We start from the raw sequence: 72,089 nt of genomic DNA, 5'->3' as shown, positions 1-72,089 counted from the left end.
TTTAACAGCATTATTTAAAAGAGCAGAGCCAGTATTACACAACAGAAACAGGACCATTTCTTCCGTATCAATGAGGTTACTAAAGGATGTAAAGATCAAAATTGAAATCTCAGTCCAAAATGGTACTGTTTCCATGAAGACTGCTTATAGAGAGTAATGTTCTTCTGATATGAATATTATTGCATTTTTTATCTAACAAATCTATACCACCTATCATTAAACGTGGAATGTCGTTCCTTACAGAAGAGTACTGTAAAGATGATTTAATAAGCTGAAGAAGCTTAGTCGAAATGCCATTAATTATTCTCAAAAATTCTATACGAGTAATATCAATACTGTTTTCCTTACAGAATTTTTCATAACTAATCAGAGTCCCATCAGTGTCTATACATTGTGAAATAAACATTATTCTTTTCTACACATTCTATATTAAATACCGTCCTGTTTTTATACAGAATATATTGATTATTCCACACAATACATTGGTGAGGTGAGAAATTATGCTTAAAAGCCAGTTTCCAAGAATCCAGTGCTTGCTTGTGAAAATCTGATAACTTGATTGGTAACTTATTACATTTAAAATTACAACCTAGCAAAAACTTTAAGCCACCACAACGGTTCAATAATAAGTTTGGAATGAAAAACCAGGGAGTATTTCCTCCAAGCGTACATTGTTTGACCCAGTTGATTGTAAACACTTGGTTGAGAGAGAAATCAATAGCATTAAAGCCTCCTTCGGTGTGGTCCCTAATCATTGTTTTCCTTTTGATATATTCTGTCTTGTTTTTCCAAATAAATTTGAACAAAAGACAGTCAATTTATGTTGCTGTCTTTTTGTCCACAAATAACGATCGAGCCGGGTAAACCATTCTTGAAATTCCTTCCGCTTTTGAGAGCAGTGTCCTTCCTTGTATAGTTAAGTCCCTTTGAAGCCATCTGTTAAAAATGGTCTTTGTTTTCTGTAGCTTAGGGGTAAAGTTGTCATCCAGCCTTTCCTTCTTTGATTTTTTAATTGTTATTCCGAGATATTTCACTGACTGCTTGACCTTAAGTCCATTGATGACGGTTTGTTTAGAGTCATGAACAGTATGTATTTCACTCTTGTCTGTGTTGAATAGGAGGCCTGAAGCCTTTGAAAAAAGATCCAGTCCTTTCAAAACATTCAGAACCTGGTTTTCATCTTTAAGAAAGATACATCTGTCATCTGCTAGCTGAGATGTTAAAATAACATTATCACCTATTCTTATACCCTCAACATTGATACAATTTACAATATAAAGATTCAACAATTCTGCTGCAATTAAGAACAAAAAGGGTGAAATCAGGCAACCCTGTCGAATACCTCTACTAAGTACAAAAAAACGCTTAGATGTACCTTCTGCAAGGGAAACACTACTGTTTATATCTTTATATACAGTTCTAACCATATGCTTAAATTTGAATCCAAATTTATCTAAGGCTGTACGTATATGTAAATTCAAGTTCAATAGAGTCAAATGCCTTATAGAAGTCTAGGAACAGAATAATGGCACCATCTTCAATAAGATCAGAATAGTCCAACACATCCAATACAAGACGTATATTATTAGACACATGTTTACCCTTAATGAAGCCTGATTGTGTTATTGATATAATATCTTCTAGGCAGGGTTTTAATCTTTTTGCAAACAAAGTAGTTAATTTATAATCAGAATTTAGGAGAGTGATGGGTCACCAATTTTCAATGTAACGATTATCTTTATTTGGTTTTGGCAAAAGTGTTATAAGACCTTGTTTCATAGATTCTATTAATTCACCAGAACGTAAACAGTCTTTAAATACAGTGAAAATCAAATCTCTTAGATCTTTCCAAAAAGTTATATAAAATTCAAATGGCAAGCCATCAGGGCCAGGACTTCACAAGAGAGATTTCACAAGAGTAGATGAATGGAGATAGACATTCTGAAATCAAACAAAGGTCTTTTCGAGACTTTTTAGACACATCAGATTTGAACCATGTGAATGAATCAATTGAAGAAGAGTGAAGAAACCTGAAAGGATCCAACAGTGATAAATTATTGCAAAAATCAGTAATGATAGGGTTAATAATATGACCAGTGGTCCTTGAGGGAAACCTGTCAATATTATTATTAGGAGCCTCATTGAAATCACCACCCGTGATCAAAAAGGCTGATGGGAATTTACCTTTTAACTGTGAGATCTTATATGAGAGTTCTTGCAATAGGGCATTATTTGCAGCAGAATTATTGTAACCATACACATTTCCCAATATAAAAAAATATATAATCAAATCCATCTACCCTCAACGGAGAAATGAGATTCCAGAACATTCCCTTTAAAATTTCTTTACACCACCAGAATGATTAGTACAATGACTGAAAAGGACTTTGCCCCCCACTGATTTTGCCAAAATGTTTAATCTATGACGGCAAAGGGCCCATTGAGTCCAGCAATCTTCTTCTGCCGTCTGGCTTCCTCCACCAGAGGCCATCTTTGACATATTGTGTCAAATCCTCAGTGATTTTAATGTTTGTTTGAGAAACCTCTGAGTTTTTGGCGTCGATCCAAATGCGGTCAAGTGTCGTGCGCGCCAAGAATTGCATCATGATACGGCGTAGTTGTGAGGAACCAAAACCCTTTTTTGGTCTGGGACCCGAACGGTGAGCAACATCCACAGAAGAGTATCTGCAATGGCAGGAGAGATGCGTGATAGAAGATCAATTACAGTCATCTTGACATTCTCATCGTCCAGTTCCGGGATTCCAGAAATGTTCAAATTCCAGCGCCTTTGATAGGATTCAAGTTCATTCACCCTGTTTCACAGCATCTTATTCTCCGCTGTTATCGTTGATCATTTCTCCTCCGCCGTATCCAATCTGCCGTTTATCCCACTCACTTGTTCTTTGATTTCTTTCACAGCGCTCTCAACAGACATTAATTACTCTAGAAATGACTGTTGTGTTTCTCTGATTTTGTTGATTGCAGCTAGAAGGGTGTTGTTAGAGACTGTTTCAGGTGTTTCCACTCTTATTGCTTCTTTTGCTGGACTGTTCACCGGAGTCTCTCCTGACTGTTCTCCAGGCTCGACGGTGGATTGTTTCACATAGTCGTGGATCCGTTTAATCCTTCCCCTCGAATTCCATTGATGTGGGTTTCTGTAGATTCTCCCTCGAGTTTCCGACACTTGCCTTCATCTTTCTTTCCGATAAAGTAGCTCATCAACGATCACGATCAAATCGACTGAACTTTAAAGTTCTTACCAATAGTCACAAAATCTCTAGGGGAGTGGGTACTTATCTTTTTTTTTTTTTAGTCCGATTTAATAAGACATTTATAAGAAAGTCTTTCAGCACCTACGAGTGTAATTTTGAGTAACCGAGAGCTAAATTTTGCACAAAAGAAAACGACGTCTCTCACAACATGACTTTCCTCGGCGCCATCTTGGACCGTGTTCCTAGAAACGGTACTGTACCCAGTAAACGACCTGATGCTGGCCATGATACGACCTCGCTCGCTCTTCTGTCAGACTGCGGCGGCAGAGGCGGGGATTCTGGGGAAACGTAGTGGGCGTGGTCGACCTGTGACTTCAATCGAGATTGACCAATAGAAAAAGGCCTTTCATCCTGGTGGGTAGAGCCCGCCCACTGAGACACAGCTTCACTTGCAAGCAAAACTTGTCAACTCGCAAACAAAAGTTTTAGATCTGCAAAAAAAGACAGCAGAAAAGAGAGCAACATTTGTGGTTCCATGATGAAAAGTGTTTGAAGAGCATAAAGAAAAGATTTTTCAAAGATTTACACGCACTGCAAATGATTTTGTTTTCAATTTCTTTATTTTTGAGCCTTAAGAAGACTTGAATACAAAATAATTAGTTTTGCTCTCAAGCACAGTATTTTTGATTGAATAAAAAAGACACTCCATATTTAAAGAGGTTTTGTGTTTGATTAGAAATAAAACCAAAAGCTGAAGATTGTTTGTGGTGTATCTTCCATCAGTGTCTTTGCAAATACACACGATCACTAAAACTGATGGAGATTAACCTCATTCTTTTGTCTCTAATCATGAAGAGACATTTGTATAGATGGCCGAACATTATCACCTGATTTTGTAAATGTGGCCAATTACATTAAGCACCCAGTTGTTTGTCTATAATTTAAATTAATAGCTTACACTTACAAAATGAGGCTTTTTAATGAAAGTAAAGTCCATGCTTAATACAATTCTCAATTAAATTAAAATGTTAAATTGGATTTCTCTCAAAAGGTTGTACAAACCCTGAAATGAATGCGGTAATAACATGTGTCTATTTCTGCCACAGCAGCATGTTATCCTGTAGTCAGCATTACTTCTGGTTTTCTACATCAGCGCTGTTTGAAGTGTCTCATGTGCAACAGCTCTGGCTTATTATTTGATGCTTCAGCTGTATTATTGCAGAGCTCTAAAGATTCTTTCCTATTACAGCAAATCTAATAGCCACGTGACACATTTTAAATTATGTTAATATAGATAAATATGAGTAAAGTTTGACAATGGAAACAGTAAGTATTCCTTGTGCCGCTTTATTTTAAAAGGTTTATGATCTTTGTCTTCTTTGATCATTGAAATTAATGTATAGTTATCATAAAAGCAGACTATATTTAGATTCATATGGACTGCTGTAACCTGCAGTGGTTGATGAAGATGAGTGTCATTAGTGTTTGTGTTATTGTTGTGTTATTATTGATGTCATATTGTGATAATAACAGTATTATCTTTCAGTAGAGCATGTTTTATAGGCTTTTATATTCTATCCTGACTCTTATAATCAGTTTCTAACAGAAACACTCAGAATAAAGTGAGATGATCTGCTGATGATCCTGAATGTCTTCTTGAATGAGTGTTGATCGTCTGAGACTCATCAATATTTACAGCTGCTGAAAACACTCTTTATTTCATGTCAATAGTTCCTGTTTTCACCACATTTATTATGCTGATGTCTTCAGATCTCCTGAAAATGCTAATTTAAAGCTTATTGTATTGTCAACAGACTGAGGGGTGTTTGTTACAAACGTGCATTGTTTTCTGACTTTATACTTTCAAATGTTTTTTTCTATGTAAAATCACTTTTGTAAATTTAATTTGATGCAGACTCTATAATTTGACATCTGGCTTTTTTGTGTTCTTTTAATTCTAAGAGGGTACAGTGTGATTTTTTGGGGTGCTCTCTCAATATTTTAAGTGATTTTTTTCTATAATGATACTCACAGGATATTGTGCTGATTGTGTTTTTGTGCTGCTCTTGGCTTGTTTAGGATAAATAAATATGACACTAAACCACCAGTAGGTGGCATAAAGTCCCTGTCTTAATGAGTGATGCATTGAATTGTTCATTGATCAAATAAATGTAATAGTTCTCATGACAGAAACATGAGATTTGTGCCTGTAAAGTTTTAAAAATAATAATAAGATAAGTGAAACCAGATCACCAAAGTCTGAAATCACGGTAGTTCGTCTTTATGTGCTGAGCAACAAAGTTAGTTTCGACAGAAGAAGACAGAACATTTTCTGACTGTTTGGTATCTGCTTGGAAAGAATCTCATTATTACGAGATGTTAAGTCTTTATTCTGAGAGAGAACCTAATTATGAGATGTTAAGTCATTATTATGAGAATTTGTTAGATTAAATTATACTGCTTTGTCTCCGAAACAAACAAACAAACACATTTTTACAGTTCAGTTTCTCTGCCTTTTCAGACAGGCACTATGCTGCATGTGTCCTTATTTTCAGGTTGAACTAGATTTTAAATTAATAATAAAATGTAAAATATCAGGGATCCTCAATTTTAAATTTTAAAATGGATACTTTTACTCTTACTTAAGTACATTTTTAGTGAAAAAACGGTACTCTTACTTCGTTACTGTGGGCAACGCTCCTCTCGTTACTTTATCTTAATGCAATACAAGTTAAAAATCCTTAAATTTATTCCAAACCCGCCGTCTACTTTTTTTCTGGGCAATGAGCGTTGCCCGTACGCAAATGATTAATTCTTTTGAGTCAATTCTGTTCAAAGGCTTGACCAAACCAGTGAATCGGTTCACAAATCAGTTTGAATGATTCGTTCAGTTCCCTGAGTTCAGTTCCCTGAGTCGTCTGAAGCAGTTCTCACTCAGAGTTGTAACATCAAGAGCGTTGAAGTGGCTTTGGATCAGTGGCAGCTGCTGGTCTTTCAAAGAGGGGAAGCTCATTTTTGGCCTACATCATAAAAATTGTCCATTTATTTATACTTAAATTCTGCCCTACCTTCCTTTTCAAGAAAATGCTCTGTGACCCTGTCGTACCAACTAGGCGTCTTTTCCAGTGACGCTAGCCTAGCCTACTGTATGAATGAACAAACAATCTAAAAAAAAAAAGGGTCACACTTTATATTAGGTGGCCTTAACTACTATGCACTTACATCAAAAAATAAGTACAATGTACTTATGGTGTTCATATTGTATTGCAAAAAACTCCTGCTGCTATTGAGGTGGGATACAGGTAAGGTTAGGGACAGGGTTGGTGGTATGGGTAGGTTTAAGGGATGGGTCAACAGTGTAATTCTAAATGTAATTACAGAAATTAATTACAGATGTAATTACATATAGGTATTTTTAAAAATATAAGTGCAATGTAAAAACATGTATGTACACAATAAGTGCATTGTACCAAATTATTAATTTAAATGTAAGTACATAATAGTTAAGGCCACCTAATATAAAGTGGGACCAAAAAAAGATATTAAACTCGGAGGAAATGTGGGAATTAGGTACTGAAACAAGGAATGTGGTGTATAATAGGGTTGTCATGATACCATAAAAATGTCTTACGATACTATACCAACTTAATTTATAATTCAATTCTACAAAATTAATCAAAATTTAATAAATAAATAGATGTAAGTGAAAACAGACAATATTATTCTCTGAATACTTAATTAATGTGAATGAATGACTGGCTATTGTTATCCATGAAATGATCTAAACAAAACTCATCTTAGCACTGCACAGAAGCTGCATGAAGTGACATTTAGATGTGGCATTTATTCATTTAGACTGTATTTATAATTGCATAAATAATGTTATGAGATTAATGTTTTAAATACTAAATTCTGAATATAGAAATATGTTGGAAAATAATGTAATATGCCTACTTTTAAATGGGAAACTTAAAAACGGCCAGCAGGTGGCAGAAGTTCATGACTGAATCACTGAGTCATTCAAATGATTCTTTCAAAACGTTGAGTCATGCATATAACTACTGTTCCCAGAAGGAGGGAAACAAGGTACAACACATAGGCATGGGATATCGCGCTCTTGCGCCATCTGCTGAAGACACCTCTAATCATGCCTGAAAGGCCAATGACGCATGACGACGTGGGCGGGGCTACCTGCCCACAGCATATAAATGCGGTCGCATGCGTCCTTCCCTTTGTTCAGTCCAGCTCTCCAACGAGCCTCCGACTGCGCGGGGCCCAGAGGTGTTGTACCTCGTTTCCCTCCTTCTGTGAACAGTAGTTATCTGCATAACTCAACGTTCCCATTCAGTCGGTTCACTCGGTACAACACATGACTATGGGACATGTATACACGCCCCGCAAAGTCGCCGAACTAAACGTAAGATAGTAGCACCGTCACATACCCCTCGCTTCTTACGGGAGCGACGGCCCCTGGCTTGAGACTGCTGCGGTGAGCACAGACCGAGCCACTGTCGCTGCAGTGACATCTAGCCGGTAAAAACGAACAAACGTGTGCGGGGATGCCCAGCTAGCGGCCGCACAGATGTCCTCCACAGATACTCCCCTAAACAACACCCATGACGCTGCTATGCCCCTAGTTGAGTGCGTGCGAACCCCCTCAGGCAGGGACAACCCTTTGCTCTTGTACGCTATCGCAATCGCCTCCACAATCCAGTGCAAAAGACGCTGCTTAGATAGCGGCTTCCCACGAACCGGCCCCGCAAAACATACAAACAGTTGATCAGCGAAACGCACTGCCCGCGTCTGCTCAATGTATCTGCGTAGAGCCTGCATGGGGCATAAGGCATGAAGCTTCCTGTCTTCCTCTGAGTCAATCGAGAGGTTTGATAAAGCAGGCAGCTCAAACGAGAGTGCGCTATATACCCCCAACAAGACTTTAGGCGTATACGCTGCGTTCGGGCGCAACACCACTCTCGACCCATCCAGCGTAAACTGGACGCAGGTCGGGTGTACCGACAGTGCGTGCAGGTCGCCCACACACTTTGCTGATGCCAGCGCCAGCAGCAAAGCTGTTTTATACGACAACGTCCTCAGGTCCAAGGCCTCTAATGGCTCAAAGGGAGGCTCACACATGGCCTCTAGAACCAGCACCAGGTCCCATGACGGCACCATCGATTTCGTTACGGGCCTTAACCGTCGCGCTCCTTTAAGAAAATGAATGGCAAGTGGGTGCGCGCTTGGCGCAGCACCATGTATGCCCTCATGACATGCAGAGATGGCCGCCAGATAAACCTTCAGTGTGGAGCAGCTCGTAATTCCAAATAATTTATGTGCCGCTGTCTCAGCGTCGCTGACCACTCCCTTCTTACAGAGTTCCCTTGGCACAGCGCTCCCAATCCATGTAGTGATGCATCTGTCGACACTACTATACGTGGCGTAACCCTGCCCAGGGGAACCCCTTCTGACCACAGGGTGGGGTTTTCCCACAGAATCAGAGCTCGAACGCACGATGGCGTAATCGTCACTTGTCTGTTCAAATGCCGCACGGCGTGCAGCCCCGTGCGCAACGCCCATCTCTGGACCGCACGCATAAAGAGGAGACCCAGTCGAACGACCGCTATCATCGAGGCCATGAGCCCTAGCAGCCTCAGTACCAAGCGAAAACGAACCTGCTTGCCCAGCTGAAACTGAGCCAGACAGATGCGAAAATCCTTGGCCCTCCATGCCGACAGCATAGCTGTGTTCCGTACGGAATCTATCTCTAAACCGAGATACGAAATCCGCTGACTCGGAACTAAGGCGCTCTTCTCGAGATTTATCAAGAATCCCAGAGCCCGTAGATGTGAAACAAGCACTTGCGTCTGCGACGCCGCCTGCTCTCTGCTGTCCGCGGACAGAAGCAGGTCGTCTAAATAGGCGAACACTCTTATGCCCTGACGCCGTAACGGGGCCAACGCTGCCTCTGCGCACTTCGTAAAAATACGTGGCGCTAGGAATAGGCCAAACGGAAGGACTTGAAACTCGTATGCAGTCCCCTCGAAGGAGAACCTCAGAAATTTTCTGTGCCTCGGGTGGATTGTTATATGAAAATATGCATCGGTCAGATCCACTGACGCAAACCAATCCTGGGGGCGCAGGGCGCACAACAGGTGGCGTACCGTAAGCATCCTGAACTTGAAACGTCCGAGGTGCCTGTTCAGCCGTCGTAGATCCAGGATAGGCCGTAAGCCCCCACTCTTTTTTGGGAGGAGGAAGTAACGACTGTAAAACCCCTCTTCCATATTTTCTCGTGGCACCACTCGCACTGCCCCTTTGCTGAGGAGAGCCCGGATTTCCCTTCTCAGTATCAGGGAATTCCCTTCTGACACCGCGGTTGAAACAGGGGGGGCGTGACAGAAACTGCAGCTGATAACCCCACTGAATCGAGCGAAGAACCTATGGTGTTGGTGCGCATGCACGCCACTGCTTGACGCAGGCAGCGAGGATCCCCGTCATCCCCCAGGGAATCCCTTCCCCCGCCCGCATATGCTGGATATGACATATCACTGCATCCTTTTCCTCCGTCGGCATATGGCCAAACTGTGAGGGTAGCGGTTGTGAAACACTCTGATTTTCTTGACCAATCAACACATGAGGCATTGTATGCTGAACATAAAATTTCTTTATTGAAATCAAACTTAAAGTTGAGCCTGCCCTCTTGCAGGACCCTTTCTGCGCTGCGGGAAGAAGCGCAGAAAGCTGCCTCTGTGCCGACATTCCACCCTCTTTCGCGGGCTAGGGACCGGACGGCCCTTTCCTTCCCGAAAAGAAACCTCCCCCTTTTGCCGGGGGCAGAGGCCTCTTTCCTGGTCCCGCCTGCTGCTTGAACTGCGCTCAACCCGCTCCCCAAATGGTTGGCCTTGGTGCTGCCGTTGGGGCCGGCCTCTTGGCCGGAGGCGGTCGGGAAGTTGCCCTGCCCCCTTGGCATGGAGCCGACTGCTCTGGCCTGCTGAACCTCTGCGGCATTGAGCCCTTCAGCGATTCCGCCTGTTTCCTTGAGTCCTCGAACCGTGCCTGAAACGCGCCGAGGTCTTCCCCGAAGAGCCCGGAAGGAGAGATCGGTGCACCGAGAAATGCATTCCGATCACGCTCAGGCAGGTTCGCTAGAGTTAGCCATAGATGACGCTGCGCCACCACAGTACTGGCCATTGCATGACCAAGCGACACCAGCGCACCACGAGTTGCACGCAGAATGTAGTCAGCCGTAGCCCGTACTTCCCCCATGAGCGCGTCACACGGCCTTCCTCCTGACACAGCCTCGCTCAGTTCCCCAAAACAAACGGCCTGATAAGTCTGCAGCAGGGACATAGAGCTTAACGCCCTGGCTGTGCAGGCTTGATCGCTGTAGATCCTGCCGAGCTGTTTAAACGAGAATCGGCATCGGGGGGGGGTGACACCAGTCCTGCCTCTGTCGCACCCTCGAAATCTGTGAATTTATTCGCACGACGACACCGGAGGAGGGGGTGACATGGGCTTTGGCCATGAGGACGTGAGCTCTGCCACACAATTCGGATAGAGCGGTAGGCGGGTTCTCACTACCGTCTGCACCGGAGATAAATAGAATCCCCCGAAGCGCGAGCTCTTCTGTACCGGTGGGGGGGCAGGCCATTCTACCGACAGTTTTCCTGCCGCCCTTCGGTAGAGGTCTGTGAAGGGGTCTTCCCCTGCCTCGCAATCACCCAACCCTTTGGAGGGCGAGGGAGAAACCGGGACTTGCCCTGCGTGAAAATTGTCATCGGAGAACTCCTCGCCCGCATCCAGCGAGACTGAGTCATCATCTCAACACTCCATCTCCTGATTAAACTCGGGGACCAACAGGGGAATACCTCCGGCCTCCTCGGCTTCCACACGATCACCCCAGCCTCCTGCGGTCTCCCCAAAAACAGCTAGAGCCGCCTCTGGATCAGCCTCCGAGGACAGAAGCGGGCCGTGTCTGGCCGCTGTCCCACCGAGCACACGCTCCACAAACGCTACACGCCGCTCGAGCGTGGAACGCTGGAGTTGTCGACAATGCGCACATGCTCCGGGGTTTGAGAAAGCCAGTCTAGCGTGGACAATCCCCAAACACAAGGGACAGTGCTCGTGGGTATCTTTACTGGACAGTGAATACCGACATGCCATTAGACAGGGCAGAGAATCTTTCTAGTGTTTAGACATCTTACTTGAAAAAGAGTAAATTAGCCCTCGTTAGCAGTGCTAAACATGAGCCAAAACACTTTTCTTTCCGTGTCTGTTTCTTTTCTCTACCTCAGTTTCCACAAGGATCACCACCGTGGGTTTTCTCTCATGAAAACGTGGCGTGAAGGTGTTCTCGCAGCACGGTGAAGAGCTGAAGAACAAAGGGAAGGACGTTTTTCATTGGCCTTTCAGGCGTGATTAGATGTGTCTTCAGCAGATGGCGCAAGAGCGTGATATCCCATAGTCATGTGTTGTACCGAGTGAACCGACTGAATGGGAACGGCTGAATCCTTCAGGAGTGAATCAAATGACTGTTTTTATGAATGGCTCAGTGAATCAGTGATTCGCCTAAATCAACGCGGATTTGGTTTCGAACACAAACGAAACAAAAACAGCACTCTTGCTCGTGTCGTATTGCCTAAGTGTCAGGACCATTTTTTGCTCGCATGTCTTGAAATTTCCGAGTTAGCAGCATGTATATTAAAACATAACATTATAAATAAATACAAATATATATATAATGATTGATAAGAACCAAGTGCAAAGCCGCGATGGGACTGAGCTCGAATAGCTTCAGCGACTTTTTATAGTACAAAATCGCTGTCAATCAAAAGGAGACCCAGTCCTTCGACAGACCCTCCAATCATCACGCAGAAGCCCGGAGTCCAGGCCAGCCCACTCCTCCATTCACCCACAGAGACGCTGAGCATCCGTGGGCGGGACATAATCGCAGCATTTATCCAATGACCGTCTAGTTTCGAGGCACTGAAAAAAAACTGTTCAAAGCAGCCCCATTGAAGTCAATGGACGCTAGGCTTCAACAGGGAAATGCACTGACGCTACGGGAATGTATGAGAAGGAAATCGAGTCAGCCGACCTGCTATATGTAGCTGATTCTGAACAAACTCGTCTTCGAGATGAGCGTGTTCTAACGCATTTTTAGTCAACAAAATGTTAACACAATAGTACATATTTGACCATTAATTTTTTGACATTATAGGGGAAGCCGAGCTTCCCTTGCAGTCTTAAAGAAATCCCCACTGCTTTGGATCAACAGTCAGTTGAAAGCAAATCTGCAAAGGCTATGGTTTGCTAGCTATGAAGATCTTTATTAGACGAACACCGCGTGTGCTGTCGGTTCCACAGGTATAGATTCGATTACAGTACACGATACCACTATGACATTACCAGTTTGTTGTACATGTACCTTACACATTAAATACAATGTATAATTTATTCATTCAATAAGCTGTCACAGAGTATGAAATGAACACCTGCCAAACCCGTGTTAGTTCCAGGAGGAATGCCTTGCCTAGACACTATTAATATTGATATTTTCACAATATTTACGCTTGCAGAAATAAAGGCTACATTTGTTTACATTTTGCAGAACAGACGGAAGAAGATCCGTCAATGTGCATTTGTTTTGATATGTTCAGATGCTCTGTAGCGGTCATGTGAGGAGTTTTCACTCTTCTCCGTGTCAGAGGTTATATAGATATATACTACATTTATAATACATAATTAAATTATATTTTAAAGTATATTAATTTAATTCAGTGATGCAAATCAGAATTTTTATCAGCTGTTACTCCAGTCGTATGATCCTTCAGAAACCTTCCAATTATATTGATTTATTACAAGTGTTGTTGAAAAAACCAGCATATGCTGGTTAGGTATGTTTTGAAGCTGGGATGCTGGTTTAAGCTGGTCCTTAGCTGGTGATGTGCTGGTCTTAAGCTGGTTGGACCAGCACATGACCAGCTTAAATCAGCAAATGACCAGCTTAAATCTGCTCAACCCAGCATCCCATGCTTCAATACATATACCTTATCAGCATATGCTGTTTTTTTCAACAGGGAACAGTTTTGCTGCTTAATATTTTTTGGAACCTGTGACATTTTGTTCAGGATTCTTTTATGAATAGAAAGCTAAAAAAGAACAGCACTGACAACAAATCAGGCTGATACAAATTCTGATTTGCATCACTGAAATAAATTACACAAAAAAAAAACATTAAAAGTATTTTGAACGGCTGTGTGTGTATGTATGTGTATATATATATACACAGTGGGTACGGAAAGTATTCAGACCCCCTTAAATTTTTCACTCTTTGTTATATTGCAGCCATTTGCTAAAATCATTTAAGTTTAAGTTTAATCATTTAAAATCACACAGCACCCCATATTGACAGAAAAACACAGAATTGTTGACATTTTTGCAGATTTATTAAAAAAGAAAAACTGAAATATCACATGGTCCTAAGTATTCAGACCCTTTGCTGTGACACTCATATATTTAACTCAGGTGCTGTCCATTTCTTCTGATCATCCTTGAGATGGTTCTACACCTTCATTTGAGTCCAGCTGTGTTTGATTATACTGATTGGACTTGATTAGGAAAGCCACACACCTGTCTATATAAGATCTTACAGCTCACAGTGCATGTCAGAGCAAATGAGAATCATGAGGTCAAAGGAACTGCCTGAAGAGCCCAGAGACAGAATTGTGGCAAGGCACAGATCTGGCCAAGGTTACAAAAACATTTCTGCTGCACTTAAGGTTCCTAAGAGCACAGTGGCCTCCATAATCCTTAAATGGAAGACGTTTGGGACGACCAGAACCCTTCCTCGAGCTGGCCGTCCGGCCAAACTGAGCTATCGGGGGAGAAGAGCCTTGGTGAGAGAGGTAAAGAACAACCCAAAGATCACTGTGGCTGAGCTCCAGAGATGCAGTCGGGAGATGGGAGAAAGTTGTAGAAAGTCAACCATCACTGCAGCCCTCCACCAGTCGGGGCTTTATGGCAGAGTGGCCCAATGGAAGCCTCTCCTCAGTGCAAGACACATGAAAGCCCGCATGGAGTTTGCTAAAAAACACCTGAATAAGATTCTCTGGTCTGATGAGACCAAGATAGAACTTTTTGGCCTTAATTCTAAGCGGTATGTGTGGAGAAAACCAGGCACTGCTCATCACCTGTCCAATACATTTACATTGATGCATTTAGCAGACGCTTTTATCCAAAGCGACTTACATTGCATTCAAGTTACAGTTTTTACATTTTATCAGCTACATTTTACATTCAATACAGTCCCAACAGTGAAGCATGGTGGTGGCAGCATCATGCTGTGGGGGTGTTTTTCAGCTGCAGGGACAGGACGACTGGTTGCAATCGAGGGAAAAATGAATGCGGCCAAGTACAGGGATATCCTGGACAAAAACCTTCTCCAGAGTGCTCAGGACCTCAGACTGGGCCGAAGGTTTACCTTCCAACAAGACAATGACCCTAAGCTCACAGCTAAAATAACGAAGGAGTGGCTTCACAACAACTCCGTGACTGTTCTTGAATGGCCCAGCCAGAGCCCTGACTTAAACCCAATCGAGCATCTCTGGAGAGACCTAAAAATGCCTGTCCACCAACGTTTACCATCCAACCTGACAGAATTGGAGAGGATCTGCAAGGAGGAATGGCAGAGGATCCCCAAATCCAGGTGTGAAAAACTTGTTGCATCTTTCCCAAAAAGACTCATGGCTGTATTAGATCAAAAGGGTGCTTCTACTAAATACTGAGCAAAGGGTCTGAATACTTAGGACCATGTGATATTTCAGTTTTCTTTTTTAATAAATCTGCAAAAATGTCAACAATTCTGTGTTTTTCTGTCAATATGGGGTGCTGTGTGTACATTGAGGGAAAAAAAAGAACTTAAACGATTTTAGCAAATGGCTGCAATATAACAAAGAGTGAAAAATTTAAGGGGGTCTGAATACTTTCCGTACCCACTGTATATGTGTGTATATATATATATATATATATATATATATATATATACACACACACACACATATATACATACATAAACATAGACTATATTCAGTATATGATCCAAAGTAACTAGTGACTAACTACCTGAGTAGTTTTTTTTATCCGATACTTTTTTACTCTTGCTCTTACTCAAGTAACTATTCAGACTATTACTTTTACTTGAGTAAATATTTCTTCAAGTACTTTTACTTTAGTACAGTTTTTGGGTACTCTACCCACCTCTGATTCCAGTTCAATTGAGTGGCTAAAGAAGGGCCAGTCAATGTTAGTATTTCTCCTAGTTGCATTACAGGGCTGCCTACACAAAACCTGCATGGGCCCAAAGGTACAAAAGTTGCTCTGGACCCACACTGGGCCATCATGGGATTAATGTGGACAGTCCGCTAGTGTGGTCTGCTCACAGAGAGCCTGCGGTGAGCCCAAAGCTGTGGCCCTCGCCTGAGCAAGCCTGCTCTGGGCCTGTTTAGGTTTGGTGTGGGCTGATCCTAACCCACTGTGCCCACAAACAGCCAGCATGGGCCCCACAGGGACATGTTTGCAGGGTAGGTAGTCTGTGGTCTAAAAGGTGTTAAAACCAACAATGCTTCTGTATGCTTTGCAGACTCAGTGTATTAGAGATGTGCAGGATTACTAATGTCTTTATAATACTCTATGCATGGCTAAACATGACTAAGCATAAGTGCAGGGGGCTTACCTTCTTTTATCTGATCACCAGGGCCGGAGTGGGATCCATTTTCAGCTCGGGAGTGTAATGTTCAAGACCAGCCCACCACCTATCCCCATCCAACCCCCTCCCACCGTGGTGGAATCTGGATAAATGAAGTGACAGATCTGTTCTTACTATCCTGATATATTTATTTTTGACATGTTTCAATAAAAAATATGAATCATGTAAATATGGCCATAAATATCAATAACAAATCACATACTGAGTTTTCTACAACAAAGAGTCCAACTGTTGCATTATGAAAAAATGGTTTGAATTCAAACAAATATAGTGCAGAAAGAAATATACTTTTTGCACTATTGTTTTTTTTTATATCCATGTCAATGTAATCAATAAAATATATGAAACATTTCTGCTACAAAACATACAACTGTAACATTATATAAAAAAAGTTCAATTCAAAATTGAAAGTTGCCATCAATAACTAAATGGAAAATCAGTAAGCATCTCGAAAGAAAGAAAAAGAAAGAAAGGCCTTCTACCATTCTTCACAAGTTTTGGTTTACACTCAGAACTGAAAATGGCAAAGCCTTACAGCATCAACAACCGCCTAAGCAGTGCATTGGTAAATCTATAGATTGATAAGATGTATTTTTACTCTGAACTTAAACGTCTGACCCGGATCTGATTTGCATCGCTGTATTTTTTTGTGAAACTTGTATCTGGTGAAGATCAGGTTAGCTTTTGGCATTACATACTCCCCAAACTTATCATAGTAAGTCTGTCGTTTTTTGGATTCGTCGGCTGTTACTGTCCACATATTGTAAACATTCACTCTTTTTCGCCTACCCAAAGAAGCAGATAGCTGCACTTAGTTGGACATGTCGTCCAGCGGCCCGGAGAACATGAGCTGGACGTGCTGGTGAAAGGTACCAGGTCCAGGAACCGGGTTGGGATCCGCTGGTCCATATAAATCTGCTTTAGCTACATCAGGTTCCTCATTCCTGGTCCTGGAGAACCACTTTACAACTCTAATTAAACACACCTGAATCATCTAATCCAGATCTTTGAGTTTACTTGAAAATCTCAGCCAGGTGTGTGAATGAGGAACCCTGCTTCACATAAAATCATTGAAATAAACACTGAATCAATGACACTAACAGTGCACTTGTAGATGGTCTGCAGCAGCTATAGCAAACCTTTATGCGAAAGGAAAAAATTGAGTTTCAGTTGTAGAAAGCCAGTTAAAGAAAGAAGCGGAACTGTGATTTGAATGTGTGAGAATTCACAACGTCATCCGTCCAAACAGGGTTCAGAGATGATCTCAGATCTGTGTGGGTTAAACCAGTGCGGTTAAACTAACTGAGTTCCCACGGCCAGTAGCTACACACTTCTGAAACACTAGAACACAAACCATGACACAAAAGGCCCTTTCGCACCGCAGGAACCTTTTCATAGTACCCAAACTAATTGTGGAAGTACCCACTTTTTGGCATGTTCGCACCGCGGGAACTAGGAACTGTTTTAGTTCCCGGGACACGTTTGGAGGAACTAATTAGCTCCTACTTCAGAGTAGGGTCTAAAACAGTTCCATAGGAACTATCGTGACGTAAGTGTACGCTGATTGGCTAAACGCGTATGAAAACGCCCTCACCCGCCATGATTTAAAACACCGTGTAAACATATACTGTGTAAACATTGCATTAACTTATATTTCGCAAGAATGGAGAACAGCAATAGATGGACGGACGCTGAAGTGCAGGCACTTTTGAACATTTTGAACTCCTTTCCGATCTTTCAATCGCTTGACGTATAAGTTACGTCGACATTCCATGTCCATTATTGTGATCCCCGCAAGACACAACAAAAACACAGCTCCGATCACAGCGTCCTCCATCCTCCTGTTGTTAACGTTGTTCTTCTTTGTTTTCGTTGTTGAACGCCGCGCACAAATGACGTCGCTGTCGACCGGCTTACGACACTTCTTAGTACTGTTATAGTGTTAGTTAATTAAATATAAGTTGAGTTACAGTTATTTCATATATACTAATAATGAGTTCTGCATTGTCCATTTAGATGCTGTTACGTCATTACATGGGGACTAGTTGACTGGTTGTTTATGTTTAGCGTCAGTATGCTCGCAGGCTCCGGTGTAGATGGTTGTCAAACCTATCAGCACTGGGCAAGAGCATAAACCCCGCTGTTGTAAAGTTATGCTTTATTAAGTAAAGTTCCTGCAACGGATTATCTTTGTTGTGTGCTTCTCTTCACGCCTCCACGGATACTGATAAACAAACGTTACAGACGAGAGCACGACAAGTGGTGTCAGAAGTTGAGCGCGATAGAAAACCATCAACGAATTGTGAGTGTTATAAACTGCTGGGACATCTGTTGTGATTCTATGGACATTTTAAGCTGCAAAACGCCCTTGTGAAGTAATATTAAAGATTGATTGACACGTTTCTTCGTCGCATTAACCGTCTTTCACGGAGATAAAAGCAGCAGGGAACTCCCCTCCCCCCAGCAGAGAGGCGTGGCACTGGAAGTCTGCCTAATTGATCGCTGCTTTTGGCTACCTGCCAAGTTACACAGGCACTACGATACAGCCTTGAAAAGTTCCATGACAACTCACAAAGCAGAATAAACTTCCATATTAATAAATAAATATTATAAATAAAACATTATCTCAACGAAAATTAAGGGCTGGAGCAGTGTCACTCTCAATTGTTATACAGGATGGATTCAACTGATCCAGACGTCTCACTTGGAGCATCAGCAGCCCCAGACCCCCCACTCTGGCTACAGGCTGTGCTGTCACAACAAAATACACAACTCCAAAATGCAATTTCACCTCTGCTCCAAAGACTGGAAGCAACAGATAACTCTGATAACTGTTAACTCTCACGCAGCAGCTCCATGCTAACAAGGTGACACGTGGTCCACACCCACGTGACAACACTACCACACTTTCATCTGCCCCAGATAGAACCCTTGTGACAAAGAGGGATGCAACAGGGCATTCAGATGCTGAACAACTTTTTGCTGCTGAGCTCGCTGTCATTGATAGACATGTACGGACCCCAGCTAGTCAACATTCCTCGACACCTGACCCCGATGTGAGACCCAGAAGCCGTGCACAGGGACCCAGCCATTGTAATGGCTCATTCAACTTGGGCCCACACATGCATGCACCTTCCACTCTTTCAACGCCCACCCATCATCTCACAGCCCCTTATGGTAGAGCTCCAGATGGACCTAAAGCTAAACTTGACACTTACGATGGTAAGGATGACTGGGACTCTTTTATCATTCCTTTTGAGCGCAGAGCTGTTATTTACAGATGGAGTGCAGTAGAGAGAGTGGATAAACTGCATGAATGTCTAAGGGGCGCTGCTGTTAGATATTTGTGCTCATTACCTGAACACATACGTGAAGATTACTGTCTGCTGAAAGAACAACTGGCGTTCCGATTTGGCCAAAAAGAGCCTCCCACCACAGCACGGAGAAGACTTGGGGAACTGCGCCAGTCTAAAGAAACTGTTTCAGAGTTCGCTGAGGAGGTTCACCGGCTAGTCATTTTGGCTCATCCTGGAGTTGACATCGAGCTCAGGGAGCAAATTGCTGCTGATGCTTTTCTCAAAGGGCTGCGCAACCAGAAAGTGGCATACGAAGTTATGAACCGTGACCCTGTATCACTGGATGAGGCACTGCGGCTAGTTTCATCATACGAACACAACTTCAAAGCGACACTCGGGCGAGACTTCAATCAGAGGGGGAGGACACGTCGAGTATCCTGGGCTGATCTAGACATGGACTCTGATGAGGAGCCACAAGCCTTGCAGTCACGTAGAGTGCAGTCACAGGGCTATGTTACACAGCACCAGTTGCAAGCACTCATGGATAAAGTTGACAAGCTCCAACTAGCCATAGACCGTCTACCTCCTCCATCTTCTGTTGTTCTCCCTTCTACGGTAAAATCCACCCATCAGACAAATTCCAGTATGGCAGTCCAGTCAGAAAGGGGACGCACAGCTCAGACTTCTTTCAAGTCAAACAGATATAGACAGCAGAATAACAGCCCCACCAGAGCTGCTAGTGGGCCATGTTTTCAGTGTGGGGAGGAGGGACATTACAAAAGAAACTGTTCACGGTCCCCCAGTCCATCTACAAGTCCCCCTGCAAATACTGTGACCAGAATGGAGCCCCCAAGTCAAAATCGCTCCGAGCAAGCAGAGCAAAGTCTATCCATTGTACATGTAAGCAGAGCTGAGAGTCGAGGGCCCAATTTAATGATCTTGCTTACTGTTGATGGCATACCTGTTAATGCAGTTATAGACACGGGTGCTGAGGCCACAATCATGTCTGAAGAAACATACAGCAAATTACCTGTTAAATCACCTGCAGGACTGAAAAAGGTGTGTCTCCGAAATGCAGAAACTGGAAGGGAGATGTCAGCAACAGGTGGAGTGAAAGTGGAATTCAGAATTGGCACAAAAGTGTTGGAGTGAACAGTTTGCATTGCACCAATTCGTGATGCCCTGCTCCTGGGTTTAGATTTCTTAAAAGCTGCTGATTTTATCATGCCTCTGGCAAAGTTTTCATGGGCACAGAACTCATCCCAGCCTATATATCTGAAGGCAAGGGGCCAGACTATGCCATTTCGAGGGTGATGTTAGAGAGTGACTGTGCCGCCAGAGTGTGAATGTTTAGTTTGGGGTGTGGTAGACGACCCAAAACCAGAACTCCCTGCTGTTCTAGAGCCTGTTAGCCTGGCTGATGGAGGGTCTTCAGGCAGTATCATGATTAACATGGAACAGAGGATTCCGGTCAGGCTATGTAACATTACAGCTTCCAGTAGACCCTTATCAAGGGGAGTCTGTTTGGGGGTGCTCATCGAAGCATATCCTGATGCTCAAGAGGAAGGAGAGAGAGCCTATACAGTTACAGTCAAGGCACAGTATTATGCAAAAGGTGGGGACTCAGTTCTACAAGACCCTAACAGTGAGCCTCCGGATAAGCACCATGTAAGAAGGGTGTCGTCACCAAATGCCCTTGACCTTCCAGAGCACCTCAGGCAGTTGTTCACTTCTGGAAGCGAAACGCTCACGGAACATCAGCAAGAGATGTTAATAGCTCTACTGAGTGAACACCAAGAAGTTTTTGCAGCAACTAATGATGATCTGGGGAAGTTCTCTGCTCTGCAGCACAGCATTGATACAGGAATGGCTAAGCCTGTTCGACAGCCAGTACGACGTACCCCATTAGGGTTCTGGAATGAGGAGGAAACACATCTAAAAAAAATGCTTGAAGCAGGTATTGTGATTCCCTCAAGCTCTGAATGGGCATCCCCTATCGTCCTGGTAAGGAAGAAAGACGGCGGGGTCCGCTGGTGCGTAGATTATCGCAAGCTTAATGATCTTACCATTAAGGACGCGTATCCCCTACCAAAAATAGAGGAATGCCTGGATGTGCTGGGTGGCGCGAAGACATTCTCGACACTTGACCTTCAGTCAGGATACTGGCAGATTGAAATGAATAAAAAAGACAGATCCAAGACTGCTTTTGTTACAAAGTATGGATTATATGAGTACATCAGAATGCCGTTTGGGTTGTGTAACGCACCCAGCACATTCCAGAGGGCCATGGAGTTGGTTCTACCAGGGTTGCAGTGGGACACTTTGCTAATATACCTCGATGACATAATCATCTTTGGTGAAGATGTGGAAAAGTGTATTGAACGCCTTGCAGAGGTTTTTCAAAGGTTGCAGGATTATGGACTCAAACTAAAGCCCTCAAAATGCCAGCTGTTAAAGGACGAAGTTCGGTTTCTGGGTCACATTGTGAGCGGCGAAGGAATTAAGACCAATCCAGCCCTCATCAATGATGTAAGGGACTGGAAGACCTCAAACAGCGTCCAGAAACTCCAGTCTTTCCTGGGACTTTGCAATTATTACAGGAGGTTTGTTGCTAAGTTTGCTGAAATAGCTGCACCCTTGACAATGCTACTCAAAAAGGGGACTCCCTTCTCCTGGGAAGAGGAGCAGCAAAAGGCTTTCCAACATCTTAAAAGGAGACTCACAACTGCACCCATCTTGGTGTTCCCAGTTACATCTGGACAGTTTGTACTGGACACTGATGCATCCAACCAGAGCATTGGAGCTGTGCTCTCACAGTTACAGTGGGGAGAAGAGAAGGTTATCTCATTCGCCAGCTGTCTCCTCACACTAGCTTTCCTGTAGCTCAAATAGTAGAGCATGGCGCTAGCAACGCCAAGATCATGGGTTCGATTCCCAGGGAAAGCAAGAGCTGATAAAAATGTAAAAACTGTAACTTGAATGCAATGTAAGTCGCTTTGGATAAAAGCGTCTGCTAAATGCATGAATTACCAGACAGTTCCGCCACTATTTGTTGGGGTCTAACTTCATACTGAGGATGGATCACAGCAGTCTGACGTGGCTATACAGGTTTAAGAGACCAGAAGGCCAACTTGCTAGGTGGCTTGAAGAACTCAGCCAGTACAACTTTGTCATCGAGCATAGGGCAGGCACACATCACGCCAACGCTGACGCACTGTCCCGAAGGGCACTGGATGAGGGACCTTGTGACTGTTATCAAGCAGGAAGAGAGCTGGATAGCTTGCCGTGCAAGGGCTGTCCCTTCTGTCGAAAGCTGCACCATCAATGGGCTAGATTCGAGGAAGATGTCGATGATGTTATCCCCTTAGCAGTAAGACGCACACACTCTGTTAACTGTCAGAATGAGAGCAGTGGCACTAACACATCCAGTCATGTTAATGCAGTAGGTGCTGACAACCCAGGTCCTTCCACAAACTGATTGCAACCACTGGACCTCAAAAGTCTCAAAGAAGAACAGTTAGCTGACCCAGACCTTTCAATTCTCCATAAATGGATGTCTGATGGTTCTTTGCCTGCTAAGGAAGAAGTTATGATGCTGAGCCCAGCAGTTCGCAAGTACTGGCTGTGTTGGTCTCAAGTGGAGATGAGAGATGGGATCCTCTATTACCGCTGGGATGATGCCACTGGAGGTATGTCACCTCAGTGCTTACTTGTTCCTGCTTCCCTGAAGAATGAGGTTCTCCAAGCCTGTCATATTTCTGATGCATGCAGGGGAGGAAACGACACTCATGCGCCTCCGCAGTCGTTACCACTGGTACAATATGGGAAATGATGTGCGCCTTTTCGTCAAGAAGTGCCCACAGTGTAGTTCCTGTAAGATCACCAGTCCAATGGGAAGGGCCAAGCTCCAGAACTACCAGGCTGGAGCGCCTATGGACAGTCTCCATCTTGATGTCTTAGGACCATTTCCAGAATCTAAGTCAGGCAACCGGTACATCCTCGTTATAATCGACCAGTTTACCCGCTGGGTAGAGGCATTCCCTATCCCCGAACAAGGAGCTGAGACAATGGCAAAGAGGTTAGTGTTTGACTTTATTTCCCGCTTTGGTGTTCCCCTTGAAATTCACACTGACCAAGGACGGAATTTTGAGAGCTCACTGTTCAATGAAGTTTGTCGCTTGCTTCAAGTCACCAAGATCCGGACCACACCATACCATCCAGCTTCAAACGGGCAAGTGGAAAGATTCAACAGAACATTATTGCAGATGATGTGGTGTTACGTGGATCAAAGTCAACGGAATTGGGATGAACATCTTCCCCTACTCACTGCGGCATACAGGAACACTGTGCATTCGGCGACAGGTTTCACACCTAATCAGCTGATGCTGGGGCGAGAAGTTTTCCAGCCACATGACATCTGGCTAAGGACAGCTGAAGTTACCAGGGAAGCTAAAGACACACCCGAGTTTGTTCATGAATTGCAAGCTAACCTGCAGCATGCTCATCAAGTGGCACGCCAGAACTTACACTCTGCTCAGATGCGCCAGAAGAAGGTCTATGACTTACGAGCCAGAGAGAAGTCCTACAATGTGGGTGATCTTGTTTTAGTGAGGGTCAGTAGCAGGAAAAAGGGGTATAGTCCAAAATTTCAAGCTCCATGGCAGGGGCCATTCGTAGTCACAGAATGCCTTGGACCAGTGCTCTACCGAGTCAAAGACAGAAGAAGTGAGAGAGTACTGCATCATGATCGGTTACAACCCTATCTAAGTGATCACATCCCTACCTGGATGCAGCGGCTGCGACGGAAATACACCGGCACTGAGGAAGGTTCGTTGGTTCCAATAACTGCCCAGGAACCTGTAGTCACTGCGGCAGAAGCGTCAAATCCTTCAACCTCCGACAACTCTTTGTCGAAAGAGCCTCAGACCCTTCTCACAATGGATTTTAACAGTGATCCAGATCTCTGTGGAAAAGAGAGGACGAAGACAAAAAGGGGGCGACTTGTTCGGGCCCCAAGTCGTTATGTGGACTAACAGAAAAGAAGAAGAAGAAAAGTTAACTTCTCACCCTCTGTAGTGCAGAAGATACTCTGCCAAGCTAAAAAAAAAGGGGGGGGGGGGGTGTTATAGTGTTAGTTAATTAAATATAAGTTGAGTTACAGTTATTTCATATATACTAATAATGAGTTCTGTATTGTCCAATTAGATGCTGTTACGTCATTACATGGGGACTAGTTGACTGGTTGTTTATGTTTAGCGTCAGTATGCTCGCAGGCTCCGGTGTAGATGGTTGTCAAACCTATCAGCACTGGGCAAGAGCATAAACCCCGCTGTTGTAAAATTATGCTTTATTAAGTAAAGTTCCTGCAACGCATTATCTTTGTTGTGTGCTTCTCTTCACGCCTCCACAGATATTGATAAACAAACGTTACAGACGAGAGCACGACAGTACCCACTGTCGGTGCGAATGCAACCCTTTAAATGGTACTGGGAAATAGTTCGCGCAAAATCGTCCCAGTACTTTAGTACTATACTTTTAGTTCTGGAACTAAAGCCGTGCGAAAGGGGCTAAAGAGACAAAAGATGACCATCAGAGATGAGAGAGAAAATAATGTGTGTCTGTGTGTTGATATGATTCAGTTAAGTCTCGTACAAATGTGTGTGAACACTCTTTGCTTGATCAAGCTGGATTTTAATAATAACTATTTCAAACTACATTATAAACTGTTTAATGCATTTTCTAAAAGTGAGTCATGGATAGTGAAAACCTTTTCAGCATCAAACCAGTTTTATGATTAATAATTAAATGATTTTATTTCTAGAGTTTAATGGACTGCAGGAAACTACTGAAAGAGGTGAAACTAACAGTAATGCAGTTGTGCAAAAGTATCGGCTGTAGATTGTGTTCAGATCAAATCTAGTTCAATAAGAGCAAATTCTGACACGTTTCACAAAATATAAACAGCACTTCATCATTACGCTCAGGTATCGTGTCACTAAATATAAATAATATGAATAACTTTAACATGATTTAAACACTCAGTCGGTGAGAGGATCAGAGGAAGTGAACGAACACAGGAAGAGCTGATCGTATTTAAAGAAAGAGTCGAGAGCATATAATGAAGAGGAAGACTGACAGAAAGAGAAGATGGCTGATGAGTGTGATCTGTGTCTGCTGGGACTGATCTTTCTCTCTTCACTTCTCTCAGGTAAAGAAATCTGTCTGTTCTCTACAAGACATTTAGTTTAATTAGTCTGAGAAAGAGTTTCAACATGATCAGTTTATTCTTGTGTTACATAAAGAACATACTGGATTATTCCTTAATGAACTAAAACTAGACCGTTTCACTCTCAAACATCTGATGCTGAATTATCTTCATATCAAGAGTGTGTTTGTGATTTCAGCAGCTCTCTGATAAAGAAAAATAGCTTCTTCTGGAGAGTGTGTTGTTCACATTAAGTGAGGAAACAACACTGTATGATCTGAATCTTCTGCTTTTCATGCTGCTGTGTTAGAGGTTATCATTTATTAATATATAATATGATGATCACTCAGATGTTCTTGTGTTTCAGGTTCCAGTGAAGTGGATGATGCTCATGTGTTCATCAGTTCTGGTCAAAGTGTCCGTCTGTCCTGTAATAATGCTCTTCCTGACTGCAAATCAACTACATGGCTCTATAACAGATTCAGTCATTCAGAAGCAGTTGAACTGATTGGTTTAGGGATAAAGAAAGACACAGAGAGACATGAGAGACTGAGTCTGGGGTCTGACTGCTCTCTGAACATCAACAACATCACAGAAGAAGATTATGGGTTTTACACCTGCATACAATATGTCAATGGACAACGACAAGAAACTGATGCTCATGTGTATCTGCATGTTCTTCATGGTAAGTTTATGATTATGTGATCAATTTAAAAAAGGGTAAATTGTTGATTTAAACTCTGATGATGATTGAAGAGTGTGTGATGTGTGTGTTATTTTGTGTTTCAGTCTCTTCATCTTCATCATCCTCACAGACTGAGATCAGTGCAGGCCGCTCTGTGACTCTCTTCTGTCAGCTGTATTCATATTCTCTTGCTGGAGACTCTTGTGATGATTGGATCCGTTCTGAGGGAATTGAGCTGTTCTGGGTGAATCAGGCTGGTGTTAAACTGAGGATATCAGACTCCAGATATCAGATATCAGCATCAGATCACTGTAACATCACTCTGACTACAACACTCCTGAATGAAGATCACAACAGAGAGTGGAGATGCAGTGTTACTCACAGAGATCGAGTCCAGAGCTCAGTCACATATACTGTCAAGAGTTCAGGTCAGAAAACAATCTCATGATCAGTTACTGAAGAGTCTCTGGTAGATCTGCTAATATAATGATGCTAGAGTTATCTTGTGTGTTTGCTAATTAAAATATGATAGTCATATTCTACAGTTTGATTAATCTGAACTAACATTCATCTTCACAGCTCGAGATGATCCAGCGTCACCAGTGATTCCAGTCCACAACACAAAATCAACTACAACGACACCAATAACTTCTACACAAGGTACAGACAAAACTGATCTTTCACTGTTCTGAGTTTCACTGGATCCTCTCTTGTTCATGTTAACAAATGCATGTAATCATTTACATTTAAATTGAAAGAGTTGTTTAAATAAATTGTAAAAGGAAAGACCTGTTAGTGTTTAAAGTTCAGATATAATGAGTACAAGCTCCACTCTTCAGCACAATGATAACCAAAAGCACAGACATGAATAATCTGCTCAATATAACTGCGCTGGTATGACTAAAACACTGATTAGTTCAACTGAAACCAAATGATTCATTTTAAAACAAACAGATACAAGAGAGAGAGGGGTCTTTTTAACTGAAAGAGTTTTTATTTAATGTACTTCAGGTTCTCTAGTTCAAATTAATTGTATTGTATTTGACAAGGTTTTTTTTTTTTTTGGCTATTTCCAAAAAACAAAAAAAAAAACATGCCGTCTGTGTCGAGGCAAAATCACTTGTTTTAGGTATAGCCTGATTTGTGAAAATGCTCACAATTATAATTTTTTTTTTATGATTCATTGTTTCTCACTGCATTTATCTTGTCTAATAATGATAAACTGGCTGAGCTAATGAATAACGGTTCAAGTCATTAGATACATCAGCTCTATAAGAACCTATTTAACCCTCTCTTGAGCCCCGAAGTTAACAACTTTACAGAAAAAAAAAAAAAAAAAGATTTATTTAACTGTTAAAGGCCTTGACTCTTTTCAGACAAACATAGATTAGAGAAAACTTTCAGAGATTATCATTGTCATTGTGAAATAATAGTGATCTAAGCCATAAAATGTATAGAAAACATTGAAAGTAACTGAGAAAACATTACAGTACAAAGCGCATAATATTACAGTGATAACACCTTTCATTCTCACTCGGTCTGCGATAGTGTAATGAACACACTGATCATGTGTGTGTGTGTGTGTGTGTGTGTGTGAACAGTGTGTGCTGCGGTATGAAAACACATACACTGACAGCAGGCAGAACAGCCTATCGTAATGTTCGGACCGAGCGATATGATTGGACGCCTTCCACAGACGATATAAATACATTTAGACCACTTAACTTAGTGACTGCTATCGGGATGTGAAGAGACTTTCAACCACTATATCAATAAATGTGTTTGAACCAAACCACCTGCCCTTTGTGAAATGTTTCTCACTGCAGTTTCTGTCTTTTAACCCTGGCTTGAGTCCTCGAGTAAACAACTGTACAGAGAAACCAGGGTTACAGGCTTCAGAAGCACATTATCATTCAACACACAGGGTGTAATGGGAGAAAAACTGTCTTTTCAGACAGATTGATAAAAACTTTCACAAAATTATTTCAGATTATACTACGGGCGTTAAATGCTTGAATCTGATTGGCTGACGAATGTTCTAAGGTGTGCAATTATTTCCAGGGAAACACACGGTGAATGTAGTTCCAGGCAGCTCTTGACCGCATTACATGACCATATCACTACACCAAATGATTTCTGTTATTTCAAAGGTCTTACAACAGCAAAATAACCAAAACCCACAAGGACACTGGCCAAACAAATAAATATAGTAAACAAAAGGATAAAAACGACAGATCATGTCCATGTTTTTGCCACAAAATTACGTTTTATTAAGCACATGCTCTATCTCTCCTGCTCTCAGACGCACAGTTTGCACACAAGCTAACATAAGCGCTAATGTTGTTAGCGCTACTCTGACGATTTTATCAGTAACATAGTTTAACAACTTAAAAACTACATGACTTCTGACAAGCGAGGTAACAACAACGGAGCTGTTCGTGAAGAAAATGAACTTAAAGTTTCACTATTACTAGAGACATTGCTGCGAGGTAATCTCTCTCTCTCTCTCTCTCTCTCTCTCTCTCATAACTTAGTTATTAACTGCATTAGTCTGTTATTAACGGCTCAAGCCTCCATTACTAGGTTTAAAATGAGGTTTAGGAATTAGCAACGGAGGCGTTGGATGAGATGCGGAAGAAATAATCCTACTCACAATAGCGATTTAAGTAGAAATACTGGACGAATGCCTTGAAATATATCATCTGATCGATGTCTTGATGTGTGGCAACCGTAGTATAAGCGGAATAATTGACTTCGGTCTGTTGAATTATTAGAAAAATAATGCGGTGTAACTCCGCTTTGTGTCGTGGCCGCATCACCACCTCGGTGTGCATTATTTTTCTAATAATTCAACGGACCGAAGTCAATTATTCCTTACGTAATTAACAGAGTAATTTAAGGGCTACAGATCAAGAGCTTATCAAACATTATTGAATGTGTTGACCTCAATCATTTGCTTTCCCCACATGTAAAAGCTGATTCAAATATATTCTTTCATTGTGTATATCTATGATAGAATTGAGGAGTTGAACTTAAATGTTTAAAGTGAGTATTTATTAAAAATTCAAAGTCATTCCATGTTAGTGCCATAACTGATATTATTCTGGACTACAGCAGCTTGTAAAACAAATGTCTTAATGTTGTCTTCATGCAATAAAGTATGATTTTTCTATTTCCATTTTGTTTTAACAGTTGTAACGTTAACTACAGCAACAGTAACAATGTAAGGGTGGTTTTCCCTACAGTGGTTTAGGCTGTAAGATTGCCGAATGACTAAAGTAACATTATCAGCATGATGGTATAAAACTGTACATTTCTTGTCTTTTACCACCCACTGCCACTTATACCAATGACAGAAATAAGCAGTTAGAATAGCTAAATATGTGGGAGAGCGTTGCTTTTAAGTGACTATATTGTGTTGCAACAGGTAGCACTTCAATATTAACCTTGAATCAAGACTAGTTAGCTCATAATTAATAATTGAAATGGTTTCAGAGAGGCGGAGCCCCAAAAAGAGCAAAGAAAAGATACATCTTCCTCATTTCAGACACTGAATTCACACTACACTCTCAGGAATAAAGGTACAAAAGCTGTCACTGGGGCGGTACCTTTTCAAAAGGTACATGTTTGTGCCTAAAGGGTCCATTTCGGTACCTTCGGTACCTTCAAGTACCTACATATTAGTACTTAAAGTGTACATATTTGAACCTAATAGGTACAAAAGTGTACATTTTGAAAAGGTACCGCCCCAGTGACAGCTTTTGTACCTTTATTTCTGAGAGTGTAGAATCAGTATCTAAACGTTCTGAATCCTCTCTGAGTTATTAGAGCAGCTGACCACAAACTTTAACTCAAGCCACGCTTCATCTGAAATCTACATCAGATTCTCATTTCATTCCTACATCACCTACAATCCTTAAACATGAAAACTAATGCTGTTATGTGAAAAGTAACTCTATTAAATGTCAAAGAGACACCATTCATATCCAGACGATCCTAAACAATCATGTCTATAATTATTAGGTATAGTCTATAAATTGAGGTTCAGTCTGTTAGTGTTCAGATGACTTTCAACTCAAATAAACAACTCTCTGGAAAACTTGATACTGATTGGTCAGTTGTATCATTCAGTCATCATATATCCCCTAATATTCAACGTTGCCCTTGGCAACACTGTATATCAGACACCAGCCTGATTATTGACTATTTTTACTGTAAAATAGACTTCATAGCTACTGAACTGTGAATGACAGTAGATCAGAGAACGAGTTTCTCATATTATATAACATCAGACAAAAACGTCCAACAAAGTATTTAAAGAGAGTTAACAGAAATAATGTTTCTATTCTGCAGCGCTAGAATTCTTCTGGACTCTTTTAGAAATCGATTGTTGTGTTTGGTTTGTGTGTTTGATCATAACTATTCCCATCACACTATGTTTCAGGTGTCAGAAGAGCGACGGATGCCTCTGTGGTGAGTTTTGTAGGTTGATCTATGAGTTATTAATAACCATAAGCTCCACAGAGGACTGACTCTGAAATATCACACTCATATTAGTCACATTAGATCAGAACAAGTTACTATATTTCTACTGTTTCTGCTGTAAAGCTCACAGATAGAAATAAATATAACAGAATCAATGACACAATCAACATTTCCATTCATCATCCTCACAGTGAACAATATGATTCATATTCAGTAATGTGTGTATATTTCATATCTGTGTATATTTGACAGTTAATTTTCTGTCATTGCTCTGTCATCCTAACATCATGACTGTTTAATAGATTTTCACTAAACCTGAAGGTTTTACACACATTTGAGCTAAATATTTTCAGCCGGTGTGTAAAATAATGAGTCTGCTTCACACAGTAGTGATGGATGGGCCTTTAACAGCTTGATTTGCTGTATTTTCATTGATGTTTAGGAGCAGGCAGATGATGTGACTTATATTGTTTACTGCGTACGGTAAAAACAGAGACAAAAAGAAGAAGGTGAGCAAACACTTCTTGATCTTCCATCAATGTCTTCTCTCAACATGACCTGAATCAGTTTAATTACATGCAGTTCTTCTGAATCTGTGTCTTGAACTGAGCTCAGGCTGCTTGCTGTAATAATTGTGCATTAAAACAGTGACTGTGATGTTGATTCAGGTTCGCTGTGATGATAAAGTGACTTATGCTTCCATCGGAGGATCAAAAGCTGGAGATCAGCAAAACTGCAGTCAACTTTATGCCTCTGTGAACAAGAACCATCACAAATCAGACAAATAATTATACAGACACCACACGAGCAGAGGAAGATGAACCTTATATAACATGTTAAGAAACAAGCTCTGATTTATTTCTAGTTTTTGGTTATTCTGCTCAGTTTGGCATGTTTTTGTACAGTAGCTGTCTGTGTGTCTTTATTATTAATTCAGGATCTGCAGAGTAAAGTAACAAACGGAGGACAGTTTTACTCTCTGAGATCATTCTCATTAAATCATCTAGAGCCGGTTGTTCAAAAGTAATCTGGTCAGATTTCAGCTGTTGGATTGGATCAAATCTTGAAAATGTGTTGTTCACAAAATCTTGGTTTTGATCAGGATCAGATCGTCAGTTTGTGTTGTTCAAAAGTTTTAGTAAGATTGGGATACATTTGATCCAAAAAGAACAGGATTACGCTGATCCCAGCAGAAGGGTGGATTTCAGGAACACAAATGAAGTAAACTTTAAAACTGGTCCAAAATACAACATTTGTTACAATACTGGATAGCAAAACATGATTTCTAAATTCAGATTATACTGATCCAGATCGCTCTTTTTGAACAACTGGCCTCTATTATCTAAAGCAGCTAATTAAAGGCGCAGTAGGAGATCTTGGAAAATGCTAACTTTAGCCTGACAGCACTGAACGTGAACGTCCCACCCTCCCTGCAATCGCTCTCTAAAGCCACGCCCCCTGAACACATATACGCTCACAGACCGAATAACAGAGACAACATTACTATAGGCTACATCAGCGCTTCCCAATCCTCGCCGTGATTCCAGTTCAAAGTGAGCGCATGTGTTACATACAAATGGGATTAAAGTGTGCGAGATGTAAATTTAAATAGTATTTATTTACAGAGGTATATTATGTCACACTTCTCTAGTAAGATTCGTCTGTGTGTGAAGACGCTGCGCAGCTCAAATCCTTGAATAAATGTTCCGAAGTGAAATAAACTTCAATGGATTTCCCTGCTCAGGGAGCAGAGAGCAATGAACACTGTGTAGGGATCATATCAATCAGAACACAGTTCATGCACGGAGCTCTCTTCTAACGAGCTGGTTATCTGAATCAGGTGTGTTAACTAAGAGAGACATGCAAAATATGCAGAGCGGGGAGCGCAAGGACTGGAACGGGAACAGCGCTGGGCATCATGTGTCACTCACCTGTGAGAAAGGTTTATAGTTGCTCTATCTGCACAGCGTACGTGATCGCGCTAATGACATATCCTGTCCGCGCGAACCGGGTGCGCAGTGGTATGCAAATACATACGCTGACAGGCAGGTAGGAAAGCCAATTAAAACGCTCGGACCGAGCGTTTTGATTGGACGAACATTTCTTGGTCCTACGCCTTCCACAGAATATATAAATACATTTAGACCATTTAACTTAATGATTGCTATCGGGATGTGAGGAGACTTTCAACCAGAATAACAAAAAATGTTTCTGAAGACAAATCACCTATTGCACCTTTAACTCTCAGCTTGCACTAATTATGAGAACAGGTAAAGCTAGATGATGAAGTAAGTGTTTATTACAATATGACAGCAATGATAATCTGGTGCTTGAACCATTTGAGCAGCTGTTAGTAATATTATGTTTTATTTGTCAACAATAAAAAGCCTTTATCAAACATGTACAGTGGTGTGAAAAAGTGTTGGGCCCCTTCCTGATTTTTTTGCATGTTTGTCACACCTTAAATGTTTCAGATCATCAAACAAAGATAACACAAGTAAACACAACATGCAGTTTTTAAATGAAGTTTTTTATTATAAAGGGAAAACAAAATCCAAACCCACATGGCCCTGTGTGAAAAAGTGCTTGCCCCCTAAACCTAATAACTGGTTGTGCCACCCTTTGCAGCAACAACTGAAATCAAGCGTTTGCGATAACTGGCAATGAGTCTTTCACATCGCTGTGGAGGAATTCTGGCCCCCTCTTCTTTGCAGAATTGTTTTAATTCAGCCACATTGAAGGGTTTTCAAGCATGAATGGACTGTTTAAGGTCATGCCACAGCATCTCAATTGGATTTAAGTCCAGACTTTGATTTGGCCACTCCAAAATATGGGTGCATAACCCAAGTGTGCTTGAGCTTGAGGTCACAAACTGACGGCCGGACATTCTCCTTCAGGATTTTCTGATAGAGTGCAGAATTCATGGTTCCATCAATTATGGCAAGTCATCCAGGTTCTGAAGCTGCAAAGCAGCCCCAGACCATCGCACTACCACCACCACGTTTGACTGTTCGTATGATGTTCTTTTTATGAAATGCTGTGTTGGTTTTACGCCAGATGTAACGGGACACACACCTTCCAAAAAGTTCAACTTTTGTCGCATCAGTCCACAGAATATTTGCCCAAAACTCTTGGGGATAATCAAGATATTTTTTTGCCAAATGTGAGACGAGCCTTTGTGTTCTTTTTGGTCAGCAATGGCTTTTGCCTTGGAACTCTCCCATGATGCTGTTTTTGCCCAGTCTCTTTCTTATTGTTGAATCATGAACACTGACCTTAATTGAGGCAAGTGAGGCCTGCAGTTCTTTAGATGTTGTTCTGGGTTCTTTTATGACCTCCTGGATGAGTCTTCTTCGTGTTCTTGGAGTAATTTTGGTAGGCCGGCCGCTCCTGGGAAGGTTCACCACTGTTCCAAGTTTTCTCCATTTGTGGATAATGACTCTGACCATGGTTTGCTGGAGTCCCAAAGCTTAAGAAATGGCTTTATAACCCTTTCCAGACTGATACATGTAAACTATTTTGTTTCACATTAAAAATGTGATGTTGTACTGATAGAATTCAGGGGCCTGTACCATGAAGCCGGGTTAGCTGGCTAGCCAGGTAAGTTTCAGTTTAGCTTGCGCCAACTCTGGGTTTTAGGTACCATCAAAGTAGCTTGGCTTTTAGCTGCGTTCATTGCCATAGTAACTTACACTGCACAGCTAACCTGCTCTGGGGCAGGTTATGTTCTGAGTTAGAGATCTCAAACCGAATTTGGACCGATCAGATGTGAGCAAACTGACACATGTCTGACACAAAAAAAAGTCACTCCCCCAGTTTATCTTGCTCCAAATCAAAGGTCACTAGTACTAAAAAAAAATGGTCTGGCTTTAATGATAATTACATTATTTTATATGATTTATTTAATTATATGATTTATATTATTATTAATCCATTACACACAAGCAATTTTAGTTTAACAGTTATTATAAATCATTTATTTTAAATGAATGTTAATAGATACATGTAACCCTTTTCTTAACCCTAGGGGTTAATTTAATTATTTCTCTAACACAAGTCCTGGATCCCCGGCAGTTAGATGGTGAATTAGGCCGGTATTTTTCTTTTAGCGTTTACAAAAAAGTTAAATATTTTCTCCTGTACCAATTTTCCCAATCCCTTTACTAAAGATCAATTAAACAATTCTTATTTACAATTCTCATGAATTTAGTAACTTTGTAAATGAATTAACTTGCCAGACTCAATGAAATACCAAAATACAAATGTTAAAGAGAAAAAGAATAACAAAGATTTATTTGTTTTACATTAATGTAATAACTCCCTTTTTTTCTTAAAGAAAACCGTAAATGAAGAAATCAACCTTTTTTCCCTCAGAACGGTTCTTGTTCTTTCACACTTATTACACTCTTTCTTAAAATTAGCTTTGTTCCTATTTTAGAATACGATAACTCAACTGAGATATATAATGTCAATTCAGAACCCTATTCTGGCAAAACACTCAGTTGCCTCCAGAACCACGTAATACAATAATAAAAAACTCTCTCTTTCAAGATCAGTTATACACTTGAGAAAACTTGCAATTTCACCCCATACACTGTCTTTCAGTACTGTATACACATTAATTACATCTCTTACGATCAGTTCAAATATATGTAAGTCAGTCAAACAGTTCAAATGTACGATCGATCGTTATCGCTAGCCCAGTTCGTTGGTGCACATTAATCAGATGATGATGAATTCAGAGTACTCGCTCACAGTCAAGGAGTCACGAAAATGAATCAACTTACGTCATTTCCGACGATGAGGCAATATTGAAATCACTCACGGCACAACCTCACTGTTTCTAGTCTCAAACAGTCCCTTGAAGAAACAGGATGCGTCCAGTCCCAAACGAATTCAGCACTCGTAACACAAACTTCTTTGATTCAATCACTTCTCACGAAGGCAAATGTCTATGGCTGCTAGGCCGAATGTCTCTAGCTATCAGCATACACAGGGTGACTCAGATGATCGCGAATAGACAACAAGGAAAAGAAAAATACTTTAAGCAAACAAACCAAAAATAAACAAGGGTTGTTCCCTTTCACTTTGGGCTTATATTACTGAAAATATACACGGTCTCCAAACTGACACCGATTCAGATTTGCACGCACCCTGAATACACATGCAGCCTAGGCTTGCCACGTGCGATGCTCCTCCCCCCTTCTTCCTATGTGATTCACGTTATGATGCAACCTCAAGCTCAACAGTCATTGGCTTGCAATAGTACACCTGTATTGAACACTCTTTCTCATTGGACATAAGCAAGCGTATAGTTGTTGCATCATATTTCAAAATAAATAAAACACATTTTAATACTTTGTATTATTTCTGACACAAAGCATATTAAACAAGGTATATTTTTAGGAGTCCCTACATACAGATTGTATATAACATAAATAAGTTGTAGAATCAATAGATAACGCTTTAAAAATGACTGTGACCTTACATGTTCGAGTCTCTATCGCTGTATATTTCCAACAATATAAACTAACTTAAGTTTCACTTGTGACTGCACTGATGAAGCAAGATCTTTTATTTTATTTGTCCTCTTTCATGAACAAGTACTTTTTCATTGTAAATGCATTTAAATTAATCATATTTTTCAATCTCTTAACCTTTAGCAAAACCTTTAACTTTTAACCAAGGCTTGTGATTGGCTGTTCGCCACTTATGTCGCACATTCATGTGCACGTGCGCCACAAAGTCAGGATCAAAGCCTGAGTTAACAAAGAAAGTTGATGATCAGCATCATGGTACCAACAAAGCCAGATTGGAGAGGTTTGGTTTTGTCAACTCGAAACTAATCCTGTAACTCTGAATTTGTTCATCTACCATCATGGTACAGGCCGCAGGCTGTTGGGAGTCACAAATAAAGTCAAGGGAATATTGAAATGTGGAAGTTATTAATTAAAAGGTCTTCAAAGCAAAGTCTCTGGGAGGCTACAGTGGTACTGGCTGACAAGTCCTGATTATCATTCGTTACTATTGAAGTAATACGTTTTGCAATTGTCAGGGCGCAGGTCATAGGTCATAAAGATAGTACAAAACAAACCTGTTATTAAAATGCACAATACACAGTTTGTACAAAATTCCCTGCCTCACGCATGCGCGAGTCAAACTTGTTCAGACTTGTCTGGTGAATGCGTATTAAGTTTTCAGTTCGGTAGCGCATCCAGCATAGCAGAGTAATACGGAGTTTCCCTGGCTTTGTTTATTCCTTTAAAGTCTGTTTCCCTTGTGTGGTATTGCTGTGCATTAATAACTCCGTAAGTAACAATATTTGTTATCATTGTAGATGTGTTTCAGAGTGTGTCATAGCGTATTTCAGTTTAATTTACCTCAGGAAAATTATTGCATCAGTATAAATACAGTAGCTGATGTAGACCCAGAAACAATGGGACAATATGAGAGAGAAACAACCAAAAATTTTTAATTTAAGGCAATGTATCCCTTCAGATGTGTTACAGTCATCAACCCCGTCACACCTGGTCACATTAATATTTTTAGAAAAATATAGGGAAGACAATTAAGAACAAAAGTAATGTAAAATTGTGGTTTTAGTTAAAATTTTAAATTAAAAATATTTTTTACAAAAATAAAGAGACTGTAGACACACAATTTGTGTATTTTTAGCTTCAGTCCTATAAAAATGTGAAAATGATGATAAATGTTACATTTGTTATCATTAAATTGTTATCAGGGACACAAGAGCAGTAGGTAGATGTTTGTTTTATAACCATTTCTGTGTAAAATCCTTTTTAAACCAATCCCATTTTGTCCGTTACGGGGTTGAGAAAAAAAAAAAGCTGGGAAAAAACTCAAATTGATAAAAGGTTAAAATATTTAAGACCACTGCATAGTGTACCAATGCCTGAGGTGGGAAAATATGATATTTTGAATATGATATATTAAAATATGTTGAATATTTTTTGGAGGTTTGATATGTGCCTAATGATGTGGGGTATTCAGAAGTTGAATCACATGTAGTTGAAAAACATGTCTATTCCAAGTTGAAATGTTACCAAATCCCAGGAATGACCCTCCTGTCATTGATCAGAAGGTCTGTTGCTATTTTTAATTTTTTTATTTATTTTTTTTTTTTTTAAGTAGGAGCACTAGTGCTCCTGAAAAGACATGTAAGCATAGAGTCCTCAAGAATATAATATTAAAAACTAACTGCAAACATTTGTGCAAAGTAATATGTGCAAATTCACACACAACGTATCTTTAATTTGGACAGAATTGCAGGTGCTTGTCTAAATATACAAGAAAGTTTAGAGAAAATATTATATACGTTGTTAATAAATGTTATTATAGATTAGAAAGTGTTTTATAATTAAATAAATCCGAAAGGTCATCTAAAATTAAACACCCCCAACCCCCCCCTCCCCAAACCTGCTACTGCTACCTACAAACCTGGTACTGCTCTTTGACGTTTCTGCAATAAAGTCTTGATTACACATGTCTGTCTGTTATGTTTCTCTTATAGACTGTACTTTATACACTCTCTCTTTATTGGTTGATTTGTTCTTTATAAAAAAATGTAAAAATTTCAATGCAATACGTTTTTTATTGCAGTTACATGACCTGTGGATTTTAAGGCTGATTTTCTATTCAGTTTAATTGGCATAGTTTGTGTGTACAGGGTCAAGACAAACAGATACAAAAGAGAAAGTGCTTTATAAATGTGTGAATAAACATGCAGTGAATCAGGTGCCTGGGAGTTTTAAATGATATATATATATATATATATATATCATTACTCTGTCTACAGGAGGGTATAAGAAGAGGATAGGAGTTGTAAACCTGAGTGTTTAGACGACCGGAGTCATCAAAACCTGGTGATTTAAAATCAGACGGCATGGGTAAGAAATGTAAATCATAATTGGATTACATCAATATCCTATACATGCACTGAGGTATTTTAAGATGTTTGCATTTCTGTGATGATGACATTTGAAGATGGAAATTCTTCTTCTTCTTTAATTATTGCAGAGCCAGGAGAAGAAACAGCAGGAGAACACGGAGAGTCACCACTACAAGCAAGTCAAACACCGCTAAAAGTATCTCTTACTCTATATGTCATGTCTATTTATTAAAAACTGTGAGATTTGTATTTTAGTTTTTGATTAGCCAATCCATTACAGTGGTTTGTTCACACATAAAGACATTGGATAAAGCACTGAGTTTGAACCTCTATTTCCAGACTCATGTATGACACCATTATTTCAAATTGGTTGATGAATGTGGCCATAAGCCAAGTGTTGTGTTCAACAAAAACACGTAACAACGGAGCTTCAGGTGAATGCTAGTTTACTCAAGGAACTTCAGAGGTGACAGAACGGAATACGGTACAACTGTGAAGCATGAGCATCAGCATGACTTCACGACAGTATTACTACAACAGATAATAACAATGATGAACTGGTTAACAACCACAACATTTTCCCCCCTCCCACCAAGCTTAAGTATGAAATGTAGCTTCAAAGTCCTGGAAGTGTGCAGGACGTGCCCTTGTCCTCGCAGGGCGAGTTGTCATAGGAGCATTTTCAGATTGTGGGCCCTGACAGCGTTCGGTTCTCGCTTCCTGTCCGGTGACTACATCAGGCTCCAGATTTAGTGGCAGCAGAATGGGGTCCATAGGTCGGTTCAGGTTTTCCTCCATAACAGAGGGGGTGGGCACTCTTCGAAGACAACTGGCATGCCAGCGGGATCCATTAGCTAGCTCAAAAGTGACTGGCCCAAGCTGCCGTTTGACCTGTAGGGGCTCAGACAGGAAAGAGCTCAATTTATTGCTGCGATGTGGCCTACGGGCTCTTACCCAATCCTGTACTCTTATCTTTGTGGGCCGAACACGATGCTTGCAGTCATATCTGGCTCTCATGTTGCGCTGATGTTGATGAACCCGTGCTCGAATCGAAGTGTTCACTGGGAGCTGATGAGATGGGCGCAGCCTGCTCAACGGTAATTCTAGTTCCCTGCCAAGCATGAGACAGGCAGGGGACACCCCCGTGGTGGCATGTTGAATAGCGCGATAATGCAAGAGGGTCTGGGAGAGAGCAGCCTTAAATGTGAAACCTTGGGCAAGGTGTGCACGTATGCCATTTTTCAGACTTTGATTAAATCTTTCCACTCCGCCATTAGCTTGAGGATGGTAGAAGGCGGTGCGTATATGGGCTATGCCCCTGGCAGCCAGGTACGATGAAAACTCACTGGAAACGAACTGCGGCCCATTGTCAGTGGTAATGGCCCGCGGGATTCCCCATCGGGAAAAGAGTTGCTCCAGGAAATCAACCACTGCGGAGGCTGTAACTGAGCCCATAGGCACAACCTCGGGCCACTTTGAGTGGAGGTCATACACCACAACTAGAAACCGTAGATGGTGAGGAACAGAGGCCAGCTCCCCACAAATGTCCATCTGTAGATGCTCCCATGGTTTGGTGGGCCAGTCAACAGGTTGCAAAGGCGGCGGTGCTGGAGCACCTGTTTTACCACTAAGTAGACAAGGTGCACAGTCACGTACAAGATAGCTCTCTGTCAATCCCTGGCCACCAAACCAAATCTCGCACCTCTGCTTCAGTTTAACTATCCCCACGTGACCCTCGTGTGCCATTGATAGCACCCGCCCCTAAGGGACAGAGGAATGACTGCTCGGTGCCCCGTGCAATGCATGACTCACCCCAGCATGTCAGTTCTGCCCTGACTCGGGAGAAAGGTGTCAGGTCAACGCCACCCGAGCTGGCCAGCCGTTCTGAATATAGGTGCTCAGGGTAACGAAGAGTGGGTCTGCTGCAGACTCGCTGAAGTTCTTCAAGAGACACTGCGGCCTGTAAGGGCTCATACACTAACTGCACAAGATCTCTCTCTATATCTGACTCCGGCTGCTTGGTTGTGCTAGTTGGCTCCGCAGCTGAACGTGACAGGAAATCTGCAACCATGTTGTCTTTTCCAGGAGTGAACAGCAGCTGGTAGTTGTACTGATTCAACCTGTCAGCCCATCGGTGAAGCCTGAGGGGCTTGTGGCCCGTTCCAGCAGAGGACATGAGGGTAGTGAGAGCCTGGTGGTCTGTTCTGAGAGTAAAGGATCGTCCATATAAATACATGTGCCAGCGCTCACATGCCCAAATGCACGCCAACGCCTCTCTCTCTCCCACTGAGTATTTCTGTTCCGCAGTACTCAGAGCCCATGAGGCAAAAGCAATAGGCCTTTCAATGCCATCATGCAGCTGTGACAGGACTGCTCCGACTGCTACTGCTGATGCGTCACATGTCACCAGGGTGGGGCTGGAGAGATCAAAATGAGCTAGAGTTGGTGGTGACGTGAGAAGGTGTTTGAGTCGTCGAATAGCCTGCTCACAATCCGCTGTCCATGCCCAGGGGGTGTTATGCTTGAGTAGCTGTCGTAGAGGGGAAGTGATTTCAGAATACTGAGGTAAGAACCTGAGATAGTAAGCAGTCATGCCTAGGAACGATGCAAGCTGTCCAGCTGAGGTTGGCACTGGAAGGTTGAGAATGGCTTCAACGTTGGACTGCAATGGTGCGATACCTGAACTGGACACCCGAAGACCCACAAAGTCTATTGCTGGGGCAGCAAACACACATTTTTCTGTGTTCAATGTCAGATTGTGGCTAGACAGAGCTGTGAACACCCGTCTGAGGCATTCGTCATGAGTGGCCACGTCCTTTCCATGTACTACAATATCATCTAAGTACACAGCCGTACCTGGGAGCCCTGCTAGGACAGTAGCCATGATTTTCTGAAAGCAACTAGGTGCTGAACTTAGGCCAAAAGGAATCCTCTTAAAACGGAACAACCCCATGTGAGTCACGAATGCAGTCAGGTTTCTGCTGTCCTCATGCAGGGGTATCTGCATGTAACCTTGCTTAAGATCCAGCTTTGTGAACACTGAGGAGCCATAGAAGAGTGTTGTGAGTTCCTCAATTGTCGGCAATGGGTATTTGTCTGGCACCACAGCCTTGTTAGGCCCACGAAGGTCAACGCAGAGACGTATGCCCCCAGACCGTTTTTGCACAATCACAAGATTTGAGACCCAAGGGGAAGCATCAATGGGTTCAATGAGGTCTGCAGCTAGCATGCCCTGAAGTTCAGTGGTGACCTTGTCGCGCATGGCGAGAGGCACTCGTCGCAGAGGCTGGATTACAGGCGGTACATCTGGGTTAAGCAGGGGTTTGTGGGAAAAACAGAGGCAGCCTAAACCACTAAATAGAGCGGAAACTGTGTCTGCCATGGAGAGTCCACCTGAAGGATGGTTGCACCGCTGTTGTCATGCAGAGAAAAGTCAAGGCTAAGGAACAGGTCAAGACCCAGGATATTAGCGCCATGCTGAGTTATGTAGAATGGAAACTCTGGTAGACGTTTTCGTCCATATTGTACAGGCAGTCTGACTACTCCAGTCACTGCAATGCTGGCTTGGCCATAACCACAGAGATTCAGAGGTGATGGTTGTAACTCAACATCAGAGAAAAATTTCTTGTAGGTGGCCATATTAAGCAATGACACCTTAGCTCCTGTGTCAAGAAGCAGTGGAATGCAACAGTCTTTCAGCTGCACACCACATGTAGAGAAAGTGACTGAGTGAGGACCAACTGTATGAATTACTGCTGGTGAAGGCTGCGAACTGGACTTTGATCTGCACCACCTTGCAAAGTGGTTGAGCTTACCACAATGTCTACACTTTTGGCCGATAGCTGGGCAGTCTGGGGACCTGTTGGCATGACGAATGGAGCCACAGTTGCCACATTTCCGTCTTTGTTGACTTGACTGAGGCTGTGTTTGCTGGATGATTGCACCTGCAGGCTGGAACTCCTCATCCATGACTGTATTTGCAGGTACAGAAGTGACATCAGTTTTAGCTGCATTAGTCTCTGCTATTTTAGCTGCACACTGTGTAGCTTCTTCAATTTGGAGTGCCAGAGTGAGAGCCTTATCCAGAGTAAGTTTGTCATCTTCCATAAGCAGCCTCTCTCTAACCCGTGCACTGTTTGTTTTTTCAATAAGTTGGTCTCTAATTAGCTCGTCACGCAGAGCACCGAATTTGCATGGCTCAGCAAGGCTTTTTAAATCAGCGACAAACTGACTGGCTGACTCACCAGATCGTTGGCATCTTTGTCTGAAATTTAGCCGTTTCAACAGCACACTATGACTCCTTTGAAAATGTCCTTTTAGTCGTGCAACAGAGTCAGAGTACGTATTTGCAGCGCCGAGCGTCTGGAAGATCCGTAATCCTTCCGCGCCGAGACAATGGAGGAGAAGTGCGCGCTTTCTCCCGTCCGGGACATCATCCAAGTCCGCGGCTACAAGGTACGTCTGAAACGACACATACCAGCGCTCCCACGGCACGACAGGATCACCAGCGTGGGGCAGAAGGGCGCAACATATTCTATCTCTTTCATTTTTATGTTCTCCTATGTTGTTTGTAACTCGCAACATTATCCACAGACAGATGAATCCCTGCAGACAGGCAGCTCACTGACTGCCAGGAAGACAACAGATAGAGAGCAATCCTCTCTAACACCAGGTACAATCTTTTGAGTTAATTAACAGACTTTATCGCATTGTACAATAATTGTTCTATTTCACTTTTTATTATTATTTTTAACAACACTATCTGAACAGTTTGAATCATTGAGATTGTCTCCTGGCTTTTTTTTTTTATTAAGCTGAATATGAATTTAAAATCATTTTAATTATTTTTAAGGGATGGAAATATTACACAAGCAGTCTTCAGCTTTAGACGTGAACATTATTTTGAAATCCACTGTACAATAGAAATTCAGTGTATTCAGTTGTATGTTCAACATTTGATTTATTATTCTTAAAAGTGAAGTCTGATGTTTGAGATACTTTACATTAGGTTGTTAGTGATTTCAAAAAACTTTTGTGGGTTTATGAGGCGTAAGATTCCTGGCCTGAAATTTCGCCCTGATCCAGTCCTGCACACTGTGTTTTCCAAGCTGCACAAATACAAAAGGGACATTTGTTTCTGTAGTTTAAAACATCAGTAAATACAGAGAGTTTATTGGGGAATAGCAAAGTGTTTGCATTATATAAACGAACTAACTTAAAGCCCGTGTAAAGTCAATACTAAATGTGTGTTCTGAGTTTGTCACACCACAGAAAAAAAATGTTTTATTAACCACCCAGCCAAATTTGAATGCTTAAAAAAAAAAAACGCCAGGTAAATAAAACAAAGTATCAAAATCTTGAAAAAATAAGCAGTATTCGCTGCTCTCAAATGCTGGGGGCGTGTCCACTGGCGGCGCTGAAACCACGCCCACTCGCGGGAACTCTGCCGTCTCTCTCAACTGTCTTCCTCTAGCAGCTTATTTTATAAGGAGACAGAGCTGTTTTGTAAATTATCACAACCAGGTATTATGCATTTACGTGACAAAGGCATAGCTAGCTAGCAAACTGTAGGCTGTAGTAACTAACGGTAATGACAGTAACTCGCAATTGAGCCGTGAACCACTGATGCTAATGCACTCTAGTTATTAGGTGTGTTCGTCTTGAAACAGCGCTGCAGAACGATCAGTGTATGACATCAAAGTACCGCGAGAGCGATTTGAAAGCATCAGGAGCGTCTGCCACACACCGATCGATCTGCGCAGTGCTGCTTCAAGTCGAACACGTGTCTTATAGTGTTGGGGGAGGGGCCGTGCTCGGTGGCTGGATTGCGTCATCGAGTCACGGTTTAGCCCCGCCCAAAAGAAATCCTGATCAAGTGGATGAATATTTTTAAATGTGATTGTTGGTACATTTTACCAGTATTTACCATACTTTCAAAACAAAGTAAAATAGGAAATCTATGCAATATGAAAATAATTTAAGGAAAACATTTTTTTTTTTTTTTCTTAATAAAACAAGATTTGGTTTTCCAAAAGGTACATCTTGAAAAAGGGGGATCGTCTTATATCAGGGTCAATACGGTAAATGAGGGAGTCCAAGGAACGTGGTTGGGAACCATTGGTTTAGAAAACTGCTTCACTGTGAAGTACATGCAAGTAGCACAGTCAATACAACAAGCGTTCAGCATAAAACGGTTAAAAACAATGAAAATATCCTCACCTGTGGTTTTAACCGACAGTGACTTGCAGAACAGAATATGCCCACTGTTAACAGTAATGTCTTTGTAGCGAACAATTGCAACCAAATGATGTTCGGGAGGAGCACGTCAGATTCTTAGCCTAATTAACACAAGAGGAGCGCACTCAAGTTAATCAACACTATGAGGTATAAATACAGCAGACTTACCTCAATCCATCGACGGTTTACTCCAGCTATTTATTACCAGTTTATAAGTGTACTTATGATTACTTGATTATTCTGCATGCATTATTTGTTTAACAGCTGGCCACTTTTACACTTTTGACCCTAGAGACAATAGGAGTGATTAAAAAATCGTATTTAATATCAGTAGCGGCTCCTGACCGTAAATTTAGGTCGGCCAGATTATTTTGTAAACTTTATATTATAATCTCTGAACACAAAATTTTAGCAGAGATGTCCTTGCGTTATCCTGTGAGTGGTGCTAATGTTGATTGACAGGCTCAAAGTAATGTTACACGCATAAAATGCTGTATAATAATTGCCTTAATATAGTATTTATCACCTCCAAATGTTGATTTAGAATGTTACAAGTTGTGGAGCAATTCGGGTGAGGAAAGAAGAGCATGTGCCTCAGACCATGAGGATTCACACATCGTTGCATCACGCACCTGCTGCGCTTAATGGAGAAAAACAGAAATTAAGTCTATAAAAAGAATAAAATAAATAGGACCACACAAAATATATAATAGGGTATAATATAATTAACATAAACAAAAGGGAAAAAAAACCCTGTGCAACAAGTATAGGCTACGCTCCAGGATCCACGTGATCACGCTGGCGCCTCACGCACACACAAACTACATTAGTTCTAGCATTTCATCAAACTAAAATGCAGTCAACCAAATATGAAAGTTACACTGTTTATTTTAAAGGTTTGCTGTGAAATCAGCGTGCAGTGCCCAAACAAACATTTTTACGCATGTGAAGGATTTTACGCGAATATTGGAACATGAGTGAAGTATAAAGCCATCTTTAAAGGCTACATAATAAATAATAGTTTAACAACCAAATAATACAAATATGGCAAAAAATGTAAACATTTGGATTCTTGTCGAATGAGAGAGGCTCGTGAGCACAATGCCATTTCAGCTTTGCTTGACGTTTGTGTGCTGTTTCTAATAAATGCCACTAGCTTATAGTGTGATATATATTTATTATGGTTTAATATATAATTTTATAGCTGCTTATTTTGTCATTTCTTGTTCTGTAATATCGTTAAATGTAAAGGATTTGTTGTGGACTGAAAGGAACTAAATAGGCTAAATAATGATGTAAAGGTTTCCTTATATTTACCAGTATCTAATATACATAAAAAAAGGGTGTTTTTAAGGGCGTGATATTCAATTGACGATTGCTTTCAGCCGTCACATTTATCAACATACGATCATTCGTACACTGAGATTGGCGGCATACGAATGCTTCATGAATCACACCTGAACTCGGTCGAAAGTTGATTTGTGCGCTTGGATCTGCACTCGTTTCTACGTTAGATTGATAAATGAGGCCCAATGTATTTGAATGGTGACTGAGTCTGTCAGTCTCTGATATTCTTGCTAACGTCTCCCTTTCTGTTCCATGGAAGAAAGATAGATTTGGTTTTGAACAAGGGTTTGTAACACCAAAATAGTTTAAATCATCTTCAATGTTCATTTTACAGTGTAAGACTATGTAAAGACATACAGTGTAATGCTGTTTTCTCTTTTTCAGGTTCACCTGAAGACACAGAGAAAGTAACAGAAAACAATATCCCTGAGCAAATGACTGAAGATTCCAAATCAAATGTCGCAGAAAAGGTATTTGCAGAAAATCTTTATAGAACAGATAAGCTCTGTTATGAAACTGTAGATCAGGGCTGGGCAACTCCTGGAGGGTCATTGTCATACATTTTCTGTTCCAGATTCATACACATTATTATTAGTTATTGTAAAATCTTACTTATTTAATGTTTTCTGTTATTATGTCATATATATATATATATATATATATATATATATATATATACACACACACATACACAGTGGGGCAAAAGGTATTTAGTCAGCCACCAATTGTGCAAGTTCTCCCACTTAAAAAGATGAGAGAGGCCTGTAATTTTCATCATAGGTATACCTCAACTATGAGAGACAAAATGAGAAAAAAAAAAATCCAGAAAATCACATTGTAGGATTTTTAAAGAATTTATTTGCAAATTATGGTGGGAAATAATTATTTAGTCAATAACAAAATTTCATCTCAATACTTTGTTATATACCCTTTGTTGGCAATGACAGAGGTCAAACGTTTTCTGTAAGTCTTCACAAGGTTTTCACACACTGTTGCTGGTATTTTGGCCCATTCCTCCATGCAGATCTCCTCTAGAGCAGTAATGTTTTGGGGCTGTCGCTGGGCAACATGGACTTTCAACTCCTCCAAAGATTTTCGATGGGGTTGAGATCTGGAGACTGGCTAGGCCACTCCAGGACCTTGAAATGCTTCTTACGAAGCCACTCCTTCGTTGCCAGGCGGTGTGTTTGGGATCATTGTCATGCTGAAAGACCCAGCCACGCTTCATCTTCAATGCCCTTGCTGATGGAAGGAGGTTTTCACTCAAAATCTCACGATACATGGCCCCATTCATTCTTTCGTTTACACGGATCAGTCGTCCTGGTCCCTTTGCAGAAAAACAGCCCCAAAGCATGATGTTTCCACCCCATGCTTCACAGTAGGTATGGTGTTCTTTGGATGCAACTCAGCATTATTTCTCCTCCAAACACGACAAGTTGAGTTTTTACCAAAAGTTCTATTTTGGTTTCATCTGACCATATGACATTCTCCCAATCCTCTTCTGGATCATCCAAATGCTCTCTAGCAAACTTCAGACGGGCCGGACATGAACTGGCTTAAGCAGGGGACACGCCTGGCGCTGCAGGATTTGAGTCCCTGGCGGCGCAGTGTGTTACTGATGGTAGCCTTTGTTACTTTGGTCCCAGCTCTCTGCAGGTCATTCACTAGGTCCCCGTGTGGTTCTGGGATTTTTGCTCACAGTTCTTTGATCATTTTGACCCCACGGGTGAGATCTTCGTGGAGCCCCAGATCGAGGGAGATTATCAGTGGTCTTGTATGTCTTCCATTTTCTAATAATTGCTCCCACAGTTGATTTCTTCACACCAAGTTGCTTACCTATTGCAGATTCAGTCTTCCCAGCCTGGTGCAGGTCTACAATTTTGTTTCTGGTGTCCTTTGACAGCTCTTTGGTCTTGGCCATGGTGGAGTTTGGAGTTGGACTGTTTGAGGTTGTGGACAATATAATGTCTTTTATAATGATAACGAGTTCAAACAGATGCCATTAATACAGGTAACGAGTGGAGGACAGAGGAGCCTCTTAAAGAAGAAGTTACAGGTCTGTGAGAGCCAGAAATCTTGCTTGTTTGTAGGTGACCAAATACTTATTTTACCGAAGAATTTACCAGTTAAATCTTTAAAAATCCTTCAATGTGATTTTCTGGATTTTTTTTTTCCTCATTTTGTCTCTCATAGTTGAGGTATACCTATGATGAAAATTACAGGCCTCTCTCATCTTTTTAAGTGGGAGAATTTGCACAATTGATGGCTGACTAAATACTTTTTTGCCCCACTGTGTATGTATATATATATATATATATATATATATAGTGTGTGTATGTATGCATGTATGTATGTATGTTTGTACCAAGAGCACCTTAAAAATAAAACACAAATTCCTTGTTTGTCTGCACACACTTGGCAAATAAAGCTAATTCTGATTATGTCCTGCAGAGTTTAGCTTCAGCCCTAATCAAACACACCTGAACAATCTAATCACTGTCTTTAAGATCACTAGAAAGCCACAGGCAGGTGTCTCTAATTAGGGTTGGAGCAAAACTTGCCCAGCCCTGCTATAGTTGGTGCAGGCTGATGGGTCCTTAATCTGCTAGCTATCACATTGATAAAGGGGTAGTTTGCCCAAAGATGAAAATTCTAGGGATGCACTGAATGTTCGGCAACCAAAATTATTCGGCCAAAAACAGCAAAAAGATTAAACGAAAGAAAAACAAATAAATTGTACCGAACAATGACATGACGCGATCAAATAGAGTTGCGCACTAATGCAGCAAACATGTCGGCAGTGTGGAAGCATTTAAGGTTGTCCGAGAAAGATGCAAAAATCATTAAAAGCACAGACAGTGAGAGACTGTTTAGTGCTGCATCTGCATCTCATGTCTCTGATGAGAAGTGGAAGGGGTGGTTGTTACTGGTTACTGTATGATGATTGAAATCACAAAATGGCTTGATATAATTAGTAAATATCAGCAGAAAAAACATTTTGTAATACATGCACGAATTGCCCATCTACTTTTTAGCCAGAGTTCAAAGTCCAAAGCGTGAGGAAAATCTGCACTGAAACAGTGTTACTTGTCAGTTAACATTTTTATGAATTTACAAGGCATGTGGCAATGTGATGCGTTTGGCAAACATCTTCCCAAGATCGTAATGAAAATAATTTATAAATCTGCTGTTGTCAACAAAAAGCACTGAGGTCTTCCTGCGGGTTTCTGCCAAAATAAAAGCTGAGAAAAAGCAACTCCATCAACATGCATAAATGTTATTTTATTTATTCATTCCTTTATTTAACTAGGGGGGTCATATTGAGACTATAGTCTCTTTTTCAAATGATCCCTGGCCAAGAAAGGCAACACTTAAAAAATAAATTAGGAAAAAAGAAACCTAATCAACAACAAACAAAACATACCACATTACATAATGACATAACAACACTACAAAAACCATACCATACTTTGCTGCATGCATATAAAGAATATCTCCATAGTCTACAACAGACAAAAAAGTAGCAGCAACAAGTTCCTTTCTTACTTTTAAATTAAAACAAGCCTTATTTCTGTAATAAAAACTTAATTTAACTCTCATCTTTTTTACCAAGTTATCTACATGGGGTTTAAATGAGAGCTTTTCATCTAATAAAAAACCCAAGTAATTATAACATGACACTCTTTCAATTTCCTGGTCATATAGAGTAACAATTTGAGGCAAATCCCGTACCTTACTAAAGTGAGTATCTACATAAATATAATTTATGTAGATTGTAAACAACAAAGGCCCTAATATGGAACCTTGAGGGACTCCAGCTATTAATTCTGCCTCCCCTGACATAATGCCTTCACAAGTGACACACTGATATCTACTAGACAGATAATTCTTAAACCATTAACAGAAAACCCAATTTTAGACAGACATTTTAACAAAATAGTGTGATCAACCGTATCAAAGGCTTTCGAAAGATCAACAAATAATGCTGCACAAGATTCTTTACAGTCAATAGCACTAACAATATCATCAACTACCTTAGTGGCTGCTGTGATGGTGCTATGCCCTTTCCTAAAACCTGATTGAAAAGGAATAAGTATATTATTTACTGTTAAGAAATCCTTTAACTGATCACTAACCAAAGACTCAAAAATTTGAGCTAATACTGAGAGTTTTGAAATAGGACGATAATTGTCCATAATAGTTGGGTCCCCATTTTTAAAAAGTGGTGTTACATACGCTGTCTTCCAAGGTCAGGGTATAATATTTTGTTCCAAAGATAAATTAAAAATATAAGTTATTGGTTCAACAATAATGTTACACCACAAGTTTCAAAAGGAAAGGGTCAAGCCCATCAGGCCCAGCTGACTTTTTACAATTTATATTTCGCAACGCGAATAAGACTTTCTCCCTTGAGATTGGCTCAAAAGTAAAAAGGTTCGAACCCCAAGCATTGGGGAGAAATAACCCTGGAGATGAAAGATGTTCTAGCGCTGACTTAAAAAGGAGTCCAGCAGAGGCAAAATTATTATTAAAAAAAAATCAACTAGATCTTTTTTATCAGTAATTTGCACATTATTAACATTTACAAGTTTAGGAAGAGCTGAAAATGAAGAATTTTGTACTGTTTTCATTGAATTAATAATTCTCCAAAATTTAGCTGGGTTTTTTAAATTTCTCGTTGTCTCATCAATGTAGAACTGTGACTTAGCTTTACGTATTTGTGTGGTACATTTATTTCTTAAATATCTAAATTTGACCCAATCATTTTCTTGCCCAGATTTCCTTGCCCTTGCCCAGGCCAAATCCCGTTTATGCAAGAGAGTGGATAATGCATCAGAAAACCAGAGATTATTCCTCCCCTTTACTTTGAACTTTCTCAGGGGTGCATGTTTATTTAAAATACCCATGAATGAATCCTTAAAATATGACCACGCCAATTCAACATCAGGAATTAAACAAACCTTTTTCCAATCAAAATGAAAAATATCATGGATAAAAGCTTGCTGATCAAATTATTTGAAATACCTTTTCTCCACAATTCGTGGCACTGTCTTTTTAAGTTTGCAATTTCTAATCATACCAATAACACAATGGTCACTTATATCATTTGAAAAAATACCTATTTGTGTGCATTTATCTGGATTATTAGTTAAGATCAAATCTATTAATGTCGACTTTAAGTCCTTTGCGTTTGGACGAGTGGGAGCATTTATTACTTGAGTTAAATTTACAGAATCACAATAATCTTTAAGGTCCCTTGAAACATCTGTCAACCAATTCCAGTTCAAATCACCAAGAAGAAGAATTTCTTTCTGATGCACAATATCTGCAAGTGCAGTTGAAAGTATAGATAAGGCTTCCTTGTTAGCTGAAGGGGTCTATAGCAGCAAGCAACAGTTAGTCTAGTATTTCCTAATTTTAAATCAATAGCCAACATTTCGAGGCACTTAGGAACAGTCATAGACTTTATCAAAATAGCATTTAGTCTACAATTTACATATATAACGACACCCCCTCCTTTGCTCTTTCTATCTACACGAAATATATTGTAACCATCAATGGCAATATCATTATCTGAGAGGGTTTTCTTCAACCACGTCTCTGATATGGCAATAATATCTGCCTTCGTAGACACCGCCCATATTCTAATAAAATCAATTTTAGGCATCAAACTACGGACATTCAAATGAACAACTTTCAAACCAGGTCGACTTGAAAACTCAGAGGGAACATACAAACATTCAGGTTCAGGACCTGGGTTTGATTGAACACTTCCTGCCATAAGTAACATCAATAATATGAGACGACGTTGCCACACGTTTCGATGTTATATACTCAGACAAACATTTGCCAGGGTGCCCTTAGAACAAGTGTCCTGGCATGTCGGTGTCATGACAGATGCCTCCAGGACAGGCTGGGGCGCTACAACAGGGCCTTGACTGCTTTGGCACATGAACTGCCTGGAGTTGCTGGCGCTGCTGCAGGACAAGCACATGTTGGTCCACATGGACAACACACAGCTATTTCGTACATCAACGTGTAGGGATGTCTATGATTGTAACGGGGCTGACGAGACATGAGACGTGCGGATCCATGTGGAAGCTTTTATTTAAAGGCATGGTCATAAATACAGGCAGGGTCGAAACAATGGCAAACAGGTATGGCAGGGACAAGACAAAGAGTAATCCTAGGACAAGCGTGGGTCGACGATCGGCGAACAGTATCCCGTGGGGCAAGGCAGAGAGATAATCCAGGTACACGAGCTAGAATCCGAGAGAGGTGCAAACAGTGTCCAAAGGCAAGGCAAGGGTTAATCCAGGGAACACAGGCTAGAAACAAACACGGGAAAACAGGCAAGGCAAGACTAAGTCAATAAACTGGGCTCCGTAGAGTAGCTATCGCTGGGAGAGTGATAATCGCTATACAATACTCGGCAGTGAGGGAAAGAAAGTCCAGGGTTTATATAAGGCATGTAATCTGTGTGTGCGTAGGATTAGGTGTGCGTGTGATTAGTGCAATCAGCCGTGTGTGCGCAATCAGTGCAATGAATGATGGGAAATGCAGTCTAGTGTGAAGTATGGTGTGAGAGTCAATGTGGTGAGCGAGTGACCTCTGGTGGTGAATGAACGGAAGTGTAGGGACAGGATTCGTGACAATGATCTAGTGTTAATTTTGTCAGCTATTTTAGTCTTAATCCCGTGTTTAATGTCCTTGTTAGTTTTTATCATATTTAGTCAACCTTATCCTGTTTAGTTTTAGTCGATTAAAAGTCTCAACATTTTAGTCTAGTTTTAGTCAATGAAAACTTGACATTTTAGCAACAAGATTATTATTAAATTAACCGTACAGCAGTATTCATTTGGGCAGCCATTTTTAATTTAGTCTTACTCAAATGTACATTTTAGATATATTTAGTCAAACTTGTCCTGTTTTTGTTTAGTCAAGTTTAAGTCAATGAAATGTATGAGTATTTTAGTCAGGTTTTAGTCAAATTTTTATCATGCTATATAATGGTTAAACTGATCAAAATTATTTTTGCTAAAAAAAAATATATATTATCGTCGTGATTGTTGTCATTTGAGAAATTTACTTTTGCATTTCAGGTATTGCACTTTAACCAGTAAGCACAACTCAATAGAATGTGAACTCATACATGGTGTATTTTACCTCATCTAGTGTACTGATTTATTATAGGCTTTTTATTATATAAATTAATCCCAAAGAAATATTATAACTGTGAAATTAGTAATTCCACTCTTTCCAAATGACAATAGCCTATTTCTCTATTAAAACAACAGTGATTGAGTAAGTGCATTTATTCAGCAACCACAATCGCAAACAATTTTCACACTTCTGCAACGAGTTGCCAGATTGCTTAAAATAAGCAAAACACCGAGCAGAAAATGTATCCATGAAAACAACGAAGCTCTGATTCGGGGATTTGAACTTTTGATATCTGGCAACCACACTCATGAAAGCTCGCGTAGTAGAGGCATGAAGATCAGTCCGCAATAACATTTTGTCTCCTTTTTTTGACGAAAATAATTTTACCAAAGACCTCTTTTTTTTATTTTTTGAATACATTTTAGTCTCGTCTTATTTCGTCAACGAAATTGCATGTCGATGTAGTCATAGTTATCGTTTATTGACCTTATTGTCATCTCGTCTTAGTCATGGGAAAAAAGCAACAAACATTTTTCGTCATAGTTTTCGTTAACAAAATGAACACTACTACGATCACGTCGTATGTCACAACTCACCCACCATCTCCTCCTCTGGACTCAACATTCCAGGGGAGCTCAATCGTGCAGCCAACAAACTCTCACAACATCTCATTTTCACCGGAGAAAAACTCCATCCCCAGACGGTCCAGCTGATCTGGAGTCAATTCAGGGAAGCTCAGGTAGACCCGTTTCTGACGAGTTCTCCCACTGCCAGCTGTACTACTCCCTGACCCAGGCACAGATTCACTGGCACACAGCTGGCTCCAGGGTCTACGCAAATATGCGTTTCCCCCAGTGAGCCTTCTCGCATAGACACTGAGCAAGCATTGCAGATGGGTCCCCTGAAGGAATGCAATATCATTTTAAGATTTTGAACACATGCAAACACTTGCTTACATTTTATAGGTTTGTTAAGAGACTTTCTCACCAGTTTAACTGAACAACCAATTGCTTGAAAATACTTAATTGGTCATGTGGAGAAAAAAAGTCAACAAAATATCAACATGAACATGATTAACCAGAAACCCCCCAAAATTGTACAAGGCTCATCCATTTCACTCATAAGATATGCCGAAATATACAGCGGGTAAAAAAAGCATTTTTCTTAGTAAATATATTTCTAAAGGTGCTGTTGACTTGAAATTTTCACCAGATGTCAGTAACAACCCAAGCAATCCATATATACAAAGAAATCAAAACAAATAAGTTCAGAAATTAAGTTGTGTGTAATAAAATTGAATGACACAGGGAAAAAGTATTGAACACATGAAGAAAGGGAGTTGCAAAAATGCATTGGAAAGCCAAGACACCAGCTGAAATATATCAGTAATTAGAAAGCAATCATGCCCCTCCTCAGTGAAAATTAATATTAGCTGCTTCAGTCTCAACACCTACAGTACCAGGATGATGAAGATGAAACAATGGTGGACATTTCAGCAAGACAATGATCCCAAACACAGCCAAGGAAACTCTCAATTGGTTTCAGAAAAAGAAAAAACAGCTGCTAGAATGGCCCAGCCAATCACCTGATTTGAATCCAATAAAAAATAAGAACTAAAGATCAGAGGTCATAGAAGAGGCCACAGAACCTTCAAGATTTGAAGACTCTGTGGAAGAATGGGCCAAAATCACACCTGAGCAATGAATGCGACTAGATTCTCCGTACAGGAGGCGTCTTGAAGCTGTCATTACCAACAAAGGCTTTTGTACAAAGTATTAAATAAATTTCAGTAGTTCAATAGTTTTTCCCTGTGTCAATCCATTTTATTACACATAACTTAATTGGTTTGTTTTATTTGTATGTATGTATTACTTTGGTTGTCACTTAGTCACAGAAAAAAAAAAAAAAAAAATTCACATTGCCGAATTTACGCTGTCCGTGACGGACAGATCGTTAACGGCCGGTCTACGTGGTAATACAGTACATCGGGCAGAACATCCAAGCGCTCGCCCATCATTCATCGACCTCAAATATGGCTTATCATCTGAAAGATGTATGTAGTAGCCAGGGCCGCATTAAGACCTCACTGCGCCCCGGGGCTATGACTTACTGCAGGGCCCCCCCCATCACAATAATTATATATATAGTTTAAATAGGATTTTTATCCTATCAACATTTTTGATGCACTGAAATTTCATAATTCTTGTTACTAATTACAATATCACAAAAAATAATACTAGCCTAAGTAAAACCAGGCTTACTTACGACAAGAGAACAAAGACACATAAATCAACCCACTTGAAAAACTTAAAATACTGAATAAAAAACATTATATTGTATAAAGTAAATATACAAATAGACTGAATAGTCTTCACTGTATAAATTCAATATAGATTAATTCTTATTTTACAAAAGTGATTCAGTCAAGGACATGGAGTGATTTTCTTTCTGATGTTTGATTCACATTATTGACACAAATGGCAACAGCAGCTATATCAGGCTGCTTTTGAGGAATAGTTCACCCAAAAATGAAAATTCTGTTGTTTTTCTTAAATTGTATGAGTTTCCTTCTGCTGTTGAATGCAAAAGAATATATTGGGAACAATGCTGGTAACCAAACAGCTGCTGCATGACTTTCATAGTATGAAAAAAAAGACGAAGACAGAAATAAAAATACACTATTGGAGTCAATGGGGCCCAGAAACCTTCTTGTTATGAACATTCTTCAAAATATGTTGAGGTGAACAAAGAAATTCATACAGGTTCAGAATAACTCGAGGCTGAGTAAATGATGACAGTATTTTAATTTTTGGGTGATCTATCCCTTTAAAATCACATCATACAATGCCAGGAACTCACATAGCCTACACTTCACATGCATGCTTTATCTTTAACTATAATGTTCATGTAAGACACAAATGACTGTTTACGAGGATACTCGCATTTTGACACATAGGCCTAACCATATTTGAACGTTTAAGCTCAAGGCGCGAAAAAGAACTCAAGTTTAGGCAGGTGCTTAACGTGCAGCGCGTTTTTAGGCTGTAACGGGTGCATTTAACGGGTTTAAATGATAAGCTAACATCATGACGGGTGCAAAATAAATTGTGCCCCGCTTCTTAATGTCCCTGAACAGTTAAATTTGTTTTTAAACCACAATGTTTAAAATGAGTTTAAATGATAAGCTAACTTCATGACGTGCTCAACGACATATTTCTACCGGATTATTTCTCAACCCAAAAGCGAATATAGGCCTATAGAGGTTGTTCAAATACAACAAGCAATATACATCCATCAAGTTAATAATCAAACTAACCTAAAATCTGTGGCGACAATGACGCTGTTTTTATCTACTTCATGTGTCCGGTCCACTTGCTGTTCCACAACTTCTACTCTATCATCAGCTTTAGTAAAATAACCTGATAGCTGGGAATTTTACTGACTAACTCGTGTTTTTCCCTCTCTCCTTATTTTTATTTTTTTAGAATAGCCCCTCTCTCACATTTTATTTATTTATTTATTTTGAATAGTTGACATTTTTACTTTTCGAAGATTGTTCTTTGCATGACCATTTCCAGATTACGCTAGAACGAAGCGAAGAGAGGTGAGTGCGGACGCAGCGGTCACTGATAGATAGGCTACACAGGTCGTTCAAAAGCAATATATAAAATAAATGCATTTGATTGGTAAAACAAATGCAAACGTGACATTTCAATCTCTAATGGTACTGCAATGAAATTTATGGAAAAGCTCCACTAAATAATAGCAATAATAAGTGGGGGGCATGGTGGGGCTTTGGCGATCTGCGCTACCAATGACCAGTCAATCTGCTCCACAGCCAATCACGGGCCCCCTACTTGCTCGGGCCCCGGGGCTTCAGCCCCGCCTAGCCCAATGGTTAATGCGGCCCTGGTAGTAGCAACTTTACATGGCTGCTCAATCTAATGTTAATTTAGAGAAATGTGCACTGTTGAAGTGTCTGTGCGGAGTGTGGAAACTGAACCGTAGCTCACTGCAGGACAGATGATGGCGCCGGTGTGCTCTCTTGCTCTTAAAATACTCTCTCACTTTTTCTCATACAGATAAAAGTAATGCATCTTTCAAATCTGTAAAGACTCTACATTTATTTGTGTGCACTCACAATAACAACAAAACATTGCACTTTTGTAAAATAATGAAAGCAATCAGGATGCACTCTCGGTCTCTGTGAACTTGAGTGTGAAACTCTGCCTTACAGACATGAAAAATATCTATAGAGAGTGAAATGTCTACTTTCAAATGAACCAATTCAAATGGAAAACAAATGTTCTCAATGTTGCCTACCTCAATCTGGGGAACAATGTACATGCCAGAGAAACCAAGACGTATCCCTGCTGCCAGGCAAACACCTGTGCCAGCCATGCCAGACTCTGTCTAACCCAGTCCTCTGACTATAAACAAATACAGAGATACCTCTACAACACAATCAAATACTTTAACAAACAAACACATCACCAATGACTCTCACCTACCTGTAGGGGCAACCTCGATCAAATGACAGTCATAGGATTTCATCCAACGTATCGCTCAGAAAATAAGCTAACATTAGCTACTGTGCGCCAACAACAACCTAGCTAACATCACCAACATACCTGGTTGGCGACCAAATATGATTCATATAGTCAACCAGTTTACGTACTCATTCCACTGCCCACTGACAGGGAAATCGATGAACAGGATCACCAACCACATGAAGGCAGGAAGAACTTTACTGGACCTGCCACATAAACATAACTACTGTTTTACACATTGTTGCCATATTATATTTTACATTGAATAAAATAAATATTGTTTTTTTGTTTTTGTTTTTTTAATAAAACAGGGAGAAAACAAGGATGCTGTAACAACCAAAGTCAGACAAGATCAACATGTACAACAAGAAAAGACTGAAAGAGAAAAAATAGAGCATCTATATACCAGACTTCATCTTGAAGACAGGCGCAATAACAAACTGAGAGCTGCAGATGTTCTTCAGATAACGGCACATTCATTACAGTTCCATGAGTCTTGTGCTGAAGAGGAGTTGATTCTGAGTTTCCTACAAAAACTACTGATGATGGACTACAGAGCAAGATACATTAAAACTAAAGAGACCAATGAGGAAGATCACACACAACAAAGAGACAATGACTTACCTGAAGATGAGAGTGATATTTTCAAAGCAATATATTTGTCTAACAAAGGAACAAGACAATCTCAGCGAATTGACCCGATGGATGTTCAGATGGCCGCGTTTCATTGTGCTGATGGTTTCCTTAAGCAGCTCATAGTGACTAAACTGTCCCAATGTCAGTACGCTCTGCCTTTACTTGTTCATGATCCATTCACACAACAGATTGAGTTTCCTCTCTGGACATTTAGACAAATCAACAAGAGCTGGAAAATGAGAAATACCAACAATGATATCATCAGTCACATCCAACAATCTACAAAGCTCAAACTCCAATGGTGTCTTTTTTCAGGTTTGGCTCTGTGTCTTCATCCAAGTCTCATCTGATGAACAGTCTGATCAATGAGAAACACAACACGTTCTTCCACAGGAACTGCCCAGGCAGCAGCAGAACCAAAGTCCTGATGGATGGAGTGGTGGAGATCGCCTGGTTCTGCCCCTCTGGGAAAAACACAGATAAATTCACTGACTGTGTTGCATTTTGTAATCTTCACGGTGATACAGGAGACCATGAGAAACAGCTGAAGATCCTCACTGAAATGGCCTCAGTAAATGTTGTTGTTTTACCACGACTGGACAGGAACGAGAGACATACAACAACAATCCAAAACCTATACAGGAATCCAAAGCCACTCATTTGCCTTTTTACTGAAGATGAATGTACTGTAACTGAGATGAAGAAAGGGAAATACAAAATCGGTTTGAAAGACCGTAATCAGTCCGATGTATCTGAAGAACTCAGAAAAACTATTGAAAATTGTCTCTCAGAATCTTCTTCCACTTTCAGACTTGAAGATGTGTCCAAACTCTCAGACATCAGAGTAGATGAGGAAGATGAAGATGGCTGCAGGAGAGGAAGAGAAGCAGCACAGAAGATGATTAATTTACTGGAGAAGAAAGACCTGACAAAAGTCAAAGAGTCATTTCTGCCTTGTCAGGGGAAACTGTGGCATCAGTGGAGTCAGAAGAACAAAGAACTACATCGACCTCAAGCAGATATAACAGAAATGCAAATGAGTAGAAAACGAACAGAAATGAAGAAAATCCGTGAAGAGCAGCATGAATCTGATGTCAGCCAGTTTATGAAGCTCTTTATTAAAGAAATGAATCCAGATTCTGCAAACAAAATGTTTTTCCTCAAATGGCTCAGAATCTTTCTTGATGAATATATCTCAGCTGACCTTTATGCTTTACATCACAAGTATGATGAAAAGTGGTCAACAGTGTTAAAACTGAAAGAGAACAATGAAAATCTGAACATCTTAAAGCTGAACAAGCTGACCTTGAGAGAATATCTGAGGAACTTCAAGCTGCAGCCTTTGGTTTGGAGCACATCATGAGGGAGATCGGTCAAATCTATGAATCGTGTTCATCTGTGAAGAAGAACAAGAAAGACCTGAAGTACAACTTTTCTTCTCTCCCGAGTCTTGCATCAGAGATGATGATCTCTGGATTTCCACTGGAGCTGATGGATGGAGATGCTGCTCATGTTCCTGTGATCTGGATCTCTGCTGTTCTAGATGAACTCATCCGGAAACTGGGAGACCAGAGAGTCTTTGTGCTGTCAGTTTTAGGGATTCAGAGCTCTGGGAAATCCACCATGCTGAATGCCATGTTTGGGCTCCAGTTTGCCGTCAGTGCTGGTCAGTGCACCAGAGGAGCTTTCATGCAGCTGGTCAGAGTCTCAGACGAGATGAGAACGCTGCTCACCTTTGACTATATTCTAGTTGTTGATACTGAGGGGCTTCGTGCTCTAGAACTGGCTGGAAGATCAACAAGGCATCATGACAATGAATTAGCCACATTTGTTGTTGGTCTTGGAAATCTTACACTGATCAACATCTTTGGTGAAAACCCATCTGAGATGCAGGACATTCTTCAGATTGTTGTTCAGGCCTTCCTGAGGATGAAAAAGGTCAGACTTAATCCCAGCTGTGTGTTTGTGCATCAGAACGTTTCAGACGTCACAGCTGAAGAGAAAAACATGGAGGGAAGGAGACGGCTGCAGGAGAAACTGGATGAGATGACAAATCTTGCTGCTAAAGAGGAAGTCTGTGATGCAGAAAGTTTCAGTGATATTATTAGATTTGATGTTCAGAATGATGTGAAGTATTTTGCTCAGCTCTGGGAGGGCAGCCCACCCATGGCACCACCAAACCCAAACTACTGTGAGAACATTCAAGAACTAAAAAAAACTATTATGTCTCATGCCTCAAAATCGCATGGCATGAGGCTGACACACTTGAAAGATCGTATTAAAGATCTCTGGGAGGCTTTACTGAAGGAACGATTCGTCTTCAGCTTCAGAAACTCTCTGGAGATTTCAGCCTACAGGAAACTGGAGACTGAATACAGCAAGTGGTCCTGGAGTCTTCGGAGTGCCATGATGGAAACTGAGAACAAGTTACACAACAAAATAGAAAATGAAGCAATTCATGAGGTTGAGGAAACTGATCTTCAAAGAGAACTGAAGAAGACAAGTGAGGAAGTGGAAAAATCCATGTCAGAGTTCTTTGATAAAGACACAGATGCAGATTTACTGATTCAATGGAAAATGTCATTTGAAACCAAAATCAAAGATGTTCAGGAAAACATTGTGAGAGAAACAAAGAGGAAATTAAATGAGGTTCTTCAGCAGCGAGACCTGAAGAAAAAGATTGATGCTCAGAGGACACATCATGAAAACACTCTCTTGGAAAAGAGCAAAGAACTTGCCTTAAAACTCAAAGACAGAGCAAATGATGAAAAAACAGTGAAGAAAGAGTTTGATTTGTTTTGGAAACAGTGTGTTAAAAACATCATCAGAGACTCACCTGCAATAAAAGAGATTGACATATTGACAGATGTGAAAATTCTCCTCAGTGACATCTATAAAAGTGCTCCTGTAGACCACTGGGGAAAAGCAAGGATATTTTCACTGTACTGAGTTTTACTGATTACGTGAAGGTAAAGAAATCCAGTGGAATTACCGGAGCTTTCATATATGCCTACAGATCAGCTAGAGAGAAGTTGGGTTACATTCTATCTAAAGAGGATGAAGCCCAAATAAGATCATTTGTCACAGATGTTTCTCTGCAGACAGACAAAATGATTCAGTCATTTAACATTTCAAAGATGGGCTACAACAAAAGCTGCATTCAGAAACTCACAGATTACATCAAGGCAAGAGAAACTGAACACGCGGAAGCATCAGTGCACTATGTGTTCAAGAAAGAATTCTTCATGGATTTGGTTCTATCAATCTCTAAGAGAGCAAACAAGATGATCACTAACCAACACAGACTGTTCAGGGAAGCCAATGATCCTGTAATATATGTTGAGAAGAAGAGAGAAGAGTACTATAGTGTTTTCCAGAAACACCTCCAAGGAGCTGCATCAGCTGTCATTTTTGGTGAGATCATCTGTCAGAAACTCAAAGAACCTTTTAAGCAAAGTGTCTACAAGAAGACTGCCAGAGATTTATCAGATGAAATGAAAACAAACTGTGAATCACTGAATGGAAACAGATCAAATCTGGAGAAACACATTCTGAAGACACTGGCAGAAAAGGAGGATTTTGTCAAATACATGGACTACATTCGTAATCCCAGAGATCACTTCAACAGTTTCATCAGAGATGAAGTCAGACAGTATATCACTGATCAGTTCAGAGTCAGTGTTTTACCCAAGATGAAGAAGAACATTAAACTCCTGAAGCAGAAGATAGTAGAAGCAGCACATGAATCTACTGAACATGTTCAAGTGAACAGTGGAGATGCTGGTTTGTGGTTGAAGGGTTTTACAGAGAAGCTCTCAGGTGTGCTGATCTTCTCTGAAAAAGACCTCAGTGGAGTGAAACATGATGATGTTGATGATTTCAACCTCCTAGAAGATGTGATAAGAAATGGACTTCCTGCTATAATGACTGACATCAGTAATGAGTTTAACATGCATACATTTGATGAAAAATTGGACCTCGAGTTCAGGCCAGATGAGCTTCTGATTGATCACTTCTGTCAGTGCTGCTGGGTCCAGTGTCCGTTCTGTTCAGCCATCTGCACCAACACCACAGAAGACCATCCTGGAGATCACAGTGTTCCCTTCCATCGAGTGGATGGACTCAAAGGCTGGCATTACTATGGAACAGAGCATCTCAGTGCTGATATTTGCACAACTTTAGTGACAAGTGGTAAAAGATTTTGTGCATCAGGTAAGTGGTTTCCATATAAAGAATACAGAGAAGCAGAAGGAGTTTATGCAGAATGGAGCATCACACCTGATGCCTCTGAGCTGCCGTACTGGAAATGGTTTGTGTTCAGGTTCAAGGAAGATCTGGAAAAGCACTACAATAAAACATTCCGGGGTCAAGGTGAGATCCCAAATGAATGGACAAAGCTCACAAAAGATTGTGCTATTGAGAGTTTGTATACATACTTTTAAAAAATAAAAATAAATAAACAGAGCAGAGCAGAGCATATACTGTATGTGCAGAACATAATATAAAGCAGGGATTTCAAACCTGTCCAGGGGCCTGTTTCATAAAACAAGTTCACCAAATAAGCCAGGCTTATTTTAGTTAACCTGACTTATTGTCAGTTAATTTGGTTCCATAAAGCAAGTTTACCATAGCTCAAGCTCAGTCACAGTGGCAACTTATGCTGGGGCAGGCTAACTGTCAGGCTAAGCTGAGTTCCTCTAACACTGACCAATAGGAAAAGATTGATATTACTTACCAACAACTCTCTCACATACAATTATTTGACTTTATTACCAGTCCAAAAATAAAAGCATACAGAAAATGCAACTTAAACAATAATTGGCTACAACCGACTGTATTTAATGTACTGTGTCCAAGATTTTAAAATAACTTACATGTAGGTTTAAAATTCTAGACGAGGAACATTTAATGTTCAACAACAAATAATGTATATTTTACTCAGAATTATTGTACTCCTACTCTATTGTGCTCCGTCTGTTTAGTGCACAGGCGCGCAACAGCACTCGTTCTGGTGTGTAAGCCTCGCCCACTCCTAATTAAGTCAAATAATAGTATGTCAGAGAGTCAGCTGTAATGTCAGTGCGTTCCTATTGGTCAGTGTTAGAGGAGCTCAGCTTAGCCTGACAGTCAGCCTGCTCCGGACCAGGTTAGTTTCCCAGCATAAATTGCCACAGTGACTGAGCTTGAGCTATGGTAAATGTGCTGTATGAAACCAAATCAAGTGACAATGAGGCTGCGTTTACACTTGGCAGTAACATCCGATCAAGCAGAATCCGATCGTCAGTCAATCAGAACACGGCACATTTACTCTTGGCAACATCAGCTGACTTCTCTATCTGGATAATCGATCGAATCCGTGATTCCCGCGCATTCTGCAGAGAATGGCCCAGTGCAAAGTCGACCCAGAGTTGTGGGTTTTCTTTTGAAAACCATTTTCAGTCGCGGGACATTTAACAAAAGGAAAATAACTATAGGAGTCTCCCTAGCACTCTACAGCCTCTCTCTTCTGATAGTTCGTCAGGGAAAGTAACAAAAGCTTGTAAAATACATTTTAATGTGCATAATTAAGTGTGAAAATAACCGAAGGATATACAGTCAAACCAAAAATTATATTATATAATATATAAAATATAATTTTTGATATTTTTTACTAGTGGGTGCAGGACACTATAGTTAATTTATGTAAGTGAGGATAGCAAAATAAAGTAAACTGTGACATATTATATCCAAAAATTCTTCATACAGTGGACTACCAATAAAATGTATACAAATTTGGAACCAAAAATTATTCAGACCGAGTCTGGGAAAAAAACTGAAGTTCAGGTTTGCATGAACCTGGTTGACAGCATGCCCAGGAGACTACAGGCTGTCATTAAGGATAAGGGTTGCCTGACAAAGTATTGATAGTTGTGTAAATATTGTCATACTAACAGCTGTCTGAATAATTTTGGTTGATTGTAATCCATCACATACCTTTCTATCAAAGTTATCTGATATTATCGAGCTGAATTTGTTCTGACAGTTTAACTCTGAGTTCTTGTCATATTTTACTACCATAAACTATAGCGAATAAACTGTGATAATGTGAGAAATGTTGAAGGTGTCTGAATAAATTTTGGTTTGACTGTATCTATTTGATAAATTAAGTTAACCAACTAACATTATACATACTCTTTTGGTTTCTGTACCCAATATTTAAAAAATTGTACAAATGCAATGAAAATATCGGTACTCGGTATCGACAAGTACCAAAAATAAAAGTATCGGTATCGGGCGAGTACTGGAAAAAGTGGTATCGGTGCATCCCTAATACAAAGAATAAATATGCAGTTCCTGGATGTTTTGACTAGATGTATTCAAATATGTTTAATTTCCTACTTAATATTGGTCTGAAATGTCGTGTTTCACAACTAAATGGAATGTTTGAAGGGCATGTTGAGAGATTGTTGGGTAATCTCTTTTTTGGGGTACTTTTTCTTTTCAGTACTTTTTCCCTTAAGAGTAACTTGTGTAATAGGGTTAAAAATGTTACTGTAATGGTCTTTCACCAAAATTTCTGTATTTTTGTTGAATAAATAATTATTAATTCAAGAATATTAAGATGAGCTCTAGCAATTTTATTTTTAAAATAATACATTAATCTCACAAATAATGTTAAAATGAAAGTTCACTGATGTTGTGTAAGGATATGTTAGTTAATTGTGATTGTATATAACCAACTTTGTCATTTAGAAATAATTTGCGTAGCATTACTAACAACCTCTTTTGGCTTTTTTTTTGTGTTTGTATATGTATAAATGTCACCAGAGAAAATATCTTTCTCCTTGTGTTACAGAATAAACATAACGCATGCATTGCAGGCTCTCGTCTTGTGATTTGCTGCTTTTAAAGGGCATATTGCAGGTCAGAGACCCCAGTGAGTCGATAGAAAAATAATGAAGGAATTATATTTTCTTTTTAAATATACTTTAGTTGTGTTGTGAGGAGAACCATTGGAGAACAGGGCAGAGAGACCAGTGTTAGCTTATAGATATACACACGTTAGCTAACAATATGTAATCAGGCAATAGCAAAGCTAGTATTGGTCATCTATGAGTTTTGATACTTACCAGCAACAGCAAACAGAGAGAGAAGGAGATAAACACGTTTGTTTCATAGGTGCTTGTGTGGGAAAAGCAAAGCCATGGTCACAGCTGAGGAAAGTCAGTACTGCAGGGAGTTAGATGTATACCGGGTCTTAGTGGAGAATGTGACCCCCACACTTGATGTGCAGTGTCTGACTCTGCACCCAGGCTTTGAGGCTTGCTGTCTGAACCCGTATGTGCTACAGATAGGAGCATAGACCTCTCCAGGCCAGCAGACATGAGTGTGTTTAGGGCAGAGATCATTTATTACTCTGAGCTAAATACTTGTATGTATAAAATACATAGTAAATTAAAGATTTGAAAATTAAAAAAAAAAAAAAAAAAAAATGGAATAATTTTGTTTCTCTATTACAAGTTGCCTATATTTAGGTCACAACTACCTGTAAGTCACACTTTTTGATGCCATTGCTATAAGACAATCAATATGGACAGCATACAGGCAAGTTCTCCGCTGGGCCTATGGTGTTCTGAGCAGCCCTTACCTGCATGTGTTGAGTCAGCCATTAGAAGACAGTTTACAGAGGAAGGAGGACTTTATAAAGGTTTTGAATTGCCCCATTTTGGTGACAATAAAAAATAAAATCACAAATTGTCTTACTCTATAAAAACTTGTTTATGAAGTTTACATCAGGTATATATTCAATTCAGTTTTATTTATACAGCACTAAATCATGACAAATATTATTTCATAGCACTGTTAATACCTAACTCAAAACACAACATTGCAACTGTTAATATATGTATGTATATGTAAAAATATTCTACCAAAAGAAAAATATACCATCTGACCCATTTAAAAACATTTAACAATCTTCTGTGTGGGCATCACGCTAATTGTCCTCTAAAACCATCGGGAATCATCAGTGAGAAGAAGTCATTAGCCGGTACAAGACTTCTCGCGTGATGAATGAGTTGATTTAACAATTTCTTTAAAATAATCTTAAGCTTTTGAGTTTATTTCGCATCAAACACAAGACAACTTTAAGCAAATAGTGTATAAATTGTAATTCTATTTTTATTAGTGCTGTCAATCAATAAAAAAACAAAACTAATGAAAAAAAAAAAAACATTTTTCTGAAATTAATCGCGATTAATCCCACCAAACATTAAAGTTTTTAAATATACTTTTATATTGCAATAATTTCACATTCAATCTTCAAATTAATGTACAAACAACATAAAGACAGTATATTTTTAATATTTGTTTAATGGCTTTTTTTATGACTGAAGGCCAGTATCACTGATTCCAATTAATACTGATTTCCCTATACAAATGTTTCCCCCTAATATTTAACCATTTACTATAGCCATTCAACTTTACATTATAATTAAGAGCTATCAATTTTAACATTTATTAGACTTTAAAAATAATTTCTAATTTAAGTGAACTTAAAACAATCTTCACCTAAACCCATTATAATAAATGTCATATTTATCTACCTGTGCCCCTCAGCAGAAATATACATAAATTGAATAAAGTTATCAAACACTAAATACAGATGAATCCTTAAAACTATAAAAGTTATTGATTTCCTCTTTTTTCTTTTATTCTTGATAGACATCATAGCAGTTGGTTATTAGGTTGTTTTGGCTGCTATTTCTTTAAGAGCTGCTGCTGTTGAACATGACGCGGATCTGACACTCATCGTATTTTCTCTCAACTCTACCTTTTCTGACCCATTTCAGTCTCTTCTAATGAGCTGATGAGTTGAATCGAGTGTGTTAGATGAGGGAGACAGTGATGGGCTGCTCCAGGACAGTTTTGAAAATCATTTCAGAGACGTTCTTAATGTATCTCATATATAGCATATTACATGCATGCACAGTTTTATGGCAGCTTTAAATCGCTTTTTTGGTAACTTCATGACTTAACTGATCACGACATTGCATGCTCTAGTTTCTTTCGCGATTTGATATGAAATACCGTATTGTCCCGAATATAAGACGACCCTTATTATAAGACGACCCTCCTTTTTCCAGATGTACCTTTTGGAAAAAGGCTTTTTGAAAACCAAATCTTGTTTTTTTTTTTCCCCCTCTCTCTCCCGCTCTCTGTAAAACTCTTTTTTCTTAAATTATTTTCAAATTGCATATTTTTCCTATTTTAATTTTTGTTTTGAAAGTATGGTAAATAATACATTGAAAAATATACACTTTTTGATATACCATTGAAATAGCAGGTAGCCCATCTGAATTATATAACATTTAGGCTATCCATCTCATAGTAGCCTACCAAAATTTTATTATCAGTAGAAGTGAAATCTTATTGTAGTCTTCAAATCTGGGTACTGTCTTATGTTTTTAAATCACTTACAGAGGAAGTTTGTTCCCATCAGACTAACATGACAGTCACGACTCGTGCTGCTGTAAGCTTTTCTTTTTCTTTTGTTTTCACTCGCGATATTTACAACACACATTACATTACATATTTCATGGCACACTCATTTTATGCGTTTTTGGCGCCACCTGCTGTTGTGGTGTATTACTGACATGTCAAAGTCTAGACCCCGAATATAAGACGACAGCGTTTTTTCAGATGTATTTCCAAGAAAAAAACATCGTCTTATATTCGGGTCAATACGGTAATACAGGCTATACACGCGCCGGCACCTTTGTGCGTGTATTGAAGAGCATGCGCTGTGAGCGCAGTACAGTTTCAGCGCTTGTTTGACTCGCACCTGATGCTGAGGTGAAGTTGAAGCACGCATCTGAAACGTCTCCGAATTGATGTGATCGTTAAGACGTTCTGCGACTAAATAAATGCACTTCTTGTCAAGAAAAAAAGAGACAGAATTAGCAGTTATGACTGGGGTGGCCAACCCTATGCCCTGCCCCCGAGTTAACAGCATTACATCATTTTAACGCATTAAACTGAAAAAATTTAATTAAAAAAATTAAATTGCGTTAACGCTAATTTTGACAGCACAAATTTTTATACAATAGAAAAAAAAAGTAATGTAATTAAAAAACCTTGGACAAACTATGCAAAAAAAAAAAAAAAAAAACACAAGCATTGTTTTCCCTCAAAGTGTCAAAAAGCACCTGATGGAGTTTGAACTTCACATTAAACTGCTTCTGTTTCGCACAAATGCCGGCACAGATGTGCATGTTCGGCTAGAATCGGCCAGAACTCGTGCGTCTTCGGAAGCGGAGCTGCGCGGAAAGCTACAAAAAAAAATGCCATGCACACCACCACGCAAAAAGACGTTGCACGCACTCAAAGCGAACTTCCGCCAACACCTCGATGACGTCATATTTGGCGCGCACCCAAGCGGACGCGTCGAGTATAAATCAACCTTCAGACTGATGCATATGCTGGGAGAAGCAAGCAAAAGTTTAGATTACAATCACTGCTGACCATGCTTTTCCAATTGGCCTCTACACTGTAAAAAAAAAAAAGTTGAGCCAACTTAAAATTTTAAGGCAACAAACTTCAGCAGATTTTTGAGTTTTCTCAACTTGTTGTTTTAAGTTTATACAACAAAAATTTGAGAATCTCCCACAAAAACAAGTTGAGCAAACTCAAAAATCTGCTGAATCTGTTCGCTCAACTTTTTTTTTTTTTTACAGTGTATCACATCTGCATCTCCAATAGGAGTGGAAGCTGCAGTCCAGTAACGTTAGAGGTGATTAATAACAGCTGGCACCCAGATAGCAAAATTCCTGAGGGCCAGATCAGGCCCACACCTGACACTTTCATCTGGCCCACATAATGTGGAATGATGGCACTTGGGCGGTCCGCTCCTGTTTGCCAGATTTGGGCCACAAGTAAGCCAAAGGAAGGCCCAATGTCAGCCATGAATAAACCAAATAAAGCAGAACTGGCCCAAATCTGGTCCACATTTATTTTAATTATCGCCCAGATCTAACACCTAGCTCTGGCCCATATACTATGTAGAATGATGGCATTTGGGTGGTCCACACCTGTTTGCCAAATTTGGGCCACAAGCAAGCCATAGGAAGGCCACATGGCAGCCGTGACAGACCGACCATACATACATACAGAACTGGCCCAAATCTGAGCCACATTTATGTTAATTCTGGTCCAGATCCAACACCTTGGTCTGGCCCACATACCATGTGGAATAATGGCATTTGGGCAGTCAGGTCCTGCTTGCCAGATTTGGGCCTCAAGTTAACCTTAAAATTGCCGCAGGTAAGCCAACCAAATAAACCAAAACTGGCCCTAATGTGGGCCACAGTAGATTTTTATTTGAACCCTGATCTTCCTGACATTCCTCATGTGGCCCACATGCTGCATGGAATGGTGGCATTTTGGCAGTGGTCCACAAGCAGGCCACTGCACAGCCACATTTTAGCTAATAATGAACCAAATAAACCATAAATATACATTATTTTGGCCACACTAAGCCTTAAGTGAGTTATGCATCAATAATACTCAACAAATTTTAAAAAGAAATTTAAACATTTCCTCCCTGACCCAGGTTTTGCACAAGCAGCAATTCAAATGTCACAGATAATATTCAAAGACACATTCTAATTAGTGTTGTTTGGCTCTTGAACGAATCGTTCTTTTGAGCCGGTTCTCAGGAAGTATCTGGTCGAGCCGGTTCACAAATCAAACTGAATCGAACTTTAGTTCCGGGTTGATGACGCAGGACGCACAGTCGAAGTAGCACGTCCAAATCAAAAAGAACCAAATGAGCTGGTTTAAACAACTGTTGAAGTTTGCCGAGGATTACCGAGGGCTCAACAAGAACCGAATGAGCAGTGGCGAAGTTTGCCGATCATTACCGAAGATTCTGATGAGTGAGTTGACGATACTGTGCAAGCCTGAGGCACGCACTGGAAATATGCTTATTATGACTGTTATTAATTTACATTTTATTAAAACCTGCAAAAATCTTTGTCGAGTGATGTAAATAAATTTTACAATAATGTGCGCATGCATATTATATTAAAAGTGAAATCAAGGAGTTTATAAGATTGGTTTATTCATTCTTTATACTGTAGACATGTAGAACATATCCATGTTTGTGCATCAATGTCTGTAATGTGTGCTGTAGGTGTGAAACTTTTAGGAATCTTATCAAAGTTGTAGGCTTGTCAATATTGGTCAGTCAGTCGTATCTGATATAAAGGATCCGCGAATGAAATGGTGACCACCATTAACTTAAGGAAATTATGTAAAAAATAAGCAATATGCTTTTATATAAATAACTTTGAGACATCATTGCGCGATGACGTCAGGAACCGATGATCTGTCCGAAAAGAACCGGTTCACAGAAATGAATCGGACTTTGCATCACTAATTCCAATACTTTAAAATAAGTCCTTCACAAGTTTGAACCTAAATGCTTCTCACTCAGACTCTACCTGCACAGTAAGTCTGTAAGTGTCACGGTTACACTGTGTTAAAGAGCGCATGACGAAGAAGAAATGTTACATATCACAAGTATTTAATCCAACAAGGGCAAATCCAAACACAATGTAGCACAGTAACATTTAAGACATGTAGACGTAAGACCAAATAAACTCAAAGTGAACATAAAGGAACTTAAGTACTCAGACCAAACAAGGATAATTAACTAGGCACACCTGAACAGAATAATACAATCAACACAACAAGGGAAATGGTGCAGAAGGAAAACAAAGTCCAAATTAACAGAAACCTTGAAAGTAAGAGCTATCATTATAGTGCACTTCTGATTTTATGCTGCACAGTGCACATATAAAAAACTGCCATTAAAAGCATGTTTCAAAAATTTGGTTTACAGCCTGATTAGCCTTTCTCGATTGTGCCATATTTTTGCCAAAGGTGGACCACATTTGGTTGGCACTATTTGGGCCATATTTACAATTTACCACATGGGCCACTTTAGGGTCACATTCAGATTACACATTGCCGTGAACACCACATATTTGCCTACAGAGGCTCACATGTGATTTGATATATTTGGGCCATTTTTGCTATTTTACATGTGTGCCACTTCAGGCTTACATCCATTTTGTACGGGCCATAAGAAGGCCAGCAGTGCTGTATCATTGCCTTAAGTGGCCCACATCCGCATGCTGTCTGGGCCTTCACTACTTCAGATCTTCACAGTCCCTCATTACTTGCAATGTCTCCCAAAGCCTTATAAAAACACCAAATGACATGTTTTTAAAAAATATATATTGCTAATGCTTACAAGCTAGCTGCTGTGCTTTACAACAACTTATACACATCTCGCTGTGTCTCTATTTAAATAATTATGTTCACTGATTTGGTAGTTAGCAAATGTTAAAAAACAAGACTTACGGTGCACAGTTCACGTTTTCGTGGAGCAGCATCTCTGACGGATCCGTGAGCATCATGTCTCCACCGCGGCTGAACACAGATTGATCGGGACTAGGGATGTAACGATTACCGGTTTGACGATAAATCATGATAAAATTCCCCACGGTTAGTATTACCGTTTCATATTTTAATTATCATTAAAACCGTATTAGAT

General features: G+C 40.3%; 1 protein-coding gene and 1 pseudogene across 1 annotated transcript; both read left to right on the top strand.

The window, feature by feature from the left end:
- The first annotated feature begins 25,345 nt into the window (after window positions 1-25,345).
- On the top strand, window positions 25,346-31,485 carry LOC131547218 (uncharacterized). Its single transcript, XM_058787615.1, has 7 exons — window positions 25,346-25,479; window positions 25,844-26,161; window positions 26,266-26,589; window positions 26,741-26,821; window positions 30,606-30,634; window positions 31,089-31,155; window positions 31,315-31,485. Exons 1-6 carry the CDS (start codon window positions 25,419-25,421, stop codon window positions 31,131-31,133), a joined length of 858 nt encoding a protein of 285 aa, XP_058643598.1. The 5' UTR covers window positions 25,346-25,418; the 3' UTR covers window positions 31,134-31,155; window positions 31,315-31,485.
- An 11,465-nt stretch (window positions 31,486-42,950) lies between these two features.
- LOC131546683 (interferon-induced very large GTPase 1-like) lies at window positions 42,951-62,931 on the top strand (annotated as a pseudogene).
- Window positions 62,932-72,089: the final 9,158 nt, after the last annotated feature.

The sequence above is a fragment of the Onychostoma macrolepis genome, chromosome 09 (assembly GCF_012432095.1).
Source record: "Onychostoma macrolepis isolate SWU-2019 chromosome 09, ASM1243209v1, whole genome shotgun sequence".
Classification (NCBI taxonomy): domain Eukaryota; kingdom Metazoa; phylum Chordata; class Actinopteri; order Cypriniformes; family Cyprinidae; genus Onychostoma; species Onychostoma macrolepis.
The sequence above is the reverse complement of the archived record's forward strand: the minus strand, read 5'-3'. Positions and strand labels throughout refer to the sequence as shown.

Excerpts from the sequence above, each read along its gene's own strand:
- LOC131547218 (XM_058787615.1), top strand. The coding sequence starts at position 25,419 with ATGGCTGATGAGTGTGATCTGTGTCTGCTGGGACTGATCTTTCTCTCT. Across the intron at positions 26,162-26,265 it reads GTATCTGCATGTTCTTCATG|TCTCTTCATCTTCATCATCC; the intron begins GTAAGTTTATGA and ends TTTGTGTTTCAG. Across the intron at positions 26,590-26,740 it reads ATATACTGTCAAGAGTTCAG|CTCGAGATGATCCAGCGTCA; the intron begins GTCAGAAAACAA and ends TCATCTTCACAG.